General features: G+C 37.4%; 7 protein-coding genes and 1 pseudogene across 15 annotated transcripts; 5 read left to right on the forward strand and 3 right to left on the reverse strand.

The window, feature by feature from the left end:
- Positions 1-2,005: 2,005 nt before the first annotated feature.
- Positions 2,006-4,924, forward strand: LOC148919815 (uncharacterized; annotated as a pseudogene).
- Positions 4,925-13,494: 8,570 nt separating this feature from the next.
- On the reverse strand, positions 13,495-17,418 carry LOC103321655 (hydroxyproline O-galactosyltransferase GALT6-like). 2 transcript variants are annotated; one of them, XM_008223487.3, is made up of 7 exons: positions 16,081-17,414; positions 15,675-15,907; positions 15,304-15,594; positions 15,073-15,201; positions 14,810-14,983; positions 13,964-14,071; positions 13,495-13,846 (listed from the first exon to the last, which is right to left on the reverse strand). In XM_008223487.3, the coding sequence occupies exons 1-7, from the start codon at positions 16,940-16,942 to the stop codon at positions 13,637-13,639; spliced, it is 2,007 nt and encodes a 668-aa protein (XP_008221709.1). In that variant the 5' UTR covers positions 16,943-17,414; the 3' UTR covers positions 13,495-13,636. The 2 variants fall into 2 exon arrangements, with proteins under 2 accessions (XP_008221709.1, XP_088903155.1); XM_089047029.1 differs by having other exon boundaries at positions 13,691-13,846; positions 13,950-14,071; positions 16,081-17,418.
- Positions 17,419-22,433: 5,015 nt separating this feature from the next.
- Positions 22,434-24,712, forward strand: LOC103321656 (glycerol-3-phosphate acyltransferase RAM2-like). Its single transcript, XM_008223488.2, has 2 exons — positions 22,434-23,087; positions 23,539-24,712. The coding sequence occupies exons 1-2, from the start codon at positions 22,467-22,469 to the stop codon at positions 24,436-24,438; spliced, it is 1,521 nt and encodes a 506-aa protein (XP_008221710.2). The 5' UTR covers positions 22,434-22,466; the 3' UTR covers positions 24,439-24,712.
- A 362-nt stretch (positions 24,713-25,074) lies between these two features.
- LOC103321709 (Vps51/Vps67 family (components of vesicular transport) protein) lies at positions 25,075-28,634 on the forward strand. 2 transcript variants are annotated; one of them, XM_008223534.3, is made up of 6 exons: positions 25,075-25,387; positions 25,726-25,823; positions 25,923-26,967; positions 27,065-27,778; positions 27,865-28,001; positions 28,141-28,634. In XM_008223534.3, the coding sequence occupies exons 1-6, from the start codon at positions 25,214-25,216 to the stop codon at positions 28,328-28,330; spliced, it is 2,358 nt and encodes a 785-aa protein (XP_008221756.2). In that variant the 5' UTR covers positions 25,075-25,213; the 3' UTR covers positions 28,331-28,634. The 2 variants fall into 2 exon arrangements, with proteins under 2 accessions (XP_008221756.2, XP_088900966.1); XM_089044840.1 differs by having other exon boundaries at positions 25,250-25,387; positions 25,707-25,823.
- A 127-nt stretch (positions 28,635-28,761) lies between these two features.
- LOC103321657 (uncharacterized) lies at positions 28,762-30,842 on the forward strand. Its single transcript, XM_008223489.3, has one exon. The coding sequence runs from the start codon at positions 28,834-28,836 to the stop codon at positions 30,781-30,783; it is 1,950 nt and encodes a 649-aa protein (XP_008221711.2). The 5' UTR covers positions 28,762-28,833; the 3' UTR covers positions 30,784-30,842.
- Positions 30,843-30,958: 116 nt separating this feature from the next.
- Positions 30,959-35,032, reverse strand: LOC103321659 (uncharacterized). The gene is made up of 9 exons (XM_008223490.3): positions 34,819-35,032; positions 34,216-34,305; positions 33,622-34,116; positions 33,010-33,145; positions 32,545-32,707; positions 31,825-31,953; positions 31,476-31,670; positions 31,250-31,372; positions 30,959-31,142 (listed from the first exon to the last, which is right to left on the reverse strand). Exons 1-9 carry the CDS (start codon positions 35,030-35,032, stop codon positions 31,035-31,037), a joined length of 1,653 nt encoding a protein of 550 aa, XP_008221712.1. The 3' UTR covers positions 30,959-31,034.
- LOC103321710 (RUN/FYVE domain protein) lies at positions 34,962-43,787 on the reverse strand. 5 transcript variants are annotated; one of them, XR_016123743.1, is made up of 14 exons: positions 43,361-43,787; positions 43,231-43,275; positions 43,052-43,150; positions 42,791-42,901; positions 42,451-42,625; positions 42,304-42,360; positions 41,865-42,001; positions 41,697-41,756; positions 41,521-41,598; positions 41,054-41,127; positions 40,457-40,619; positions 40,273-40,356; positions 39,909-40,084; positions 34,962-37,875 (listed from the first exon to the last, which is right to left on the reverse strand). XR_016123743.1 is itself a non-coding variant. In XM_089044841.1 (13 exons), the coding sequence occupies exons 1-13, from the start codon at positions 43,553-43,555 to the stop codon at positions 40,028-40,030; spliced, it is 1,335 nt and encodes a 444-aa protein (XP_088900967.1). In that variant the 5' UTR covers positions 43,556-43,787; the 3' UTR covers positions 39,626-40,027. The 5 variants fall into 5 exon arrangements, 1 of the variants encoding a protein (XP_088900967.1); XR_016123742.1 differs by having other exon boundaries at positions 34,962-37,887; XR_016123744.1 differs by lacking the exon at positions 34,962-37,875 and adding an exon at positions 38,556-38,881.
- Positions 43,788-47,019: 3,232 nt separating this feature from the next.
- LOC103321660 (transcription factor BHLH094) lies at positions 47,020-50,356 on the forward strand. Of its 3 annotated transcripts, none has more exons than XM_089046467.1 (7): positions 47,021-48,025; positions 48,292-48,486; positions 48,654-48,719; positions 48,967-49,035; positions 49,141-49,212; positions 49,435-49,505; positions 49,867-50,356. In XM_089046467.1, exons 1-7 carry the CDS (start codon positions 47,693-47,695, stop codon positions 50,171-50,173), a joined length of 1,113 nt encoding a protein of 370 aa, XP_088902593.1. In that variant the 5' UTR covers positions 47,021-47,692; the 3' UTR covers positions 50,174-50,356. The 3 variants fall into 3 exon arrangements, with proteins under 3 accessions (XP_008221713.2, XP_088902593.1, XP_088902594.1); XM_089046468.1 differs by having other exon boundaries at positions 49,435-49,509; positions 49,867-50,194; XM_008223491.3 differs by lacking the exon at positions 49,435-49,505 and having other exon boundaries at positions 47,020-48,025.
- The last annotated feature ends 15,375 nt before the right edge of the window (positions 50,357-65,731 follow it).

Genomic DNA, 65,731 nt, shown 5'->3' on the forward strand with positions numbered 1-65,731 from the left:
AGAGATAAGATTTTCAAAGACGGGTGAAAATTTGAAATTTGTCGAGTGCAAATTCATTTAAGCGGCCATTTTTTAGCGTATTTTAAAAGATGACGCTTTTTATAAAAAAAAAATTTGTCATCTTTACATATAATAGACGACGGTTTTTTATAAAAAGCGTCATCTTTACATATAATAGACGACGGTTTTATAAAAACCGTCATCTTTACATACAATAGACGACGGTTTTTTATAAAAAGCGTCATCTTTATATACAATAGACGACGGTTTTATAAAAACCGTCATCTTTACATACAATAGACGATTTTTTACCACTACACTTCTTGACCCTATATGAATACAATGACTGAATTTGATCTTCAATTTAAAATATTTACACTAGTGGATACCATAAAATCTTATGTTATATTTAACGAAAGTATAAATAAACTCTTAATTGTTAGTGAATATTTTTTTTTATGGCATACGCATTTTAATAAACTAGTTTCAACGATCCAACGGTCAAAATTGTTTGTTTATACTTCGAGATCATATACGCCAAAAACCGGAAAAAATAAACATTAAGAGATCAAGTAACGGGACAAAAAATTTCGACGGTTATAAATGAAAAATCATCATTTAACGGTTATTTTAACAAAAGTATAGATAAACTCTTAATTGTTAGACGACGGTTTTTTATAAAAAGCGTCATCTTTACATATAATAGACGACGGTTTTTTTATAAAAACATCATCTTCGCCTACAATAGAGGACAGTTTTTTATAAAAAGCGTCATCTTTACATACAATAGACGACGATTTTTATAAAAAAACGTCATCTTTACATACAATAGACGACGGTTTTATAAAAAGCGTCATCTTTACATACAATAGACGACGGTTTTTATAAAAAGCGTCATCTTTATATACAATAGACGACCTTTTTTTATAAAAAGCGTTATCTTTACATATAATAGACAACGATTTTTATAAAAAGCGTCATCTTTACATACAATAGACGATGATTTATAAAAAGAGTCATCTTTACATACGATAGACGACGGTTTTTATAAAAAGCGTCATCTTTACATATAATAGACGACAGTTTTTTTATAAAAAGTGTCATCTTTACATACAATAGACGACGGTTTTTATAAAAGCGTTATCTTTACATACAATAGACGACCTTTTTTTATATAAAAGTGTCATCTTTACATATAATAGACAACTTTTTTTATAAAAAGCGTCATCTTTTCATACAATAGACGACGACTTATAAAAAGAGTCATCTTTACATACAATAGACGACTTTACATACAATAGATGACGTTTTTTTATAAAAAGCGTCATCTTTACATACTATAGACGACGGGTTTTATCAAAACAACCACGTCTTTACCAAAAAAATGACACTTGATTTTTAAAAGACGACGCTTGTCATACCTGCCGTCATTGTTTTTTGGTCGATTTTAATTCAAGAAAACCTTTTAATAAGACGACGTTTTTTTATTTGTGTGCGTCGTTATAAAAAATATTCAACAGTACCTCCGATTTTTAGTTGTTTAAGTCACTTATCCACGACGGTTTTTTGTTATCGTCGTCTTTTTCACTTTTTGTAGTAGTGAAATCTGTGGTAACTGTTATGCTTGTGGCAGTGTAGCTTCGTTTGATTATTGTGACAAGGATAGAATGTCAATGACTGAGATAGACAATATGGTGAGGGAGTTAGGCTATGATGGGGTGATTAGTTAATGGTATAGTATCCCTATCTATAACAATGGTGGCCTAACAAAGCTTAATGATGATCAAGATGTCATAGACATACTTGTATTTGTACTAGAGACAAGGCTAATAGACGCCTTCCTATATCATGGGGTTGATGGTAATGAGGGTTGGTTTTATAGTCAATCAGGATCAAATCTGTTTGTTGATGTAGAAGCTGATATTGTGCCTAACAGAGAAGTTGTGATTGAGGAGCTTGATGACAATTATGAGGCTATTGTTCCTGTTGGTAGGAAATGCAAATAATGGAGGCAACAAAAAAAAAAAGTGTGGCAATAGAAGAGCTCAATGATAACCCAAATAGGGAACAAAGTGGTGGGGGTACGGAAAAGCCAAGGGAATCTTGTGCAAGACAGAGTGTTTCTGAAAAAGGCAAAGAAAAAGCAGTAGTGAGGGAATCTTCTGCAGTGCAAAATGACAAAGAAAAAGCTGTTGAGAGGGAATCTTATGCCACTGTAGACAAAGGGAAAAGTAAAGTCAGTTATGTTTTTAGGAAAAGGAAGGCAAGAGCTTTTGGTAAAAGGAGGTGCAAAAATGTAAAAAAGACATGTGATAAAGAAGACCAAAGGTCCAATACAGTGACTAAGGGAGTAGTTGAGAAAGAGGTTGTTGAAGGAAGTGTAGAAAAGAGCAAGTTGTCAAGATGTCATCCAATGAAGACAAGAAAAGCAAGAAACAGGACCACAGTCTGTGATGATAAGGAGGAGTCAGCAGATAGTCTTAACTTTGATTTTGCAGACCCTAACTTCAGTTGTGATGATAATGATGATGATGTCGATTTTGATGAATGGGTGGACAAACAAAGTGAGTGGGTTGGAGATAAGGCAAAAGGAAAAGAGCCAGAGTCAACAAATGTCAGGGTTAAATCTTGGGATTGGGGTGCAGATGTTGAACTTGATTCAGATATATGATTCAGATAATGTGCAGCCTAAATATGACTCTGATGATGACACTCTAATGACGGATAGATGGCCACAGTTCAATCTAGCAACTGACATGGCAGATCCACAGTTTGAGGTTGGGATGAAGTTAAGTGATTTTAAAGTTTTTAGATCGGCTGTCAGAGAACAATTTATAAAAGGGAATAGGGATGTTGTATTTGTGAGAAGTGAGGCTTTCAAGCTAAAGGCAGTTTGTGCATATCCAGATTGCCCATAGGAGATATATGCTTCCAAAATATAGCATGATAAGAACCTGCAGGTTAAGAAATATGAGGGTGAACACACTTGTGGTATTGTTTGGGAGAACCCCACTGTGAAGTCTAGTTGGCTCAGTGCCAAATATATGGAAACATTGAAGAGCAATCCAAGTTGGCCAGTTAGCTTATTCATGGAGACTGTGAAGAAGGATTATAACACTGGAGTTTCTAGGCAAAAAGTTTATTAGGCAAAAGAAAGGGCATTAAGGCAGATTGAGGGAATATACACAGAACAATACTCCAGAATTTGTGATTATTGTGAAGAGTTAAGAAAGACCAATCCAGGAACAACAACCAAAGTTCAATGTGATTTCAACGAACAATTGGGTCATCCAGTGTTTCAAAGGTTATATGTGTGCCTAGGTGCATGTAAAGCAGGGTTCATTGCTGAATCCAGACCCATTATTGGATTGGATGGCTGCCTCTTGAAGGGTGTGTATGGAGGGCAATTTTTAGCAGCAGTTGGTGTAGATGCTAATAATGAAACATGGGTGATTGCGTATGTAGTGGTTGAGTCTGAGTGCAAGGACTCATGGTTTTGGTTTATGGAATTGCTGGTAAAGGATGTAGAGATTGTTAACCAGTTTGGATACACTTTCATATCAGACAAGCAAAAATGATTATTACCAACTTTTGAGCAAGTTGTTCCTAATAGTGAACACAGGTTTTATGCAAGATATCTGTTCACCAACTTCAGATTACTATTCAAAGGGAAAGCTTTGTCTGACAAATTTTGTGGTGCTACAAAAGCAACAAATGTTCCACAGTTTGCAAGATAGATGGAAGAGTTGAAAAACCTTGATAAGGATGCTTATGCTTGGCTGACTAAAACCTCGCAGGCATTGGTCTCGATCACACTTCAGCACTCATGTGAAGTGTTATATGCTTTTAAACAATATGTGTGAGTCATTCAACTCATTCATATTGGCACGCAGAGATAAGCCAATATTGACCATGCTTGAGATAGTTAGGTGTAAGTTGATGAGGAGGATACAAGATAGAAGGGACAAAATGAAGAATTGGACAAAGGAAATTTGCCCCAAGATTTTTAAAAAGGTAGAGATTAATAAAGCAAAGGCAAGTGATTGTGTGACTATGTGGTCAAGTGGAGGAAAATTTCAAGTTGGCAGTGGTGGGATTTCACAGTATATTGTGGACTTGAATTTGAGGACCTGTTGTTGCAGAGAATGGGATTTGACTGGTTGACCTTGTGTTCACGGAGTGGCAGCTATAAATTACAATAGGGGCCTAAACGTAATGGATTATGTGGATGCATGTTATCACACTCAGACATAGTTCAAGGCATATGAAAACCTCATACTACCTATGAATGAAATGGAGTTGTGGGATAGAACTAATATGTCACCATGTGTGCCTCCTTCATACTCCAAACAACTTGGAAGGCCAAGAAAGGCTAGAAGGAAGGAAGCGGTGAATGCAGCAAAAAGGCCAATGTTGTTACAAAAGTTCAAGACTCAGTGAGTTGTGGCCAATATGGAAGAAAAGCCACAATAAAAGGACTTGTCGTAGGAATCTCCCCCCAAAAACAAAAATAGAAAAAAGGAAGGCTAAGGTAAACATCTAAAAATGAACATTTGTTAATTTTATAAAGTTTAATATTTTTGGAATATGATCAACTAACAGTTTATTATTTGTTGCATCATCCCAGCAAACTACTCAAACAAGTGAAGCTGGTCCTAGTACAAAAACAAAGCGAGTTAAGCCTGTAAGATCTATGCATAAAGGAAAATGGAAGAGAAAGGCCACCAATGCAGCTGGAAGTTCAAATGCACCACCAACTTATTCAGCTGCTCCATCCTCAACATCTGCCCATCCTGCAAGTGGATTTGTCTCTCTTGCAGCTGGATCTGCCCCTCTTGCATCAACTGAAGCTTCAACTAACAATTCTTATTTATTGAGGAAACCACCTATGGTTGTGGGAGCATCAGACTTGAGCAAGGAATGATGATGGTCTTGTACACTTGTCTGTGTTCTATTAGCTGGTTTGGTTATTTTGAGCATCAGACAGTTTTACCTTTATTAGCTAGTTGGATTAGGTTATTATGTTATTTTGGAAGACAAGCTACCTTATGTTAGGAAGATAGCTTGTGATATTTTGTAAGACATGTTCTGTTTTTTTGGAAAACAGGTACTGTGTTTTTGGAAAACATGTACAGTTTTTTTGGAAAACAGGTTGTGTTATTTTGGAAGGTTGTAAATGTTGTTTTGTGGCCTATTTTGTTGTAATGCTGCAAGTGGATATGTTTGTGGCCTATTTTGTTGTAATGTTGCAAGTGGAAATGAATTTGTTTATATGTTGTACAAACAAGTTGTTGGAACGAACAAGCTATTGCATTACCAAAATTTCACATTGTATGCAGATTACATAGTCATTCCCATTACATAACCAAAATACAAAATGTTCATTCCCATTACATAACCAAAAACACACTGCTTTCCATACCGAAGGCACAGTGCAGACACACTACATTACACCACAAGCACAGTACTTCACATACCAAAAGCACAGTGCATCCCTAAAACACCATTTTTCATGCCAATTCCAAAGTTTTCAGCTTTAATCCATATGATTCACTATTCCATCCAAAGAAGAACATTGCAATAAGCATCCACGACACCACCAACGTTGCGCAAAGAACTTTCTCTTTGCGTCTAGCCTTTGCTAGTGAATTTTCTAACTTATCCAGTGATTTTAGCAACCTTGGAATCACAACTTTAGACCTTTCACACATTTCCACATCATACCAAACCCAGAAATCACAACCCCATCTACCCTGCACAAAGTCCACTTTGTAAATTAATATTTGCACTTGCTATAATTCAAAATTTAACATTTTGCACCAAATCCAGCTTTTTACCTTTGCACACAGAGCAAATCGCCTCCCAGGATTCGAAATTGTCCACGAGGTTCGGATTCTCGCATTCTTACCACACCAACACACCAACACACCATCGCCTTATGCTCTATTTCTCCTTCGTTTTCTGAGTTAAGGAGCCAATACACTAGAATACACCTTTCGGGCGACTCACTTCTTCGAAATCGTAGATATGAGCTCTCAGTTATGAAAATTTAGGATATAGGTTAAACTGAGGTTGAGGACGAATTTGGGGCTTTCTCTTCGTTCCCCAGCTCTTGCAAAGCGTGCCTAATTTTGGGCGCGATGTTTAGTTTTTTTTTTTTTTCGAATTGTCGAAACCCAAAGCTGCTCTTCAACCGCATGCGCTGAATGGTCAAAGCGGGGTGGGTCCCACGGTGCCACGTCAGCAGTTAATGATTGACCGTCTGGTCAACTTAATGGAATGATGAAATTGGACGATGTTCAAAACGTCATGGCGTAAATGGATAAAATTGATACTATGGGGTCCAATTTGAGAATGACCTTAAACTAACAGGGTGTCTTTTGTCGTTAGCCCAAAAACATTTTATTTTTCTACTCGCATAGCTAAAACAAGGGCAGATGTAGGGCTTCGAGTTTGAGGACACTTAAGGAAATGCTAGTCAAACTTTTTCCGATAAAAGATCTTTTAATTCTTAAATTGCACTTTGAAACATCGCAATCAAGAAACCCTACCCCTTTTCCCCTTTTCCCCTTCCCTTTTCACTCGTTTTTTCCTCTGTTCGATGTTGACCTTCGATAACTTTCACTTTCAAAACCGGCGTAATACTTTTCATAAGTGAAAATACATTTTTTCCCATGCCAAGGTTTCGCTTTCAAAACCGGCTTAATCATTTTAATGTGTGAAAAGACATTTTTGCCCATGCCAAGTAGGACTTGTCCACGCCATGTCATCAAATGTAACGGAAAAGTTGACTGAGATAACGGAAATGACAGTTTCTGAAACTGGAGACATAATTAAAGTACCACCGTAACAATTTAGAAATATAAAGGACAAACAGTAAAGTCCTAGTCCAAGAACCACGGCTACAATTTTGCCAAAACTTTATTTTTCGCGCTATGGACTGGTCCGTCCTGTAACTATATATGGGTGGGCTTAATAAAAAGTGACGTCTTAATTGTATGTGACAAATATAGGTGTCAAACGAATGGAGCCAATTTTAGCACCTCACGAATCTAGACTCAGACATAATCTAGTTAATTGGGAGCACTTTTCAATTTTCATGTTAGAGGCTCAATTAGGTTGCCATTTCCAATAATATAGAGCAACATGTAGTACTAGTGATTATTATTAGCATGCGATAACTTTTCAGTTCTCATGGTGGACAACTGAGGTTTTGATTGGGACTTGCTCAACCCAACCCACTAATAAAGTTGATAACATGACGTTAGTAATATCTTCTAATTCGTGTATTTTCATTGCCTTTAGGGGAACACAAGTAGAGGTGTCAAATGGATCTTTGACCTGTATCTTTGAGCCATGTCGAGACAAGGTAATTAGATCCAATAAGTTGGGCAAGCTCGAAACTTAATAGACTGATCAGTTGAAACAAATGTAAAAAAGATTAAAAATACAAGTTTAACTCAAAAACATAACGAAATCAAAAGCAAGAATGGTACAAAATGATATGTAATTATGCACCAATCACTGACCGGTTGATGAACACAAAGATAAGTTATCTACATGAGGGTCAACAATATGATTCTTGTTCTTCTGTATCTCTGTAATTTTTTTATTCTATTCATGACATTCTTTTTTGAAACATAGATTAAATTGAGTTTATGATTCTTCTTGTTCTCTAGTATTTCTGAATTCTTGTTATATTTACATTGGATGACATGGGGGGAGGCTGTGGTGGGAACCCTTTGGGGTTCTTTTGATTTCTGCATTTGATATATTCTTTACATTCTTATTTGATTTATGTTGAATCTTGATACTGTTGTTATAGGCTGATAGGCATAGTGAGCTGCCCACTGTAATTAGGTATACCTTATGGCAAAGCAACCCATGGCTACAACCATTTTATCCAAATCATGGAATAAAAGCTTGTGGTGGAGGCATGTTTCCGATAGCTCTGCCAGTAACGAATACCAATTTAAACAATCGGTGGGTAAACTTGTTGGCCAGTCTATGCTAACCTTCAGTTTAATATGTAAAAGGTTTACCGCCTGTTAGTATATGTCTAACTTCATTGGGAAAGCGCTAATTCGGATTGAGAATAATGGTAGAGCACCACTTAAGATTGAAAATAAAGTCAGAATTTTGGAGGTCTCAGTCCCTGCCCAGGACTAGAGAGTTCTCACCTTTCCACCTGAACTTTTACAAAATGGACATGTGCAGGTCTTGAAACTTGGGAGACATATTAAATTTCATCCAGGATTGTACACAAGACTGAGGATGGTACAACTTGATGTATCATTCGAGTCATCTAACTCAGATCAATCCATGCTGAACTTTTTTGACATGTGCCCGCACCTTGAAAAGTTGTACGTCAAAGGGAGAATCATAGAGCTCCATTTGGAATCACAAATGTTCCTCGTCCGTTCTGGTTAGCTTGAAAAAGTTGAATTTCACATTGTATATACGAGCACAAAAATGACGAGAACTCTCGAAACCTACTACTGCTGCTAAGAACTTGTATCGTTGCATAATTGAAGCACATGACCTGCAAGTTCTTCATATTGAAGAATTTGTCTTTGTGAGTTTCACCATCAGAAATTTGCAACCCCTTCAAAAAGCCAGGAAGCAGTTTTTGAAGTCAGAGTTGAACTTGATGAAGTTCTTGAACTTCACCTTCTTTTGGAAAAATATTTTCCACTCTTCATGAAGCATCAAATGTTAGGTCGCTTGTTCTCAAGGAATGAGCTTTCGGGGTAAGGTTTCCTTTCACTTTTGTATTTGAAGTTTGGATTGAAATGTGTTTGGTGAAATTATGACAAGGATGAGGCTTCGATAGTCATGCTTGAACTTGAACTTGTAGTTCAATTTTTGCTGGCACTAGGTTTCTGCTTTTGTTAGGACTACCGCCATACTATTGAAGAAGCATTTATGAACAAGTATATAGACATAAACCTTCGCTTGTTCAAAAGTCTTAGGGTAAGCATAGCACACTCTGATGGGTGGGAATTCCTACTTTATTTGCTTGTTCAGATACTTCACTTAGAGAGGATTAAGCTTGAAATGGTGAAGAGGGAAGATGTTCGGGAAAACAGAAGATTTGTTTGGAACCCCCGAATAGGGGTTACGGCAGAGTGCCTGAGGGAGACTAAAGTATGTCCCTCAGTCCCACTGTGACAATTATTGCTTCCCTTTTTCATTCTTGAACAATGGTAAAATAATCCTGAATGATATGTGCTTCTACCTCCATCCTTCCAAATCCAATGAGCCGAATTTGTTTGATAGTCTCCCTCAGGCACTCTGCTGTAACCCCTATTCGGAGTTCCAAACGAATCTTCTGTTTTCCCGAACATCTTCCCTCTTCACCATTTCAAGCTTAATCCTCTCTAAGTGAGGTATCTGAACAAGCAAATAAAGTAGGAGTAACCCCTATTCGGGGGTTCCAAACAAATCTTCTGTTTTCCCGAACATCTTCCCTCTTCACCATTTCGAGCTTAATCCTCTCTAAGTGAGGTATCTGAACAAGCAGATAAAGTAGGAATTCCCACCCATCAGAGTGTGCTATGCTTACCCTAAGACTTTTGAATCAGGGAAGGTTTATGTCTATATACTTGTTCATAAATGCTTCTTCAATAGTATGGCGGTAGTCCTAACAAAAGCAGAAACCTAGTGCCAGCAAAAATTGTACTACAAGTTCAAGTTCAAGCATGACTATCCAAGCCTCATCCTCGTCATAATTTCACCAAACACATTTCAATCCAAACTTCAAATACAAAAGTGAAAGGAAACCTTACCCCGAAAGCTCATTCCTTGAGAACAAGTGACCTAACATTTGATGCTTCATAAAGAGTGGAAAATATTTTTTCAGAAAGAAGGTGATGTTCAAGAACTTCACCGAGTTCATCTCTAGCTTCAAAAAAACCCTGCTTCCACCCTGGCTTCTTGAAGGGATTGCAAATTTCTGATGGTGAAACTCACAAAGACAGATTCTTCAATATGGAGAACTTGCAGGTTAGGTGCTTCAATTATGCAATGATACAAGTTCTTAGCAACAATAGTAGGTTCTGAGAGTTCTCGTCATTTTTTTGCTCGTATATGCAATGTGAAATTTAGCTTTTTCAAGCTAACAGAATGGATGAAGAACATTTGTGATTCCAAAGGGAGCTCTATGATTCTCCCTTTGACGTACAACTCTTCAAGATGCGGGCACATGTCAAAAAAGTTCAGCATGGATTGATTTGAGTTAGATGACTCGAACGATACATCAACTTATACTATCCTCAGTCATGTACAATCCTGGAGGAAATCTAATATCTCTCAAGTTTCAAGACTTGTACATGTCCATTTTGTAAAAGTTCGGATGAAAGGGTAAGAACTCTCTAGTCTTGGGCAGGGACTGAGACCTCCAAAATTCTAACTTTATTTTCAATCTTAAGTGGTGCTCTCCCAATGAAGTTAGACATATACTGACAGGCGGTAAACCTTTTACATATTAAACTGAAGGCCAGCATAGATTGGCCAACAAGTTTACCCACCGATTGTTTAAATTGGTATTCGTTACTGGCAGAGCTATCGGAAGCGTGCCTCCACCACAAGCTTTTATTCCATGATTTGGATAAAATGGTTGTAGCCACGAGCTGCTTTGCCATAAGGTATACCTAATTACAGTGGGTAGTTCATTAAGCCTATCAGCCTATAACAATAGTATCAAGGTTCAACATAAATCAAATAAGAATGTAAAGAATATATCAAATGCAGAAATCAAAAGAACCACAAAGGGTTCCCACCACAGCCTCCCCTCGTGGCATCCAGGAAAGAAACCCCAGTGGATTTCCTCCAATGTAAATATAACAAGAATTCAGAAATACTAGAGAACAAGAAGAATCATAAACTCAACTTAATCTATGTTTCAAAAAAGGATGCCGTGAATAGAATAAAAAATTACAGAGATACAGAAGAACAAGAATCATATTGTTGACCCAACCTCATGTAGATAACTTATCTTTGTGTTCATCAACCGGTCAGTGATCGGTGCATAATTACATATCATTTTGTACCATTCTTGCTTTTTCTTTCGTTATGTTTTTGAGTTAAACTTGTACTTTTAATCTCTTTTATGTTTGTTTCAACTGATCGGTCTATTGAGTTTCGAGCCGGCCTGACTTATTGGATCTAATTACCTTGTCCCGACATGGCTCAAAGATACAGGTCAAAGATCCATTTGACACATCTACTTGTGTTCCCCTAAAGGCAACAAAAATACACGAATTAGAAGATATTACTGATGTCATGTTATCAACTTTATTAGTGGGTTGGGTTGAGTAAGTCCTAATCAAAACCTCAGTTGTCCACCATGAGAATTGAAAAGTTATCGCATGCTAATAATAATATCTAGTACTACATGTTGCTCTGGAAAATTGGAAATGGCAACCTAATTGAGCCTCTAACATGAAAATTGAAAAGTACTCCCAGTTAACTGGATCATGTCTGAGTCTGGATTCATGAGGTGCTAAAATTGGCTCCATCCGTTTGACACCTATATTTGTCACATACAATTAACACTTCACTTTTTATTAAGCCCACCCAGTTATGGGACAGACCAGTCCACAGCGCGAAAAATAAAGTTTTGGTAAAATTGTATCAATGGTCCCTGGACTAAGGCCCTGAAGGAAACATGCATCTAATGCTTAGAAAACGAACTTTAGCCACAACCTATACAACAAAAACATTGTAAATGGCGGATTCATTTTGTTTATACTAGTTGAACTAAACATTTTTCATTTTAAACAAAGTATCTTAGCCTAGTCTCTTTGAACACAAATAGAAAAAGGAAAAAGGGAATAGATCTTTACCCTTGATGACCTTTGCTTGATTTCTCAAGAATGAACACCTTTGTTGAAAAAACCTTTTATTTCTCTTGGTTTTGACTTATTCACCTTAAGGCTCCAAGATTAGAGTAATCTATCTCACCACACCCAATGCTCCTAGAGATTAAGAGAAGGTAATCAAGAAGTATGGATGCTAATCTATTTCTTGATTGAACTAATTTTTGGTTTATGGAATATGAGATACAAAGATTATCACTCATCAACCAAAGTAGGAAACCAAAAACCGCAATTAATTAAAGTTTTGGGCAAAATTGTAATTTTTTAGCAATTGCATAAACAACCCCTAATTTACAAAAATTGCATGAGGACCCCAAAAGGGATCCTAGGGTGGGGCTGGCCATGTAGGAGAGAATGTGTGTGTTGTGTGGTGTTGTGTGGTGATATTTTGAAAAAGATGGTGTGATTTTGGGACCACAAAGTGGTACCATCTTTTATACCCAAAAACCATCTTCATTTTCAAGAACCTTTTTAAAATCTTTATGACTCTTCATAAATCACACAAAAATCCTAAATTCATGCAAAAATGATATCCATGCTTAGAATTTCAAGACTAACACAACCATGTAAACATTTCACACATAGACACACACAAGACCCAAAAAGCCTCTCCTTGCCGCCACCCCCATTAGTGTCATCTCTTGAGTTTTTTTCTTTTCATACTCCTACTCATTCATCCTATATCCCATATCCTATGAATAAGTGACATAAAAAAGAAAATCTAATACATATATCACATAAGTTTGAAAACAAGCCCATATACCTTTGTTGGAGGGCCTTTTGTTTCTCTTGATTTTGACTCCTTCACCTTAAGGCTCCAAGTTTGGAGTCATCTACCTCACCAAACCAAATACTCCTAGAGATGAAGAGAAGGCAATCAAGAAGTATGGATGCTAGTCTACTTCTTGACTGGACCAATTTTTGGTTTATGGAAGATGAGATACAAAGATGATCACTCATCAATCAAAGTAGGAAACCAAAAACCCTAGCTAGGTTTTCTCCAACACTTAACTTATATAGGACAACACAAAAGGCAATTTGGTGGATACTTTGGACTCTATTTGGTCCATGGGTCATATCATCTTATGCCACTTATCCCTTGGACCCAATAGCCTTTTGAGCTATTTTGTCCATTTCCTTTTAAATCATATTTAAAAGCCTAATCCAATATTTCTATATGTCAATATTAATTTCATAATTAATCTTTTAATTATAATTTAACTATTAAAATATAATTATAGTATTACTTAATTGACCCGGTCGAATTGAATTTCAAGCCCTTAAATATCAATATGTCATCTTTTATTTTACTTTTACTGTAGTCAAATACTATTTTGGTTATTAAAACTAAATTTTTAATAGAAGAGTTTAACATCATAGATGAAAAACATGAAAAAAGAAACTCATCCACATCTAAGACCAACCAGAATGGTTCTAATTATAACAAGCCCAACCTGAATTGAGAGGCCTAAAGAAAAGTGGACAGAAATGGGCGGGGGTCGAATCTTTCTGATTTCAATCAAGAACATTCGTTTTTTTTGTGCTCTACAGCTTTTCTTCGATCGTAAATAATGTAAATGAGGGACTGAGAAAGCAAAAAAAAACCAAGAGAAAATTTGACAGAATTTGGAAAAGGTTTATAATTAACCCCCACCGAATATTTACAGCGGTATACTATGACTGTAAAACTTGTTTCTATGTATTCTTTTTCACATTCTCTATATTGTAAAGAAAAAATGTTTGATAATGCACCATGGTCATCTCATATTGCAGCACTGGGGTTTCCCTTGATGTTGCAACTTGTCCCACATGCATATCATCTGTCTCGGGGATTGGTAATGTGCGGTGTAATAGTCGTCGATGCACCCAAACTGGCAGAACTTCAAGCTGTGCACATACTCCACCGGTTTAGAATTGTTGAACTGCTCCACCCACATTCCCATGCTCACATCTTCCATCTTGAACAACTGCACCATATAAACAGTAATTTATTAAATCATCACATCCATGGCCTTCTACTGTCTAGTAAATAATATAATAACAATCTGTGAGCATGCGCAGACTACACACATGCAAACACATACTCGCAACTTGTGCTTTTCAAAATCGGATACGATGAACTTTGCTATGTCAGAGGAGAGAACGTATCCCGGACCATTCGCATAAGATGGATAATCTTCTTCTGGCCATTCCTGGAATAAGATCATGAAGATGTGAGATTGCTCATGACATAACGCATGTATCAAGTCTATATGAATGTGAAGAACAAAATGATAGTGTTAAACATCAAACTGGTACTAGAGAATTCTAACTCTTATTGATTTTTAAACTAGTCACCATTGCATACAATGTTCTGTGTAAAAATACAATGAAAATCAGGCAGATAAGACATCCGAGTGAAATTTTCACAATGAAAGTTATGAGTTTGATAAGAACATTTGGATGTCAAATTTCTGAAAAAATCAGGTAGGCCATTCTCAAAAGTAATAGTGGTTCCTCTATCTCCTCATTTTCTTTCAAGTAAAAACTCATTCCTCCATCTCCTAATTGTTACAAAACACATCATCTCTGAACATCTTGAAGCGAAGATAATTACTCTAATCTAAAGCATCAACGCTCAACTAAGAGGCATCCCAAAAGGGAATTTACAAGAAGACATACTAACACGTGGCACAAGATCACCTGCATTATATTACTACAATCAAACCTAAGCATTAGAAGAGAAACTAGTAAAACTGACAAGTTGTATAAATTTTCCTTTAAAATAAAAGCACATTAAGCAATGTAGTTGAGATTCTAGTTATCAATTTAAAGAACAATTCATACAACTTGAGAATACCAGAATTGATTCATGATTGGGGACTTATAAACAGTAGAAGTTGTATAAACTTTCCTTTAGAATGATTGGAGAAGCGTAGAAGAATTCATACCTCATAAGTCACTGCCCATTTACCATGGCGAAGAGGCTTGTGGTGGTAGTTCATATTTCCAATATAGAGACTTCTATGTCCATGAACTTTCCGCACTTCCTTGAGCACAGCATCCACCCTGACAAATGTGTCATCATCGCACTTCATGATATATTTTGCAGGCACTGTCCGAATCTGTAAAGAGCCACATACATTGACATTCAGTATTCTCCACAAGGAATAAAAACAAATAGCCAAGTTGAAGTCTTGTTATGAGACTTTACCCCATATTCGCAAATTGCAACAGTCTTCAATACTACAAGATCATAGTTATCCATATAAGGAACTATAACAATGTCACCAAAATATCCTACTTCTTTCATTAGCTCCATGTTCACTTCATTTCTTCCATGCTGTCAGAACATAATTCCAAAAGCTGTAAAGTCTTTGGCATACAACCAATACATAAGTGGTTTATCAAAGCACAAATTCATGCCTTCTACATTCACCCTTACCAGAGCTACAAAAAAACGAGCCACAACACGAGAAGATTTGATTAACTTATGCTGCATCCAAGACTTTCTCACAGCCATCCGCTCCGCAAAATGGTTGCCAGCAGACAGAATGCCAATGAACAACTCCACATGTCCATAGGGAAGAGACGGAACTTTCCATCTGGTAACCATCTCAAGATGCATCGATGGTGCAAAACTAGGATGTGATGTGGGTAAGGAGGCAGCAAGCACAGAGTGCACATCAATGTCTCCATTTACAGATAGTCCGGTTGCATCCTCAAGAGCGAATCCCTGACAAGGGAGTATAAATCATAAGATAACCTGCATTCATCACAATGTAAGACGATATCACAAGGCTACTCAGTACTCACCGTGCGATAAGGGAAAGAAGTGAGATGCCTACCATCAACATTGATATGGTAACCTTCCAAACCAGCACTTACAGTAAGAACAAACAATTTTCCCTCTGCAAAAGGGTAAGGCCAGTCTATCGTCACCTTCTTCGTTCGTCCTATCAGCCTGTTCAACCACCATGTGGCTTTTGATTCTTCTGAGTGATCATCATCATCACGAATCCACTTCTCACATTTCACCTGCCCATCAACTTTGACAAATCAAAGAATCAGCAAACGTGTGCATTAGCTTGGCACAGCTCTATAATATACACTTTACCTACCAAGACTAAATTTAGTTAAATGCAACCCCTAAAAAAACAACAAAGAACCCTATTCCTAAATTCATTAAGAAAAGCAATTAAAATACATTGAATCCACCTACCAGTATCTTCATCAGCCCGTGATTTCCAACCCTCACACCGAAGCGCAGACCCCCATTGCATCCGATAACAAGTGTTCTGCTCAATCACTGGCTTCCCACTCCAATCCCCCTTCAACCTCGGATTGAAATGCAATATTCTCGGTGGGTCCTCCCCCTCCACATTCTTCAAACCCTGCAATTCCATCATAAACTGCGAAACCATCACTGCTTCGTCTCCTTCCTTCAACATCGATATCTTCGGATCATATTCCGAGTGGGCCCACTTCGGCGTACCTACCACCGTTATATGAGACCACAAAGTCATCCCGCACGGAAGAACCATGACCCGTTTTCGGGCCTCAAATTCGGACCCGGATAGTATAAGCGAGTGCGGGCACGGCTCGGAGCGGTTCTCGGACTTGTTCTTCAGGCCAAACTCGAGCTTCCCTGACTCGAGCTCGGCCCAGAGCTTCTTCCCAGCTGTCCAAGCATTCTTGGCGGCTTTGTGAAGCTCAGAGACTTGGTCTCTACTGACATTGGTGTCAAACAGAGTGTCCTTGAAGACCAAGCCCGACACTTTCTTGACCTCGCGCGTTCGCCTCTGGGGGGTCCTAGACGGCGAGCCTCCAGAGTCCCGAAACGGGTCCTCCGTGGGTCTACTTGGGGCGTCTCTCTCGCCCATTTCCTCTTCGCTTTCGAGCATGAACGTTCTGGGCAATGCGTCGAGACTGTCGTCTGAACCCGACGACCCGAATCCGTACTTCAACACGTGAGGGATTTCGAAGGTGATGAAAAGCAAGTAGACGAACACTGCACCAATCAAAATTTGAACCATTCCGAGTCGACTCGGAGGCAGCATCGAGTCGACCTTGCCTCGCTTCATTGAATTTGTCCCGCAATGCCTCTAAAAATGTCAGCTTTTTGTACGGACAATGAACAGGGCTCCAAGCACAAAACGATCAACGAATGAATGTGTTCGTTCTGGTTTCTTTGCCACTCAGTAACCCTAGATTTGAAGAAATTGGGGAAAGAGGGGTTCAGTGAGAGTCTGAGAGACTGAGATATAGAGCTTAGAAATTCATATAGATATTTAAATTATAAAATGTTTTCAGAGAGCAAAAGGGGAAAGAAAGCAGAGAGCTTTGGTTTTAGACTATAGTATTTGGCGAATTTGACGCGTTTGAAAATTTTATGCCGTAAAAGGAAACCAAATATTATTTGATTTCACACGCTCAAATTGGCATTGCTCTCCCCGAGCACTTTGCTTGATTGGGTTGGCAAGAAAAGAGGCACACAAACGAAGGCGACGCCGTTTCAGTAGGTAAGGACTCGGGGATGGTGTCGGCTGAACATGGCAAGGTACTAGGTAGAGTATTTTATTGGTAAGTTTTTTTAAATTTTCTTATAAAGAAGAATATTCAGAGGTGGTCAAGAAGAGGCACACCTCATTTTCTTCAGTTTGTGGACTTCCTGGTCAACTTTTCATTCTCTTTGGAAATTTGTTCCCCATTTTATAATAATGAGTTTTGTTTTATAATATCAAAATTTTATTAAAGTGTTCGATGCGCTGAGCTAAGGAAAATGAAGATCTAAGAATAAGAATAACAAAATCAAATATCGCAACTTAGGAATTTCATAACTTTTATTGGCAACTTGTAAGTTGTGATTGAAAGGAGTATAAGTCTTTTTAAAGGGATAAATCAAATATTTTCTTTATAGATAAAAAGATGACACATTGCATTTATAATTTAGGCACAAAGGTCGTCAACCACAAGAGTCAATACAAATACACATAAATACACAAGGCTATTACAAATACGGAGAACTTCACCAGCAACATCAAGCGCACAAGTGTACCTCCACACATAACCATAAAGGGTCAAAGAAATTTTGACATAAAGGCTTTTATTTGTAAACTATTTAGTTACTTGATTGATATCATCAAATACCTAAATGATTCTAATGTACCTTATAATTCCTTATGTTATAAGATTTTTGTAATGTACTTTGAATATTTCGTTTATAAATAAAATAAAATTCAAGGAAGGCAAAAACCTATATGTCGACTGCCTCATACTAGTTTTTAAATTATTGCTTTACTTTAACCATGGATTGGACTGGTTAAGATTTTGGGTATTAATGAGACTGTTGGGGACATGATTTGAATGCGTGGGCCGGTCACCGGTGGCCCGGAGGGGTGTGACTTGTCACTTCAAGACGACGACGTAGAGAGCCTAGTTTGGTTGGTGGTGCTGTATTTAATCGTTGGAGATTTCTTGTTCTTGAGTGTTTTTTTTTTTTTTTCAAATAAAAAAATTGCAACTGATTTTAACTTAGCTGTCTCCTCCTGGGTACCAACAAAAAAGATGGATAAATCTTGGCAAGTCTTTGTCATTTCCAGTTGATAACACGTTAAGTAATTAGCAATAAGATACGGGGTAATTCACATGCGTTCATGATTGTGATTGGAGGATTGACATATGGAACTGCATTAAGCCGCATTGCTTTTTCAGTTGAATTTGTGTAAAAAAATACAAATTTTTTACCATATCTAAATTAGTTGTTATAATTACCACACAAAAATGTGATTAATTAGCATGATTTAACAACTTCCAGCGTTCTTTTGGTTTATGATTGTGAATATAATTTGAAAACTTTCCAAACCATGGAGAGTTTCAATGATCAAATTCATTACTAATACTGAAAAACAAACAAGTCCAAAGGAAAAGAAAAGGAGAGACGACGCAACGCAACGCGATGTGACAAGACAAAACAAGACAAAGCCTACCGACAAAAAATCAAAAGAAGAAGAAAGGACAAAGCTCCTAATGGTCGGCCTTAGGCTAAAGAGAATAATAATATTCTTATGATATTTGTATACTACATTCTTATATTACCTTATGTGGCATATGAAGTAGACAACACATCAATTAAAATTAATTTAATATATTCTTTTCTTTTATGATTTATTGACACTTTTTAATTGATATAGTTGTCCACTTCATTTGTCATATAAGGTGGTATGAAAATATGGAATAAAAATGTGGTGAGTGTAGCATTACTCGTTTAAAAATGATTGATCAGTCCAGTCATTTTCTGATTTGGTCCCTTGGTTTTAAAAATAAAAAGAATTCAACATATGCAGCTAGCTTCTTAATTTGTTCCACCTCTATTGCAATTTACAACATCCCAACGTGTAATATTTGTATGTTCCGAGTAGTTAGTGTCAGGGACGGACCCATGACATGTACAACATGGGCTATAGCCTAGTTGAGTTTTTTTTTTCTTATTCCTTTCTTCTAGTTAGTGTTAATGTTGAGCCCATTTAGAGCATCCACAATGAGTTCTCTAAACCACAACCTTAGACAAATTTTAAGGAGGATTTGGAAAAATACATCTCAACCATGCTCCATATCTACCTCCTAAAATAGGGAGACATCTAGAAGCTCCTAAATCTGAGGAGAGAGAAAGTACTCCTAGTGGTTCCCTATAATTTAATGTTGTTTTATTTAATAAGTGTTTCAAACATTTAATTAATATTTATTATTTTTTATATTATTTTTTAATAGAGATTGACCAATTAAAAAAGAGAGATAACATTTATGACTCCCTAAATTAGAGAGCATGGTTGGAGTTTAAATTTTATAGAGAGCTCTTAAAATAACTTTAATATGTTTTTAGCTAAAATTTAACTCAAAAATAGAGAGCATGACTGTGAATGCTCTTAGAGCATCCACAATGATGCTCTCTATTTTTTAGCTAAAATTTGGCTAAGAATATAAGAAAGCTATTTTAAGAGCTCTCTAAAAAATTTCAACTCCAACCATGCTCTCTAATTTAGGGAGTCATAAATGTTATCTCTCTTTTTTATTGGTCAATCTCTATTTAAAAATAATATAAAAAATAATAAATATTAATTAAAGGTTTGAAACACTTATTAAATAAAGCAACATTAAATTATAGGGAGCCACTAGGAGTCCTTTCTCTCTCCTCAGATTTAGGAAACTCTAGAGGACTCCTATTTTAGGAGGTGAATAGGAGCGCGGTTGGAGTTATATTTTTACGATTCCTCCTAAAATTTGTCTAAGGAAGTGGTTTAGGGAGCCCATTGTAGATGCTCTTAGAGCATAAATATCAATTGAACTAATTGGATAATAGTAGTCATACCTCTGGGTGTCGTGCGTGTCTATTTGACTCTACCTTGTGATGATAAATTTTCTTGTTTGATTTTTCTTTTCTCTTAATTCATTTTTGTTCATCATGGTAGAGCTGGCATTATTGGTGTAAAATAGGCCTTTAAAACAAATAAAATAAAAATGATAGTTCTTAAATTAAATTTATATATATTTATGATTAATTTCATAAGCCTCAAGCCGAGCCTAAAATCTAACAGTTCAATAAGGTAAATTTAGCCAACTCCATTTTGAAATCCTAAGTCCGTCCCTGGTTAGTATACGATCTAACATACATTAGACATATGAAAATATTTTTCAATACACATATGTATATTGAATGGTATACCGATCAACTTGTGTACCTAAAACATACAAAAATTTATCAATCCCAACACCGTGCTTTGAATTGTGAAAGCAAACTTTTGAGTATTAATTCAGGTGAAAACCAAGTTTGTTCCCGTGGCTTAAATTTTGGTCAATAATATGTACATATTTCACGATCGAGTAACATTTCTTTTTGGATTGAAGTGACGCGTCGTACATGTTGAGTAAGCAACATATGCATGAGGCCAACAATTAATAAATAGGGTTATCTGGTAAAGAAAGTCACAGTTATTTTTAATATAGTAAATTTGGCTTACACCCTTCAAATTCAATTTGCCGTACCTAAAACCCTTCACTTTTTGTTCCTATAAATAATACCCAATTTGTATAAGTAAAAACCCATGACTAGGATCCAACTCAGCAAGTTACCTAATTAAGCATAAAATCTGATTTATTGTACTTTTCAGATTCCAAAAATACCCCCAACTAAGCCATTATTGCATTTTGTATATTAATGTAGGAATCAATATGAAAACAGTTTTTAATTGGATTGTATATAATGACAGATGTTGAATTTGGAAAGATCTTCAAATGGTTATAATGGATGTAGGAATTAATTTTGAAACATTTTTAAAAAAATTTAACAATAAATTCAAATTTAGGTAATCGGTTTGTTTAATAAAATGTTTATGTTATTTTCTTTTTATGAATTATACATGACTAATAATCCACTTTATAATTGTTTATGAATAAAACTGTACATACTAATTATGTTGAAAAAATAATGTACCTATTACTTGTTTGTTTTATGAAAAACATAATTTACCTAGTAATGAAAAGTGTACATAATTATCTATTCCAAATAATGTACCTATACACATTTACAGGTATATTGTAAAATAATTTACTTGTGGGTAAATAATGTACCTATATTTTATATAAATTATTGTGTACCTATTTTTAATTATGAAAAATATACGCAATTACAAAGTAACTGACTTTGTTTTTTTTTTGGTAAATAATATACCTATATTTTATATGTATATATTTATATTATATTTTTCATAGGTACATTATTGGATATGTAATTTACAGATTTTTTGTTTGTTTGTAATTTTAGGGGGCGAGATGTGAGAGAGAATGACAACTAAAAGAAATGGGGTGATTGATATGCTATTAATAGGGAGTATATTAATTACAATTATGGCAGTTAATGAAATGCTTGAAATAAATTATAAATAAAATATGAAGTTTAGTGGCAATGATGTAAAAACATAGAAATACTACGACCTCTTATATCCTATTAGTCATTTAAATTTGAAATTGGGTTTTACACATAGATTTATAGAGTGATAGGTATATGTCTAGAAAATAGAAAATGTAGGGATCTATATTGGACAAGCCCTTTTTAATAACCAGATTACTATATCAATGAATGCAAAGTTTGCAACTATGCAAGACAAACAAATGGCGGTGGAGACAAATAAAGACAGCAGCAAATTGCCGCAAACCCTAATCTTCAACTCCAAAAACAAGGGTCTCCCACCCTTGGATATACCATAACTAAGTTGTCTCTCGAGTGCCACCTTTTCTTTCAATGTTCTGATAAGCCAAATCTAAATTTATTTGTCCCTTTGAAGACACCCTGGCATTCCTTTTATTATGTACCTTCATACCCACATAATATTAATTAATGTTGTCTCTAGCCAACATTCCTCTATCTATCTATATATATACACAACCAACATGTACAACTTCTATTTCAAAAGTCGGCTAGCTACAGAGTACAAAATATATATACTATTCTAATTAAATTTTAAACTCTCCTAGAGTTTAGGGTTTGAAACCCGAAGACCTGAGTTCGAATCCCTCCATTCTTGTACGAGAGGATATTCTAAACTCTGAGTGATGGATAGGGTTATGGCAGCGACCTTCCCAACCGTTGACAAATGCACGTCAAACGGCCGCGAAAAACACATGGTGGTTGCCGACATGGACGGAACTTTGCTTAGAGGGAGAAGCTCCTTCCCTTACTTTGCCCTCATTGCCTTTGAGGTTGGTGGGATTTTAAGGCTACTTTTCTTGCTCTTGGTTACACCATTAGCTGGACTTCTCTATTACTTTATCTCAGAATCTTCTGGGATCCAAGTTCTCATCTTTGCAACGTTTGCTGGTGTGAGGGTTTCCGAGATTGAGTCTGTGGCCAGGGCTGTGCTGCCTAAGTTTTATTCGAGCGATTTGCACCCTGAGTCTTGGCGTGTGCTGTCTGCATGTGAGAAGAGATGTATTCTTACTGCAAATCCGAGGATTATGGTGGAGCCGTTTTTGAAGGATTTTCTTGGATTCGACACGGTTTTGGGGACTGAAATTGCAACTTATAAGGGTAAGGCTACTGGGTTTGTTTGCCTACCTGGTGTTCTTGTGGGGAAGAAGAAAGCAGATGCTCTTAAAAAGGCTTTTGGAGATGTCCAGCCAGAGATTGGGCTTGGTGATAGGCACACTGACATTCCTTTCATGAAACTTTGCAAGGTTTGACACTTTTCATTTATGCTATTCAATTGTATATTTCTTTGATAGGCACACTAATGTACATATTTGCTTACCGGCCCTCTTTTACAACCTAAATTCATAATGTTTTGAACGAATTCTTTCTAGCACAATCAATTCTAAATGTGAGATTGTGATACGATAAATAATATTAGCACTAATACCAGAGATACTAGCTTTTAGATACCAACATTAACTTATATAATAATCTCTTATTTGACGTGAATAAATAAGGTCTAATGTGGTCATAAAATAAAAATAAATGAAATACTGTCACATCAATTAGTGTCCGAAAATTAATGTAATAAATTAATATCTAATGTATTACACTTATTAGATACTGTAAATTGATAACCGAATTACTTTATTTTACAATAATATAGAAGATTTAAACCCGAACATGTATATATGAACTTAATGAATATTGTTGCAGGAGGGTTACATGGTGCCAGCCGAACCAGAAGTGGAAGCAGTAACAAATGACAAGCTCCCAAAACCCATCATCTTCCACGACGGCCGCCTCGTCTTAAAGCCAACCCCTCTCATGGCCCTCCTAACCCTCCTCTGGCTCCCCGTCGGCTTCTTCCTCGCCTGCCTCCGAATCTCAGCGGGGGCTCTCCTCCCCATGCCACTCGTCTACTACGCCTTCTGGGCACTCGGCGTCCGCGTCACCGTCAAGGGCACCCCACCTCCGCCGCCCAAAAAATCCACTGGCCAATCCGGCGTCCTCTTCATCTGCTCCCACCGCACCCTCCTCGACCCAATCTTCCTCTCCACCGCCCTCGGCCGCCCCATCCCCGCGGTCACCTACTCCGTCTCCCGCCTCTCCGAGTTCATCTCCCCCATCAAAACCGTCCGCCTCAGCCGCGACCGGGCGAGGGATGCCTCCATGATCAAGAAGCTTCTAGAAGAAGGCGACCTGGCGATCTGCCCGGAGGGCACCACGTGTCGGGAGCCATTTCTACTGAGATTCTCCGCTCTGTTCGCGGAGCTGACGGACGAGCTGGTCCCGGTGGCGATGGTGAATAGAATGAGCATGTTTCACGGGACGACGGCGCGTGGGTGGAAGGGTATGGACCCGTTTTACTTCTTCATGAACCCGAGCCCGGCTTATGAAGTCACGTTTTTGAACAAGTTGCCGGCAGAGCTGACTTGTGGGTCCGGGAAGTCGAGCCATGACGTGGCGAATTATATCCAGAGGGTTATAGCGGCCAGCCTCTCGTATGAATACACCGGGTTTACCAGAAAAGATAAGTACCGGGCACTTGCCGGAAATGACGGGACTGTCGTTGAGAAACCGTTGCTCCAACCCAACAAAGTCATGGGATGCTAGGCCACCTCGGCTGATGGTTTTACTCTTACTAGCTTTTTACTGTTACTAGTCTAGTTATTGTTTTTTTCACTGCAAAAATATATATGTCATTGATCAGGTAAAAGACCAGGTGCCTGGGTAATTATTCACTTTTTCATTTAGTCAGTCAAATATGTAGAAATAAATGACAAGGAAAAAGAGAATGTGTAGTGTAAGTGTACCAAGAAGAAATTACGTATTTGTATTTTCCTATTGTTTGTTTGGAATAATCACCATTAGTGGAATTTTGCTTTTAGTTTTATTTTCATTTTTGGGCAAGGTTTAAGGAATTGTTTTGAAAAATAAACAAAATTAAAAAGAGCAAATATGGATTATGCCCCATGCACCCGAGTTCGAACCCCCTCCCCTCCGTATATTAAAATAGTTAGAATATCACTCTTGTCAACATATCAATATATAAAAGAAAAAGGAGAAAAGGAAATGGAAAAGGAATATAGTAAATAAATAAGTGAAGATTCAACGGCTATGATAGATTCATTTCAATTGGGCGAATGGATGGTTGGGATAGATCCAAAACAAACCAAGCGAGTCCTACGTGTTTCTAACGGGTTGCAAAAGCATGTCGTTTGCCCGCCTGTGTCTCCTCCCTCCCTCCCTCTCGCAAGCTCTCTCTCTCTCTCTCTCTCTCTCTCTCTCTCTGATAAAAAATGAAATCATATTCAGATTGAGCTAGACTTGTTGTTGATGTTATAGATAAACAAAACGGCAGTGGAAGAATATAGAATTGAAAATCAAAATGGACTCGACGACGATCTCGCATCTTTCGAAAGGATCAATATCGTCAAGTATAGGAGACTCGTGGGAGCTTGAAGGAACTCTGCCTCTCAGCGATAGGCTTAAGGCCTTCAAGACCTCTCAGTTCGACCCAGATTCCTATATCACCCACAAATGCCACACCATGAGTGAGAAGGTCAGAGAACCGCAACCCCTCTCCCTCTCCCTCTCTCTCTCTCTCTCTCTCTCTCTCTCTACATGCCGCTCCTGATTGTATGATATGTTTGCTTCTTTCGTAATTTTCATGGGTTCGGGTCTGTAAAACCAAATTATGAAAAGGGTGGTCAGTGGTTGCAGAGTTCTTGAGAACAATCCATGCAAATACATGTGATTTTCTAGAATCAGGCAAACAAAATCTGGTTGTGTTTTTATAATTTTACGCTTAATTTGTTGTTAGTATTTAGTTCTAGTGATGCATGGTGAAGAATTTTACTGGAATTTGTAATATAATATAGGCATTGATGATGGTTTTAGGAGATAAAGCACCTCTGTTCTTACCTCGTTGAGCTGAAGAAGGCATCTGCAGAGGAAATGCGTAAGAGTGTGTATGCTAATTATTCAGCATTTATTCGGTGAGCGCCATTCATTCTCTTCCTATTCTTCTAATTATTCAGCCTGGATTATAATTTTCTTTGGTGCATATATTACTATTTATATTGGTTCGTTTGCAGTACATCTAAGGAGATCTCTGACCTTGAGGGACAGCTCCTTTCAATGAGAAATCTTCTATCTACTCAGGCAGCTTTGGTTCATGGGTTATCTGAAGGAATTCGGGTTGATTCGTTGTCTGCTGGCTATGAAGATTTCACCAACGAGGACACATCGGTTGAAAATAGGGAACTTTCCGAGATAGAGAATTGGTTAGGGGAATTTCAGGACACCCTTGAAGTTCTATTGGCCGAAAGAAGAGTGGATGAAGCTTTGGTTGCCTTGGACGAAGGAGAACGTGTTATGGACCAAGCTAATGACAGGCATAAATTGAACCCAGCGGCATTCTTGTCAATGCAGATTACAATCACTGAACAGAGACAAAAATTGATTGATCAGCTTGCAGAGACTATGTGCCAACCTTCCACTCGCGTTGTTGAGCTTCGTTCAGCTGTTGTAGCTCTCAAAAAGCTCGGGGATGGTCCCCGTTCCCATACGTTGCTACTTAATGCTCACCGTCAAAAGTTGCAGTCCAATATGCAAGGCCTTAGCACAACTAGCACTTCATTTGGATTAGCATATATTGCTGCACTTTCACAACTTGTCTTCTCAAGCATTGCACAAGCAGCAAGCGATTCCTTGGCAGTTTTCAGTGAGGAGACTGCTTATACATCTGAGCTTGTTACTTGGGCAGTCAAACAGACGGAGGCTTTTGCTCATCTCCTAAAGAGGCATGTTCTAGCTTCATCAGCAGCTTCTGGAAGTATGAGAGTTGCTGCTGAGTGTGTTCATATATGCTTGGGACACTGTTCTTTGTTAGAAGCTCGTGGATTGTGCCTCTCTCCGGTTCTGTTGAGACTCTTTAGGCCCTTCCTTGAGCAGGCATTGAGCTCCAACTTAAAAAGAATTGAGCAGAGCAGTGCGGCATTAGCTGCTGCTGATGATTGGCTGCTTCTTTATCCACCCGTAGGTGCACGCCTTATGGGTTCAACTTCATCTCTTAATGCTGTGAGCGCATACCAGCCAAAGCTTTCAAGCAGTGCTCACAGATTCAATTCAATGGTTCAGGTGACCATTGATCTCACTTTTACTTCAGTACTTGTTCGGGAATTTCCAACTTCACAAAAACTAATTAATTAATGTTGCTAATAATATCTGCATTTAGGAACTTTTTGAGGATGTCGCGCCCCTCGACACCCTGCAGTTGGATGGTCCTGCATTAGAAGGTGTTTTACTAGCCTTTAACTCCTATGTCAATTTGCTGATGAATGCAGTACCTGGTTCAGTGGAGAATGAGGAGAACTTGGAAGGTTCAGGAAATAAACTCGTTAGGATGGCAGAGACAGAAGCCCAACAGTTAGCTTTGCTAGCTAATGCATCATTGTTAGCAGATGAGCTACTCCCGCGTGCCGCTATGAAGCTTTTGCCCTTGCAGCAGGGTCAGCAGGCTAACAGAGCAATGGAAACCCCTAAGAGATCTTCAGACAGGGGAAACCGTGTTCCTGAGCCAAGCAGGGAATGGAAGAAGAGGCTTCAGCGTTCGGTTGAACAGTTGAGAGATAGCTTCTGCAGACTACATGCCCTTGATCTCATCTTCACAGAAGACGGTGACACACGTCTCAATGCACACATGTACACAACTATGGACGGAAATATAGACCCTGAATGGTTCCCATCTCCTATCCTTCAGGAATTTTTCGCTAAGTTGACAACATTAGCAAACCTTGCAACAGATATTTTTGTGGGAAGGGAAAGGTTTGCAACTATCCTATTAATGAGACTGACAGAGACTGTGATCCTCTGGCTTTCTGATGATCAGAATTTCTGGGCAGAAATAGAAGAGGGGCCAAAACCGTTAGGTCCTCTTGGCCTTCAACAGGTATATTTATTCGTATTCATTTGCTAAATGAATCTTTTGCTCTATCTATGTAATCTACGTTAACATTTTGTTTGATTTCCATGCAGTTCTATTTGGATATGGAGTTCGTGCTGCTATTTGCATCCCAAGGCCGATACCTTTCTCGGCATCTCCATCAAGTTATAAAGAACATTATCGGTCGAGCTATCGATGCAGTTACAGCTACTGGAGTTGATCCATACAGGTACAACAAGTAAAAGCTAAAATCTTAATTGAAAATGGCTTAAAGAAACAAAAAAGTTAAGAATGCTTGTTAATCAGAGAATATCAGCATTGCTCTTTATACCTTAATTCACATTCTTTTTCTTTTCTTGTTTTGGCAGTGTGCTGCCAGAGGATGACTGGTTTGCTGAAGTAGCACAAATAGCAATAAAGATGTTGACTGGAAAAGCCAACTTCTCAAACGTAGAACAAGATGTGACCAGCCCCACTCAATCGGTATCAGCAAAATCTGCATCATCCATCTATTCTCATGGAAGTGAGAGCAATTTTGCTCACCACTATAGAGAGTAGTAACATGCTGTTGACAAACTCATTTGTTGATAACAAGGATTTTGTCTTCAAATTTTACCCTCAATTAGAATCATCATTTCATGGTGATGATGAGTTCCATTTAGTAATTTCAAATTTTGGTTAGGAGTGAGAAAGAGCAGTGGAGTTGGTGCTTGGTATTTTAACAGAAAGCAAAAAAGAAGAGAGATTTCTGCCACTTTTCAGATTAATTGGATGTATAATATTTTGATCCTTTTGACTTCTTTAAACAATAAGCATGGCTATCACGTGCATGCTTTTTTTTTTAATTGCTTTGGTGAGACCATCATGTGCAGACACAAACATGCTTTTGAGCAGTAAAACCTGTAAAGGGAAAAAGAAGACAAAAAAAGAGAGCACAATCGATATCTTTGACCAACTCTAGTTATATAACTTGTTTTCTAACCCAGAAAAAAACAGAGAAAATCAAATCCAACACACTCAACGCGCTTTCTCAAAATCACATTTCCTTCTGTGCAAACAAAATGACAATTGAGCTGCTGTGGGTTGTGCTCATCACCGTCTTAACATTTGGAGAGGCAAATCCAAGACTAAAAGAAGAATGCAACCCAAGTGACCTGAAAGGCCTAACCATTTTCAAGTCTGGAATTCATGTTGACACTTCAGGCCGGCTGGCAAAGTGGGTTGGTGGCAATTGTTGCAACTGGGAAGGCATTTCCTGTGAAAATAGGACTGGCAGAGTGGCAGAAATAAATCTATCTGCCTTCATTTCATCTGATGATTCTCCTTTCCAAGCCCAGATGGAAGGCTTGTTCTCTTCTTCAATTACCCTCCTAGCCTCTCTTCAAGTCCTAGATCTTGGTGGGCTCTCTGGTCTTTCTGGGACACTTCCAAAATCCATAGGTTTTCACCTCCCGGAGCTCAGAAGGCTCGTTCTTTATGGCAACAACCTCAGTGGAGCAATCCCAGAAAGCATTGGTAAGCTGTCAAAACTTGAAGAACTTGTGCTGCATGAGAATAAGTTTTCTGGGTCACTCCCATCAAGCCTCGGGAGGCTTAAGAATCTAAAGAGGCTAAGTTTATATTCAAATCGACTTTTAGGTCGCATGCCTGATTCGTTTACAAATTTGACAAGTTTGGTATATTTGGATCTTCATGACAATTCTCTAACTGGTCACATCCCACAGAGAATTGGTCAGTTGCAGGTCTTGGAAGAGCTTGATCTTTCAAGCAATTTCTTGGCTGGGAATCTTCCACCTTCATTGGCTAATTTAACTGCCATTTCAGTTATGTGCTTGGACACTAATTATCTTGAGGGACCAATTCCATTTCCATCAAGCTCTGCCCAAATGTCTTCTCTTAGGCTTTTAAGGCTGCATACTAATCATCTTACTGGGAAAATACCACCCACATTTGGAGATCTGGTCTCCCTCCAAAGATTTTCCCTAGCAAATAACAAGCTTGAGGGAGCAATCCCCTCTAGCTTTGGTAATTTATCAGCTTTGAGAGAGCTGTACCTTAATGGCAACCAATTTTCTGGTCAAATACCAAAATCAGTTGGTCAACTCTCCCAGCTTATACTCTTCAACATCTCTCATAACTTGATCCAAGGACCACTTCCTTCTGAGATGTCTTCCCTCCAAAATATTCAAGCGCTCGATCTGTCATTCAACCTTTTAAGCCTTTCCTCCTTCCCAAAATGGCTTGCGGAGCTGCCGTCCCTTTCTCGGATTTACTTGGCAGGATGTGGGATCCAGGGCAGCATTCCAGGGTTCTTGCGCTCGACTCCAAGTCCAATTCAGGAACTGGACTTATCAGCCAACAATCTTACTGGAAGCATTCCAACATGGCTTGGAGTTGGAAGCCTTGCTCAGCTCTACTTATTAAACCTGTCCAGGAACTCACTTGTTTCAAAGATCCCTGAGTCAGTTAAAAACTTACACGACTTGGGTGTGCTTGATCTCCATGGAAACAAGCTATCAGGCTCGATGAGCCGAGTTTTCGAGATAGGACAGGAGTTCCCAGATGGTTCACTAACATATCTTGATCTCTCTGATAACAAATTCTCCAGTGGAATGGGGCAAATTGGGGTAGGAGCTCAGCATGGCATTCAGCTTCTCAACTTATCAAACAACATTTTGCAAGGTAGATTTCCAACATCCATAGAGAGACTGAAGTTACTGCAAAGTCTGGATTTGAGTTCCAACAAGTTAGGCTTCAACTTGCCAGAGGCCTTGGCGAATTTAAGCATGTTAGAGACGCTAAAGTTGGAGAAAAACCGCTTTGCTGGTAAAATTCCAAATGGGTTTCTGAAATTGAGAAAGCTGAAGCAATTAGATTTATCAGACAATCTTTTAGTCGGGGAAATCCCAGTGGGTAAACCCTTGAGTGACTTTCCCCAGAGCTCTTACTCTGGAAACAGAGGCTTATGTGGAAAGCCTCTCGCTCCTTGTAAGCCTTCATGGTTTGGTTGATGTGTTTGAAAACTCATGAAGGCCTATCCACCTAAATAACTTTTACAATTAGTTCCAAATTCTTTGATTTATAAAAACATTTACAATTAGTGCATGGCAGTGATGATTTTTGCACTTGCTATGGAATGCTTGTTGCCTCAATTCATTGGAGATTATGAGAGTCTACAACCACACAAAAGATGAAACCTCTTGAATTTTTGCTGTATTAATGATTGATTTTAAGATTTACATTGTCCCAACACTTACAGGGGTCAAAGGGGATCTTGGGTCAACCCCAGTTGATGGTAGTTCATGTAGTCAATTCCATTCAATCGTATACAACATAAGATCTGCTCGGGCAACTCTTCGGGTTTGTTCCCCTGTTTTAAAATGCAAATGTGAGATATAGACGAACAAGTTCAAAAAGCCAGCATGAAAAACACAAAGTGAATTATACAACTCAATTTAACTTGTTGGACAAACTCACCTGAATTGTGAGGCCAACATCCAAGATGCAGAGCTTTAGCCTATCCAAGAATGCTTCAAACCCCTTCCTAGAGATATAACTAAATCTGTGCATATCCAAATCAATCTCCAGGTAGTTTTCTCCCTGAATTCAGGTATTCATTATAAAAAGAAAACAGAATCTGTTAGTCCAAAGACGAATTTGGAAGAATGGGGCAAAAAAAAATAAGCAATACAAACACACTCACCAAGTAAAACTCATGTTGAGGACGTGAAAGAACTGGTTTTTCATTGTAAGCCTGCATAAGCTTCCGCTCCGGTGCACTCAAGTGAAGATCTTCCACATTCACAACACGTCCCAATATTTTCAACCTTTCTCGAAAGGGTGCAATTGTATCCACAGGAAAACCTTTGACCTTTTCAACTTCATCGCCAATTAACCTCTGGTGTGAAAAAAGGCACAGATAAGAATTAATGAAAGTATTATGCATCATTCTAGGATGACTGCCCGTCATCATCACTGATGAAAATGATATATGCAAAAAGGTTCAGTATGAAATGAGGCTGCAATGCAAACTTCAAAAGGCTCCATCTTACTCTGATATTTTCTTGAAAATTAGGTGGAAGTTCCTTGGAGTATATATCAGAAAGCTTAAAGTACAAAACAAAATTCATTCCTTCTCCATCAGTCTCACCCTGAAAAATTGCAGCAGGATACAATGGCACCTGTAGAATTCATGAAAAGGACAGTATTAGAATAATTGAATAAGTTTTACACACTTCTAGAAAGCAATTCCATTTACATTTAATTTACTAACCACAACGTATCTAGACTGACTACCCCAACCACTTAACTCTTGAATTCAGATTCAATGACAAATGATTCCACCACCAGAAACTAACACCTAAAATTTGAAACAAAACGATCATACGAAGAAAAAAAAGGGGGCAACTTTTACAAGCAAGATAGATTTACACAGCCCTGGGCCTTTGTTTAAGTGGTGAATGGTGCGGTAGAATGGGAGAGCTTTAAAGTTGGAATCGTGTGTCGTAAATAAATATGATAGGTGGCAGTATAACTCCTCAGTTGTTACAGCTTCTGGGCAATTTAGAGAGTATTTAAATTATCCTATTTATTTTATTTTTGAATTTTAAATCCCAGCTGGATGTTTTGAGGCTACTCCAAACAAGGATTTAAGTTGTCTTAGGAGCTTGAAAACCATTATTCTCTGGCTAATATAAAATGGACAAATATGCATTCATACAGAGAGAGGAAGAAAGGGAGTGAGGGAAGGGGTGGGGGAGAGAAAGAAATACCTGCACATTTACAACAAGAATGGCAGGAAGATCTCCAGAAGAATTAACAATAGGGAGTTCCACAAATCGAGCTATATGATCTATTTTTCGCTGAGATAAAAATACGTCAAGACCAAATGGATAATATGCAGCATAGCTGGGAGCAAATTCCTTCTTCTTGTCCCTGCAATAAAAGAAGATCAAATTACAATGGTCTAGTGGAAAAATAGTTCTGGGAACAATTGATCTACACAAGTGAATCTCAATTTCTGAATGACAGAGAATTTTTTATATATGTTAATGGATGCCTATTTACAATCACTAAAATTACAACTGATATTTTTTCATTAGATTATTCTAACATAAGAAGAAAAGTGCCTGAATGCATGCGCAGAATATGAAATGTCTGATATGCTATATGAATGTACATATATATACATGGACGAGTGTGTAAACCAATTGAACACTTTCCTCTGAGAATCTTACCTAAAATAATTCGGTCCCCGAACTTTGAAAGTATTTGGCTCAATATGTGACCAAGAATCGAACATTTTCTTTTCTATAGGGCAAAAAGGAACTTGAGAACCTGCTATTGGTCTTTGCAGAAGCATCTTTGACGAAACTGGAATTGAACATAAAAAAAGAAAAAGGGTTAAAGGAATTACAATAGGAAATGTTTATACTAGACAAAAGAGTCAAGATGCTTACAATGCATAGACACTAAGAACTACTATAAAATATTATGACCATTTCTTTTAACAAGTAAATATCAACAACCAATTGAGGAAAGAACTAGGAGAGATATGTCACAGATCAACATTACTTAACCAAGTACTAAGAGAAAATTCACTGTGGATGACAATTTAATATTAAATTTGAAAAGAACCAAACACTGAGAGTCCCATGGGTGCAAGTGATTTGATTAAAGGAACAAAAACCAGCCTAAGGATAACTACATGATGAATATAAAGACTGCGGCTAAAGACTAAAGAAAATGCAAACTTGAGATAATAATGATGGCAAAAAAATTTTATCCTATTTGTTTCTACTGTGCGCATGTGAAATATTAATACACTTAAAGATAGTTCTGGTTCTTACATAAACTTGCATTAGCTTGCTCTTTCCATTTGAAGGGAAGTTTTAAGGCAGCCTTTTTCCTTGCACTCGGTGGACTAGAAATTAGTGACCTTCTCTTTTCAACTGAGGGAACGGTTGACGCAAGACAAGGCAGACAGGTGCTTGGAAGAATCCCACAATTATCCAGCATTCCTTCTTCTTTGGCAGATGTTTCATCCACAGAGGAGGAGATCTCATCAAGGAACACGGGTTCATTTGCTTCAATTACTGAATGATCATTAAATTTAGTTTGGGTATCAACGTCATTAACATTCATGATCTGGACATTGCTTCTTTGAGAAACCACAGTGACAGAGTTGTTTGCAGAATTTTCTGTTGAAAGATCCCCTGGTTTATGCATTCGATCAGTAGAAGAGGTATGGAGGCCATTGTCATTATACTCTCCACAATTGGCATCTTTCACAGACGAATTACTAGATACAGATACATGGTCAAAGCCGTTTAAAGATGGCATCTCTGCAAATAATAAGAGTTTCAATAATTCAAGTATAAAGACATCTAATAAATCAGAACAAGAAAAATAATGCATATGTGACTGAAATTTCAAAAACTTACCATCTGGAGCACTATGGAAATCTTCATCGCAGTCCGATTCAAATGTTGCAACTGGATCAAACCATGCCTCTTCGATACTTTCTCTGGATGCTATCACATTTTAATAAAAATCAGGGGCTATGGCCGTAAGAAAAAATTACAGTAGCATGCAATTTGAGGATAAAAACGTTTGATAAGAAAATGCCGCCAAAGCGTGACTAGTTTGTCAGAGAGATTGTATTCCAACATGCCATTTGTAATAAAAGACAAAGACAACATAAGCAATTTCTTCTTGTTGTCTATCAACTAGCTCCGAGGAAGATTTCAAAAGCCTCCAATTGGGAGGGTGGTCAGCTTGTTAGTCACCAGAAAGAACCGAAGGATCCTCTTGAAGACTGAACCTTTTCCAGAAAACAGGAACATAGCTTAAATTGATCAAAATTGGTCTCAAGGAAAATTAAAACTAGCATTCTGTCTCTGGAAAGCTCAAATTCCAATAAATAAAACCAACCACCAAACAATTCAGTCAACGAAGAGAATCCCAGAACTGAATTCCGAAAGATAAACTAAATAAAAACTCCAAAATTTGCATCCCATTCTAGAGAGAGATTAAAGAAAATGAACCTTGGAAAGTGGGGTTGTTGAAGGTGGAGCGATCAGGAGGAGCAGGCCCATCAAACCTGTCCGGTGATCCCTCAGGCAACCGGGCGGCCCGACCCGGAGACTGTTTAGCCCATCGTTTCACCCCATCTCTCCTCCTCTTCCGGCTCTTCTTCTTCTTGGACGAACTCAATCTCCCTCCAACGCACCGGTCCGGCGTTGACACACACGCCCCCATGCCCCCCCTCTCTCTCTTTCTCTCTCACTCAGAGATCAACAAATACCGTCACCATAACATAATTATAGTTAGAGAGAGAGGTGAAGGGAGCTACCGTTTGTTGGTTGTTGCTCTGTTATTGTTTTTTTTTGTTTTTTGTTTTTTGTTTTTTATTTTGTTCTTTTCTTTTGTGAAACCAAAGCTTAAGGAGAAAGCTTTTATTGCAGTCAAATAAAAGAAACAAAGGCAGTGACGGCAGTTATGGTGTGGTGTGGCAGCCAAGGCCAAACAGGCCCAAAGGCATCTCATGACATGAGTTAATAGCGGCTGGTCATAGTGGGGGTGAGGTGGGGTGGGGTGGGGGAGGTTGAAGAAGATGGGGCCCACATAAAGACAACCATTTTACCACGTGGCGCAATATGGTGATCCCTTAACACGGGAACGTGCGATGTTATCGTTGGCGTTTAGCTTACGTTGTTCATTGTACAAGTTTCATGGTGTACGTTGTGTCGGATGTTCTTTCCATCTCTGGGTCAGTCCACGAATTGCCATGGCCTCACAGTTTCTTCTTCGACAATTACAATAAGGTCGGCTTCTATATACCTCTTTTGTTGAAATCATTAAAATATATTATTATTTGTTTTAATAATAAAGGAAAAAATAAAAGCTAAATAAATAAATAAAAGAGATACAAACAAAAAGAAGAACAATTTTTTTGGTGGTGGTGGATAGGAGGATAGGAGGGGAAGGGGAAATTCATTTTAAAGATCTCAACGCTTTTGTTTTGTCCACTCATTCTCACCTACCCAAATTGATTTGCTTTTGATACTCCAGATATTTTTAAAATAAAAAACAAATAAATACAACCCATGCTATTTCTAATTTTATAAGGATAACGAGGCATTGTATTTCCTGCAAATCATAGTATACATATGCAAAAATAATTTATAAAAAAAATATAAAAGATAAGGATTAGTGATAAAAGCGACAAACTACAGAGATCAAAAGTGACATTTTATCAACAAATATATATATATATATATATATATATATTGAAACTTTGAACTAATGCTTAAAACTACAATGTCTTACTCATATTATATCTACTTATATATTATTTAAAGTATCACTCATATTATATACACTGCTCTCTCCGATTCAAAGATTTTTTTTTAATTTTTAGTGATACTTCTCATTTACATTATTTTGTGGTGTACGTGACTTGGGAGGGACCCCATGTTGCAGCCGTAAATCCAAAATTTTGAACAGCATTCAATTAACGACTACGAACATCAAACATTCAACACAAAACTTCCGTAAGGAAGCGTTCGTGCCTGACGCGGATAGCAATAGCTATCACCACATTATGTATAGAACAAGAAATTGAAATGGGGCCTTTGATGGGGGATTGCATTGCACGTCCTGTGTGAATGCTGCTGCCACAACTATTTCAATTACTACACATTTAAAATGAGTGTTTCATATTTCTTGAACCTCGTAGCGGAACAAATTATGAAAAACTTAAAGTTTGTAATGAGGGTAAATATGTTTTGTTTGTTAATAGCTGACTAAAGTTTGTTCAAAACAACCCCGTCTATATCTAACAAATTTATTAAATTCTTAATCTTATAGGACCTCATGTATAGAGGTAAACACTTTTAATCACAATGAATTTGTGGTTTCATGACCTAATTAGTGTTGAAGGCACACCCTAATAAGCAGCATGGCTGGTCGGTTTTGAGATCTTCAAGACTCTGTACGAAACTTAAACTGAGACTCTCACATAATTTAATATGAAAATAGTAAAAATAATAATTTTCCATAACTTAATATCATAAAACAATTATTTTTTTATAACTAAAATTCATCATCAACAATGGCACAAATTTTGAGTGGTCTTTATGAATTTAGGAAATAGGATATTCATGTTTTGATGTTGAAATTCCTGAATTTGAAATAAAAACAAAAATTCTCAAAGAATTGAACAAAAAACCAAAGAGAGATCGATGAATGATAATGATGATGATGATTAACTTTTTCTTTCCTTTTGATGTTGATTGGAGGTGAAAGCGTGAGGGTATATATAGGGTCAAAACCTATATATACTGATATTATTTCTTTTTATGCAAATATTTTTACAAAGGAAAAAAAAGTTTTTAAAGAATAAAAATGCACACCCAAGGACTTTATTTCTACTCAAAAGGCCTTAAATGAAGAGAAACGCGCTTGAAACCAAACGAGCCAAACACATGCTTGTCGTGTCAATGTGCTGCACACTAGAATATATAAAATGTTTACAATATTAAGGGTGCATTTTTGCTCACCACCTTAACCCTAGGTGTACCCTCACCACCCCTCCCAAAAGTTGACACATGTCCATGAGTTTAACTATAGTTAATTCTTATTTTTTATTTATTTGATAACATTATTATGAGAGAGAAACAATACTTCAATAAGATTTTTCCTGATTTACCCTTATTAACCTAGCAAACTTTCCACTTTTTTAAAATTAATTAACAACTCCCCAAATAATAATCTATGCTGATCTTCAATTGCAAGCTTCCTCCATTTGTTCAGTGAAAGATAGGTAATAATCTATGCTGCTTTTTATTTTATTTTTTTATTTTATAGTACTTTGTATTGCTTGATTATTTTTTATACTTTCGTGATTGCTCTGCGTTATTTAGTTTTTTTAGTCCATGATGTTGGTATCATCTTTACTGGTGGATCAAGACTAGCATAGAAAGGAATGATAGAATGAACCGTACTGCAGAGCCAGAGGAATGAGACAATGAAGGGTATTATTGCAGAGCTTGGTTCCTTCATCGTTTTTGGAATTTCTGCAACTCCAATATATTTTGCTCCTATGGAGTAAGCTTTATTTAGAATAATAAAACCAGAATTAATTAGTCCAGAACTTGCAACATCATAATTAACTCATCGGTTGAAGAAAGAAAACAGGTTCAAGGATATTGAGAAATTGCAACGTAATAATATATTGAAGAGCAGTGTAACTTTTGGGCGTGTATAAAAAGAGTTAACTAAAGCCAATTGAGATTCAAAGTATCTGGGTGTGTTCTTCAAAGTATTGAAGCCTGTGAATTGATATTCATATTAAAGCACGGGATATAAAGCCAATTGCCAATTATTTATTTGGGTAGTTGTTAATTAGTTTAGAAAGGTGGAAAGTTTGCTAGGTTAATAAGGGTAAATCAGGAAAAATCTTATTGAAGTATTGTTTCTATCTCATAGTAATGTTATCAAAAAAATAAAAAATAAAGAATTAACTATAATTAAACCAATGGACATGTGTCAACTTTTGGCAGGGGTGGTGAGGATACACCTAGGGTTAAAGTGGTGAGCAAAAATGCACCCCAATATTAATATATATAATATACAAGTAAAATATTTTCGGGGGCCACTTGCACTACCTGAGGGCACCGCTGATAAGTAGTGAGTTAACTCTTGTTTTTTTAGTTAATAAAGAGGAGATTTGATCTGGTGATCTCTTCCAACATTGAGAGAAGTAAAGCAATTCTTGTGAGGGAAAAAAAAAAGAAAAAAAAGAAAGTGATATTCCTAATATAAGGGGTATAGCTAAAAGAATCCTTAGTATCTTCATTTATGGTCTTGGGCTTAGCATTGTCTGCCATTGTTAATTCTGATTCAGATTCCTCTATCTCTTTGTTTAATGCCTGGTCTACCTTTAAGTTAACAAACCAAATCTACCATTACTTCTTTTGCACTATACCTAGAGGCTAGGGCAGCTAATGCAATTAACGAAGTTTTTCTCCTAATTGGGAACCAAAGTCCATCTTTCTTTGGAAATTTATTGGAGTGGCCGTTACTCCAAAGTTTTTGGTGGGTAAGCTGAAAAAAGAGATGAGAAAAGAGAATTCAAGATTCATGGTTATGGATCACCAAAACAAGTTAAAAGTTAAAGAATGGGCAAAATCATTAAACCAAGTTGACTCTGTTAATTACTACTTGTCATGGGCATTTCTCGAATTAGGGAATCATTAAATGTCATCTGGGAAGCAGTAGTTGACTCACGTGCCGTCCGGGTAAAGCTGCCCCTCAACTCAACATGGATCTAGGTTTAACTTTCTGTATGTATGTCCATTAACAAACACCGATCCAGAAATCTTCACACTTCACAGACCAACCATGCACACACAATCCTCCTTCCTAATGTTCATAATTTAATGAATATTGTTTGCCTTCTTCAGTTGCAAAAAGAATTCAACAAAAATACAAAAAGAAAAATTTATACACACATGATATACTGTTATTAACAGAAATGTACTTACAGGAAATGAGGGAAGCATTTTCCTAATTTAATTTGCCCTACATGTGTGATGCCTACTAAATTTTTCTGAAATGTACACGTGTTCAGCACGTGATGACATTTATTTATCTAATGTTTCTTTCTTTAATTCAGTTTTCGACATTTAGGTAGATACTAGAGAGCCTCATCTAATAAAAGAAAGATTGTCTGAATATATGCTTGATTTGATTCTCCTATAAAATTCTGGTAAGCTTCAGTTTCTCTAATGAACTTTGTACTCACTTTGGTTGACATTTTGTAACAATGGCCACTAGACAACTAGATTCAAAATATAACCTCATAGAGCATTTCAATTAGAATTGTATCGAAAGGTTTAGCTTAGCTCAGCTGAGGTCAGCCTGAGCTCATAGAAACTGAGTTGAAAAAATTGAAGCTTTCAACACCAGAGATCATTAAAAAAAACGCACCTAGCACTGTAAGGTCAGCCCACCAAAAAAATAAAATAAAACAACAGGGTGGGCTCAAGTCACCATAGCCCAACCTGTTCTACAGCTGTTCTACAACAGGATGCAACCCTAAACCCTATTTTAAGACAGCTATAGAATTTACCTAATTTCTGATGCCAACTCCCAGCGTCTTTGCATCCTCCTACTTATGCAGTTATGCTTCCCATGATGAAAATGATGTGATGGGTACTGTCCACGAACCTAATTTGGATTATGTGAGGCTTAATCTTGGGTTGTTGAGCACTCTGAATCTATATGCATTGATGTTGTGCAATTATCCTGAATATTGAAAATTTTACGTTAGGGAAGCTGAGCAAGTCAATCAAACTAGTTTGAGCTGTTTGCTAATGCATCAAAATAATTAATTCTAAATTTTACTAAATCATCACGTGTATCGTTGAGAAAAAAGATTTCAGCCTGACTTCATTAAAGCAGCTAATGCGACACAAGGTGACAATACCTCATACCTTTCTATCATTTACTGAGGCACTTGGAAGAGTAGCTCCTGATTGAGGTTTTGAGGAAGCTGACTGTGGGGAAGAACAGTTAAACTGCCAGTACATTGTTGAATAAGGAAAAGAACACTTGCATTAGTATATAGAATAACCAAGTAGAGTGTTTCTCAATTTACAACCTGTAAAATTCACTTGCCTCTGACACACAGGAGTCAAAGTTATTGTTCTCTTGTAAGTCATTGCCAGCTGACTTGTACTTTTGAGAAATAGGTGAACAAGAAAAACTTGTATTTCCTCCAACGCCTGTCCCATAAGCCTTTTCTTGAGACATTTCTGCATTGTTGTTGACATCTTCAATTCTGAAAGGACAATAACAATGTTCCTTAAAATATAACAGCGAGACCTAGCAAAAGCAAAACGACTACCTATGTTGCATTGTGGTATTTGTTTATTATCTCCAATAAGAACATATTTCTCCAATCACAGAACAGTTTATACAATTTCCTGTTTCCTAAAGAAAGCATGACAAGCAAGATGCAAGCATTCCTGCTGGGAGATTTAACAGGAATGCCAATATTGCATTCCAATATATTGATTTGTATAGGACAACTGGACAATACCTTTGATTTACAATTACCTAATTAACGCAGTTGACTATATAGATCTTAAATGGGGAGAAGAAGATGTCTTTCTACTGTTATCACATTACAGCTCGTATTGAAACAGGTTGGTAAGTTTAAATCTGGAAACTGCTAAACAACTCATGAATGGATGATAACAATATTAGTTCTACCTATTATCTTCCTTCGTCAAAATCATATTGCATCCTCCTTGGCGTTCCAGCATTGAGGAAATTACCCCTTTATCCTGGCATGTAAATTACAGACATTTCCCACAAAGGAAGCAATGAGTTTCTTCGGTAGAGATCCATCGAGAAAATACTGAGGGAAGGTTCTAGATGCATTACAACAGAGAAAAACAAAAAACTTAAGAAGTCGCACCAAATATCACATATGTGGGATTCAATAGAATTGCTTCAGGACAATTATTCTCAAGAAAACAACTTTGTATATAAATTAGTCAGGTGACAGAATGGCAGGTTATACCTAATCTCTAGACAAGGCAATGGTAGATGTCTTAAGTCCATACATAGGTACCATCAATACAGTATCTGTCTATAATTAAACTTGATTATGGTCCCGGGTGGAAAGTTTTGAAGCAGAAACTCATATGTTTAAATCAAACTCAAACGTTCTCTACCTCTTCATTCATACTTCTAACAGTGTCTTGAATCTTCCTTAAGATGATCCCCAAACTCCCAACTTCAAAATGCAATGCCTGATCATGGAATATTTCAAGTATAGTTTAGAATTCAACAGTAGAAGTCATTAAGATCTAAGCTGAAAATAAATAATGAAAAAATCTGAAATTTAAACCTGTTTTTCTGACATCAAATTCTGTATGACAACATCCCTTGATGATATAATTTTCTGAAGGTAAGGGTAAATTAAGACAAGGCGTTGATGATAAATATTAAGCTAAAAGAGTAGGTTATAGTTTAGGAATCAATCAAACAAACAAATCTTAAATGCTGGTGTGGATATCTCTTCTATTTGTGTCTGGCTGTTATTGCAAATTTTTGCTGCCTCCATCTGTGCTTCTAGTTCTGAGATGACTCTATCCTTTCTCCGAGTCTCACCTTCATAATTATTCAGTTTGCTTTCGAGGTCACAGATCCTTTCTGCATAACATAGTTCATGTCCAATAAATTATTGATGGTATCAAGTATTACATACAACTTCTGTTTGAACAATAGAATAACTTAATTTGCAACATCCATAGTTGATATACAATGGTACAGACTGGTTGAATTCTGGCATAACAGTTACACCAAAAAATTTATTATTATTATTTGGACAGCCCCCAGTTAAGTTAATTGCTTGGACATGACCCACAAGTTTCACTACCTAGCCCAAATAATCAACAAGGTTTGTACTTAGATAACTATAAGTTAGATGCAGGTGAATAAGAACTTGGAGTTACCTATAAATACTTTCTCAAATGTGGAAACAGTATCCAATTTGCTCTTTAAGCCAGCTACTGTTAACAAAACAGCAAGTTAGAAGGAATCTGAAACTGCAGCTTCAAATTCAATAGAAGCGTACATTAAGAATTCAAAGAGCTGCTTGCCTACTTCCTCTTTTTCACTCACGATACGTTGCACGTTATCCACAACTTTCTTTACAGACATTGCCTCCTTTTCTATTGAATCAAATAGCAATAGATGATATTTAATCTTCTCAGATAGGACAGAAAGCTTTCTATCTCTGCACTGAATTGAGCGTTTCATTTCACAAGTGGATTCCTGTACACGAATATGATGCCAGTGAGTAATTTGTCGGTTAAATATGTAGGATTAAAAATTCACCATGGAATTAAAAAGCATTAACAATATTGCATGGTAATCTCTCTCCACACAACATAAATATACACACAGACAGGCTCTACTAATTGGCACACAAACACTAACCTCATAAGCATTAACGAATGTGTCCCTTGACTGGAGTAGGCTTTGTATCGTTCCTTTCAACTCTTTTTGCTTGTTCTCGAGCATAGAATTGTCATTCTGAAGGTACCTTACCTGAAAGAACAAGCATTCACAAAAACAATTGGAGAAAAGGATTAAAAAAAGAGGGGGGAACAGCTCAATTAAAATCACATTGACTATGATCTCTAACAAGCATTTCGACAAACACTTCAGCAGCAAACATTTTTACGTGATTTGACGAACCTCTCTTTCGAGTTTTTGGCGCAGCTCATTCGAAGAAGCTAATTCAGCCTGCGATTCCTGTAATTTCCTCCCATATTCTTCCTCGGTTTGCTTTTGTTTCTGTTTTCAAACACTTCATTAATACGAAGAAGTAAAATGCTATTTGAAAGAAAAAGTTTAAGTTGATTTTCAAATTTAACCTGAATGAGAAGACGAAGTTGCTCGGTGGCAGAGCGTTCCTTTTCCTGGAAATGGGTATTCACCAAAAAACCGATCAGAGAGAGATAGAGAGAGAGAGAGAGTGGTGTTGAAGACGATGATAATTCTTACTCTGAGTTCTCGGACTTCGGTGATGAGCGTTCGAAGCTGGAGCTTGAATTTGGAGAATTTAAGCAACTCCATTTTCTCTCCAAAATGTTCCATATCTACCTGTGTAAATTGTAATTGTTTGTGCACTGCATGCCACTTTTTAGTTTTGAGGGATTTACTTTTCGGTCTCTGCCTTTGCCCGATTGAAATTTTCATCCAATGCCCCCGCTAATTCGCATTACACTTTCCCGCCACTGAAATATGGAGTTATGCTAATTTTTTATTTTACACAATTGATATTCCGGGGAAATTTAAATAAAGGAGCCCGGATTTAGTAATAACTACTTTTAATTATTTAATCATTTGAGATATAAGTTCTTTCTGGTATCGTTACAATATTTTTGATACCTCTGTTTGTTTTTGGTCGGAATTTTGTTTTTCCTTCTTTGAAAAACCGTTTTTTGTTGTTGAAAGATTTATTAAACCATTATATCATTTACAAAATAATAATTCTGGGGCCCTTTTTAATTATGCAAGAGTCATGCTCACGCGTGACATTTCGTGTTTGAAGCTCCTTATGTGGCCTACCAACTGGTAACATACAGATAACCAGTTGTTGATTTTACTTGATACTTCAATATCGGGTAGCCTTCAATAACATCAATAATTATGACATTTTCCCTTTTGAGATGCTTGGCTCATTGGCTACGTACTGAAATTTTATGATATCATAAAATTATTAGGTCTCTTGTTTTTTTTTATCTTTTTATCTTTTTAATGCTGGGTTAGGAATTCGAACTTAAGATATTAGGAAAAAATATGTATCACCACTAAACCAACTAGGGTTGGTTTTCGATGGCATGTTAAGCCAATTTCTCTTACCGCTGACCGATGGATTGACTATCGTTTTGCAGTGTGCAGGCAGCTAAGCTAACTCCATACAGAACGTACTGGACACTGACAGTTGTGTTGAAAATATGGGTGCCCAAATGGGTCACAAAGATGATGAAACCATCGCGAGAAGAATTCAAAAGCTTATCACATATGTTCCCCACCTGCTTGTCCAGTTAGGCTGTCTGGCATTGCTCTTTCTCTTTGCTTTTATCTTCCAAATAAGCAGGATTTACAGCTTTTCATTCAAAAATAGTTATAATAATTGATGAGAATCTAGATGCATGTTTTTGAGTGATGGATAAAGCATGCCAATTGGATCAAGAACCCTTGAATTATTAGTTTATGAGGGTCCATATGAGAGATAGTGAGAGAAGAGGGTGTTTGCAGTGGGCAATGTGTTCCGGGAAGCCAGGTGTACCTGGGCCACCCAACTTTCATTGGGCTTCATTTATATGGTATCAAGACCCCATTTTCTTTTTATCTGGTAAAAGTCCAACATATTAATGTTGTGCAGCTAAGCACACGCTGTTTACCAGTTTGCAATTCTGCATATGTATGGACATTCCCTTTTCTTTTCATTTTTTGAGATATTTAGTGATATATCCATTTTTAACACTAATATTATAAATAAATCATACACCGTTGAATTTTTATAAACAAATCAAAAAAATAACAGCTAGCCTTATTGAATTTAATATTAATTATTAAATTACTTAGATGCCCTATTGAGTGTTTTGTGTATTTTTATGAGATTTTGGAGTTAGGTTTGTTTTAAGAAATTGATGACAGTTTTGTAATTTACAAGAAGTTAAAAGTCTCTTTTTTATATTGTAAATGAGTTTTTGGTGTATTTTAAAAGTCCATTTAATATAGAGTATTTTTATAATTTGGGCCCATATATTGGGTATAATAGTGAATCTCCCTTTTTTTCCCCCTCTTCCATGAATTAGAGGAGATGATATTTGAATAAAAAATCTCAAACGAAGAGATAAATGCCTTTAATCAATTGAGTTATAAACCTCTTGTAATATCGAAGTTTGTAATTTATGATCACTCAAAATAAAAGACTTGAGAATATTGTTTTATGGTAAGTAAAATAAGGATATATATGGCACAACTACTTAACTCAGCATTGAATCAACTAAACCACTTATCAACCACTATTAAAGTATTAAGTAGGGACCGACCCATCTCATCTAGCATATCACATTACATTGAAAAGACAATATTTATGTATAATCCATAAACTACTCTGACATCTACAGTGATCAAACACAATCATTGAGGCTGGCTCTGCACACAGTGATCTAAATATTTTGCATGCATATGCGGGATTCATAGTAATTTTATGATGTATGGACAATTGCCTGTGCGTGAACGACCGTTTTCTCACATATATGGATTATTTTATGATGTTTTCTCACAAAGACTCTCAACTATCCAAGTCCATATATGTTCATAAATGTCTTTAATCAATTGAGTTATAAACCTATTGTAATATCAACGTTTGTAATTTATGATACCACAATGCAATTTGTCATATTCACGTGCCTTAAACGACAACAATAAAGCATGCGCATAATTTTAACACAAGTGATATTGAGAAAGATGATTTGAACACATTAAGATTACTACTCTTAACTACTTATAAGCCTTTTACAATCAAATATATATATCATCATCATCTTATTCGATATCAAGCTTTTCCCTTGCTTTGCTGGTATCCATATCTATCGGATATCAATCCCAAAGACGACAAAGCAGAGACCAGTATCACAATCAGCACACGTGACAAAATAGATGAACTGCACGTGTTGAATTTGTGCAAGTGTTTATCTAGAGAAAGAGCAACATATCCTTTCCGGCGACTCGTATGCCTGTCCACAATTGATATTAGAAAGGGGCAATGGTTTGGCATATTCGTCATATCCATCCATCACTCTTTATTTTTGACAAATGAGAATTGCATATACCAAACTAGGTCACCGTCAGGCCAATGCCAGAGCCTTTGCATTTTAATTTTTGCAGTACTGAACCATATATGCTAGCTGTTAAAGATGAGTGAATTAATAATAACACGTAGCATTCAGTTACACCGAAGAATTTCTCAAATTTAGTCATTGGAAGGAAAGTACTGCTGACAAGTGGTCCTGCGCACTTGTGCAACAGACAAGGAACTTACCAAGCTGTAGAGAAATGCGCATGAAATGAGAATCTTATTTTACCCAAAAGGCAATGCCCAATATTTCATGCATGCATCCTTATTTGCACGTGGAGTTTACCGAAATGGAGTTTGGTGCTGTGACGGATTCTTTTTCCTATAAGCTTTCGAAGGGTAATGATTCTTTGTGAAAGTTGCTTCGGAATAGAAGTTCAAATGCAATGAGATGAACAGAACAGCAATGAATGAAAAATATTGAGGCTTCCTAATTTCCTCCAACTTAAGTAACTACAATTTAATGTGATTAGTTGGTTTGGGATTGGGACATCTGAATTCAGAAAAATAAAAGAGCAACATTTCCCTTTTGGGTAACAACGATCATGATAGGTAGGGGTGGGCCAAGCTTCCAAAAATGGTCCCATCCATGCCCTAACACACATCAAATCTAAAACCATGCTTAGTCAAATCTTAAATATTAATTAGACCCATAACACACATCATAATCATAACAATGATTAAATTATTGCCAACCCACTAACCCACCTTTTAGGAAATCATAAGCTACCTTAATCAAACCTACACAAAAGCCCAATTTAATCTAACTCGGATAACCAAAATATCGTGACCCGAGATTCGGGTCACGAGAAGAGAGTACTCTGAATTTGTACTTTGAGAAAACGTGAGCTCGACCCATCTTCTTTCATAACAGAAAAAAAAAAAAAAAAAAAAGTATCGTCCCCCACCGTCAATGCGGTTGACTGGACTTGTATTTAGATCCGACGGCGTAGAAGCGAGGCAGAGGTTTTACATAAAGAGTGGAAGAAGAGTGAGATAGAAGGCAGGGAGAGGGCATGAAAAGAAAGGGACAGTGAAACGCTGGAGGCTCCGAGAAAAGCTCTCACTGGAAGTGACTTGGTTTCGCAACTCCCGAGGTCGAAGTCTATGAAAATAGTGTGTGTTGTGAAAATTGAAGGAAAGAGAAAGAAAGAGAAAACTAAAGGGAAAACTCACCAGTACGCGGTAGGCACAGTGCGCACCAACCTCCACTGTCCAAGGAGATCACGCAGAGCTTCTCTCTCTTCCTAGTCCCTCTCTCTCTACCTCTCGCTATCCATTTCTAGCTTAACTGCTCTCACTTTCTCTCATCTTCTTTTCCGAAGCTACTACTTATTAAAAAACGCTCTCTCTCCCCTTCGCGGCTAAGATTTAACTTAATATTTGAATCCGGCGAATGCAAACATTTATTCGAACTCCAATTCAAATCTAAGCCTGAACTTGAATCGGATCGGAGTGTGAAAATGGATCCGCCTACGCTTGTCAACGAGTGCTCCTTCTCGAATGCCAATGCGACGTCGTTTAATCTCTCGGAGATCTGGCAATTCCCGATGAGCGGCGGCGGCGCGAGCGGTGGGGATTCTGGAGGAGGAGGTGCGCTGGGGCTGCGGAGGCCGAACTTCGCTCAGAGTTTCGCGCAGTTTGGGGACGTTTCGGGTGCGATTCGGGACGTCTTGGCCTGTAGTGATCCGAATCCGATGAGCTTGGACGTCAGAGGCAGCCACGGTGGCGGTGCCGCGAGGAAAAGGCTCGATGCAGAGGACGAGTCCCCAAAAAGCAGTGGCCATATTGGCGGGGTACGTCCTTCATTCAATATGATTCAATTGCTTAAACTCTGTTTAGCTTGCTGCTAATTATGATTTGGTTACTATTATTTGTGTTCGTTGATTTGTATTAACTTGAAGTATAAATGTGCTATTTACTGTTTGCTACGTAAACTTCTTGAAAATTTCTAAATCTATATATTTGTGATTGGAGCAAGGCTGTTTCTTTAATTGAACTATTTCTTAATTATATATGTATATGTTTTGTTCCCTTTTTTTTTTTTTTTTTTTTCTGGCAGAGTGATTGCGATGGGAAAAGGCTTAAAACAGCAAGAAGTAGAGATGAGACCCGTGAGTCGAAAGCCGAAGCAGAAACCAGTTCAGGGAAGCCGGTGGAACAAACTACTCAGCCCCCTGATCCACCTAAGCAGGACTATATCCATGTGCGAGCTAGGAGGGGTCAAGCTACTGATAGCCACAGCCTTGCAGAAAGAGTAATTTACTTCAATTCTCTTAAACAAGCTGTGATGTTTTTAATTTAATTTGTTTTTTATAAGTGATAATCATAATGCAGATGTATTGAATTTCAAGCAATGGAAATTGTATCTGCTATGTTGAGCTATTAAATGAGAGATACTGATTGGAACTTTGTGGTTGACAGGCCAGAAGAGAAAAGATAAGTGAGAGGATGAAAATTCTCCAAGATCTGGTCCCTGGTTGTAATAAGGTATGGTATGGCCGTCCTTAAAATAAATTTCATCTACTAGTCAACACCTAATTGCATGAAAATGTGTTAGAAATAGTTAGCAAGAAATTTTTCTTATTTTTTGTTTTAATTTATAATTTTTTTCTCTTAGTCTGCAACCCAGTTAGACATCAGAACTAAACATGCTGCATCGATCGTATTGCGTTTAGTTTCAGCCTTTGCTTAACATGGTAGAAAACTGCTGATTAACGCAAGTTATCTAATTCAGGTTATTGGGAAAGCCTTGGTCCTTGATGAGATAATTAATTACATCCAATCGCTACAGCGTCAGGTGGAGGTATGAATATTTTTCCAATTCACTACTGTCGATCATTTTTTACTATGAATTTTTCCCACATGGAATCTTACAATCGAGCCTTATCGATGTACGGGGATGTTGCAGTTCCTGTCAATGAAGCTTGAAACAGTCAATACAAGAATGAACCCCGGAATTGAGGTGTTTCCTTCTAAAGATGTAAGTCCGTACATCCCGTATCCTTGTTAGAGCTTGGAATTGCCCTGTCCTCACGTTTTATCTTTTGGAATGCATCATAATGGGTAGTGCCATTTTGTTTGCTAGTTGCAACTTTTTCCCATATGCCATTGTATTATTGCGCATATCATGGTTGAAACTCTTTTCCAGATAGTGCAAGTCATCAATCTAAACATGCACATGTCATCAATTTTCTATGTTCAGTCTTCTGTGGAAATTGGTAAAGTAAAACCAGAGCAAGATGACAACCAAAGTTCCCCGAGTACCTCTTTACTGTATGTGAGATTCTCCATCTATGTTGTTATCCATCGTTGTCCATTTTAATGAGGGAAACCCCATATTTATATGTTTTGATAAGGTCTGTCTACATTGTTGGACCACAGTTCCATTCTCTTCATATAAACTTGTTCAAAATAATGCATCCCTCCTTTCCTCTCTAGTTATCCTTTCCTCTCCGTGTGTCGATCAATATAGGAAGTTATAATTCTAACATGTGTGGATAGACAATGGTGTCCAGTTAGAGTCTTAGTTATAGGTAAAGTTTATGTTAGGTCAAGCAAAAAAATATGTGGGAGGTGATTCATTCCTCTATTTTATGAGCTATCATTCTAGTAACAGATCAATTTATTGTTGCAGTTTGGTCAACAAACATTCGATACCGCTGCAATGGCATTTGGTACGCAACCTCCGAGGGAGTATAGTCGGGGGTCTTCACCAGAGTGGTTGCACATGCAGGTTGGTGGTGGTTTTGAAAGAACATAGCCTAGAACGTCCTCTTCGACCAGGAATAAAAGCATCAAGGCAAATGCTTCCTCAACCTTCATTATCTGTTAAAAAAAGTATAGCGCATTATGTTAAATCAAGGAAGATCTCCTTCTCATATCCTACATCAGAGCATGGAGTTGTGGTTTTGGCTGTCTACAGAAAGGCTGCTCAAACTTAGTTAAAGTTACTAAACATCGTCTCTCCATTTGTCTGTGTGTTGGAAAATTGAACTTTTGAACTTGATATATCCTCTATAGCAGGCTACACATTCTTCTCCTTATAAATACCCAAACATAACCTCCGGAAAATGAGTAGCCTTCTTGCAAAAAGAATGCTGCTTGTTCTATATTTCAGATGCTCACCTCTTTTGTAAACTCTGTTTTAACATTGATTTATTATTAAGCTGAAACTACCTTAAATAAGTGAAAATGACGCCTTTGCTTTCTGCAAATCCATATTGACTTTGGTCTCATCCCATCCCTGGATGCGGGCCTTTGTGGAGCTTCCCAAATGTTTATAAGCAATAATTTTTTTTTTACTTTTTTGAAACAAGAACAACGTTGCAACAAAAGATCCACATGGGATTGTAAACCATACAAGTCAAATTTCAAAAGATCTATGCAAACATCCTTAGGAAAATTGATTATGTTCTTGTGCCTGCATGATATTTTGAGACACAAATTTGAGGGGAAAGGAGGACATTGGACTTGGACTTGGACTTGGAAAATCAATTTTTGAAGTCAAACTGAAGACTATTTAAAGCCCCCCCATTTGAAATCATTTCAATTTTAGTTTTTAGTTTTCACTTTTTGTGCTAGAGTATAGAGGAAAAAGAGGGAGGATAGAAGTGAGAATTAAAGTGGAGTTGGGATTAAGAGGGAAGATGAGAGAGAATGATGTGAGGGAGGAGTAACAAAATTGAAAACTGAAATATATTTGAAATTATTTTCACTTTCAAGTTTTTGTTTTCACTTTTGTTGCTCCTCTCTTCTCATCATCTTCTTAAATCTCATCCTCACACCCATTTTCACTCTCATTTTTTTCTATACTCTAGCACAAAAAATGAAGGGGAATGCTAGCAACCTTCTCTTATGAACATTCTCCCTTGCCCTCATGACACGTGTCATTTCTTTACACTTAAAACAATGCCATTTAAACATCAAACAACCTAACTTTTGTTTTTCCATATTTAGCATTATTTGATGTATTGACTTTACTTTAATTTATTAATCTTTTTTCACAGCTTTCTTAATACTTTGTAAAAAAATATTATATTAATTTATTAAATATTAAAAAAAATCAAAATAAAAAACCTATCTCAAGTTGTCCCCACCTTCTTCCCCAAAGCCCAGCACCTCCATCTTCCCCACCATCTCCTTAGCGCCACCCATCCCAAACCCACCCTGTCCTCACCACCCCCCATACTCTTGCCCTATTCTCACCCTCTTTTTCTCTCTTCCCCCAAAACCAAGCCCCTGCAAGTTTTGGCTACGGTAAGAACACCTCAAGGCCATGGCAAGCATTGTCCATTATACTAAATTTGGGTTTGAGGACCATCACCAAGCACCAAGCACCAACAACAACAACAACAACAACCCAGCCCAAATTTAAAAATCTCACCTTACAGTTGCAAATTTTAATATGAGAAATAAACAAAATGATTTTGATGGATTTTGATTTTTTTTTTTTTTGGGTGGGAGATGTCATGCCGTTACGGGGGTGAAGGTCTAGCTCTCTCAAAATGATGAGAGGGAGGGTTGGATCTGGGGCTGCAAGTATGTGATTAGTTGAAGAGAGAGAAAGTTGTTTAAAAAAATTGAATGAATTGAACTAAACATACATCAAATAAGGGTAAATATGGAAAACAAAAGGTAGGTTGTTTGATGTATTATTGACATTATTTTAAGTGTAAAGAAAATGACACATGTCATGAGGGAAATGAAGAAGGTCAAAAAGAGAAGGTTGCTAGCCTTAAATGAAGTAAAAACTAGGTTTATTTACTCTAGTAACTCCTGAAAACTTCGGTCAAATCTCACTTAACCCCCCCAAAGTTAAAATGGTCCACTTAACCCCCTTGATCGTGGTTTTGTATTCCACTTTACCCCCCCACCATTAACGTCATTCAAAAGACCGTAAAAAATGTTGACGTGACATGGCCATTATGGTAAAAGCACCCATGGTGCCCAATTGCTGAGCGTACTCAGCATCCTACGTGGCATAGTGGACCCCACATGCATTGAAAATCCAAATCTAAGCGACTGAGTTTGTAGATTCTGGCAAAAGAAGAATCTTCTCAGTCGAAATAATTTGGGGATTAGGGTTTGGAGTGTATAATCAAAGAGAGAGAGAGAGAGATTCGAAAATATGAGAAGAAGTGAATATTGCAGAAGAGTCAAATAAGAAGAATCGAAATATTGGCATTGCGCAAATATAGGAGAGATTGAAAAGAACAATGACGGTGCCGAGAGAGAAAGTAGGTTCCCAACCCAAGTACGGTAAGTGACCCTTTGCTTTTGAAATGAAATCGACGAAAGCAAGAGATTTAAGTTTAAGCTTTTTTATTGTCTGCTTGCTTTGTTGGGTTGGGTCCAAAAGTGTTGAGTTTGATTAGCCTAGAATAAAAAATTGTTGTAGTTCCCTATGTCTTGTTTTTATGTTTTCTTGTTTATTAGTTGTTTAAAGGTTCTTTTAGTGCTTTAAACATTTTAGTTGCAGGTGAATTTTGCTCCTGTTTGTTTACTGGTAGTTTGGTGGTTGTGTTGTCTTTTTTAAACTATACATATGACTAGGCAGTGGTTAAACTATACATATGGCTAGGTAGTGGTTAAAGTGTGTTTTTTTATGTTCTGTTGTGCATATGACAAAGGAATAGTCACCTTTGAAGTACACCATAGAGTTAGAATGGTAAAATCCTCAAACCTTAATGAGTGGTGGTTCTATGTTGGGGGTCTATTGATTATTTGGACTGGTGTTTTCTGGGCTACATAAATTTGTTAGAGATATATGTGTATGCAAAAGAACTTGGCTACCATGACCAAGTGGTTGTGACATGGATACAAAATGGTAAAAAAATGTGTATAGATAATGATGCTCAACTACTTGATTGGTGTCATTTGGTGCCTTCTATCTTTGAAAGAGTGATTGTAATTTACTTGGAACACCCCACTGTTATTAATGTGGATGAATATGCAGTGGCTTGGAGGGAGAGGGGTCCTATTGCAAGAAACCTAACTGCTGAATTTGAACATGAAGATGAGAGTGATGAACAGTCTGGTTATGAAGGTATGTATGAGGAGGATGAGGATGATGGCATTGTTGTGTTAGAAATATGCCCTTAAAGCCAACTAATTATGTAATAGTTATAGTTAAGGACATATTTGATTAAAGATATATTATGTTATCAATGGGCAAGAAAAGTTGTTTTATACATTAAATCATCATATATTATCTTTCAATATGTAGAACAACCATAGTTCAAGGAATACACAAGTGGATATGAGAGCTATGTAATAAGATTGCATACATGGAGACTTCTCATCATTCCTAAATCTTGAATATATTCCTAGTCATAGGAATATTGATTGGGCGTCAATATTCTGCAAAGATCAGTACACACAGTATCGTTTCTATATGTAGGGAATGACAATGTCTTAAGTCATTAAGTGTGGAGACACATCGATATGTGTGTAGGGGCTTGTAGAAGAATAAGTATACTGAACGCGATCTAACACATGAGTTACAGCATGGAAGTCTTTACTCACATGTCAAGCTGGAACTCATAAATTGCAATGGTGCAAACTAATCCTTAGACCTGAGGCATTATAGATGTTTTGTGGCTATGTTGTTAATCTTTAAAGGCACTATATGGTCATGCTAAATTAGGCATAGCTTAAAGGTGCACATTAGGATTCTCAATAGAGTCATTGAAGCAAATGAATGTATAACAAGAAATCCCTACTCTCATTAAAGGAGAGAGAATACTCCAAGATATGATTGGTCAAATCTCTGCGTAGAGTAGTGGATAAGACTTGAAAGAAGAAGTCTTCAAATCTTACCAGGATAATCATATAAAAGGAATTATTCACATTAGGATATTGACAATCGGATTCCATGATATAATAATGTGAATAAGGAGTATTGACATAAGAGAAAGATTCAATTACACGGTCATTCCAATTTGAATAAGTTCTTTCACAACGTCTCATTTAGCTCAGATAACCGTGACTTGTTGCTAGGAGACAACCATGGTTTGTGGATATCCTAAAAGGTTTCAATTAACCTTTATTAATAGGAAGAATTAAATTTTGGAATTTAATTCGTATATCATCTCTGAGGAGTTGAGTCAACCTACTATCTTGCTAAAGGGAACTTACGGATCTGCACACCCAAAGAATGTGATTAGAGATACAAATGAGAAGAAATGAAATGAGCATACACAAATCAATGGTTGATAAAAAAAGGTCAAAGTCAACGGTCAAAAGTCAACATGTTGACCGGAGCAATTGATTAAAGTCAAATAGTTCGACCGGGTCAATTAAGTAAGACTATAATAATAATAATAATAATAATAATTTAATAGTTAAATTATAATTAAAAGATTAATTATGAAATTAATATTGACATATATAAATATTGGATTGAGCGTTTAAATATGATTTAAAAATAAATGGACAAAATAGCCCAAAAAGCTATTGAGCCCAGGTGATAAGTGGCATAAGATGACATGACCCATGGACCAAATGGAGCCTTAAGTACCCACCAAATTGCCTTTTGTGTTGTCATATATAAGCTAAGTGTTGGAGAAAACCTAGTTAGGGTTTTGGGTTTCCTATTTTGGTTGATGAGTGATTATCTTTGTATCTCATCTTCCATAAACCAAAAATTGGTCCAATCAAGAAGTAGACTAGCATCCATACTTCTTGATTGCCTTCTCTTCATCTCTAGGAGCATTTGGTGTATTGAGGTAGATGACTCCAATCTTGGAGCCTTAAGGTGAAGGAGTCAAAATCAAGAGAAACAAAATGCTTTTCCAACAGAGGTGTTCATTTTTAAGAAATCAAGAAAAGGTCATAAAGGGTAAGTATCTATTCCATTTTTCCTTTTTCTATTTGTGTTCAAAGAGACTACGCTAAGATACTTGGTTTAAAATGAAAAATGTTTAGCTCAACTAGTATAAACAAAATGAATCCGCTATTTAGAATGTTTTTGTTGTATATGTTGTGGCTAAAGTTCATTTCATAAGCATTAGATGCATGTTTCCTTCATGCTATTGATGAGGTTATAAATATAGATGATGGGGTTGATGACATTGCTGTTAATGTGATGGACGAGGGTGATGAAGGTACTGTTCCTGAGGGTATAAATGTGGCTGAGGAGGGTGATAAAGGTTCTGTTCCTGATGGTATAAATGTGGTGATGAAGGTACTGTTCCTGAGGGTATAAATGTAGAGGATGAGACTATATATGAAGAGGGTGAGAAGACAAAAGGACTGAAAATAAGAGTGAAAACAGTGAAGAACATGGGGAAAACCTTGAATTTTATGACAGTGCTTATGAGTAAAGTGAAGATGAACAATGCTTGCTAGAGGAGGATGATAAAGTATTTGACAACTATGTTGACCACAATACTCCATATATTGATCCAACTGCAGATAAAGGAGAGAAATCAGACGATATGGCTGTGTAGAGGCTTTTTCTTCCGGTAGCTGTAAATGGGTTGGGTTACCGTAAAGAGCAGATGGATGAAATTATCTCCTGTGTCTGAGTTTGAATATCAAGCCCCAAAAATGCTTTGAAAGGATAAAGATGCCTTAGGAAACACCTTGGTTACCTTCACCAACAAAAATAACAACAGCTTACAGACAGATTTTCTAGCTTGGCATGAGAGACTTGTGGTATGGGAGCAAAATTGACATGAGTTTAGTACTGAAGAGAAAGTTATGCGTTCTTGGGGAAAAAATGGGGTGTTAAGGTAAGAGAAGAAGGGTTTGTAGGAAGGTTTGGTTGAGAATGAGGATGGGTGGCTTGAGTGTTTTTCTGGCAGCTTGACATAGGCTCACACGTGTTAGAACAGTCTGCCAGAAGAGGAAAAATATGGGAAAAGGATGAATAGAGCATGAATTTGCTGGGTTTTGCAGGTGAGAGAGGAAGCTTGCTCTCTGGATGTGGTTGTTTTAGCTAGTGATGAAGTAGTGAGTGTGCTGGGTAGTTTCAGTGACTCGTGAAAACTCTTTCCAAAGTTTACTGAAAGGGAAAATGGGAAGAGATTGAAGGATGGGGCTCGAAATTGCAGAGTTTCAGAGATGAAAGATGAAGCTTGCTATCTAGATATAGGTTGTGATGATGGGTAGGAAATGCCTTTTTTTTATAGGCGCTGGAAGCTACTCTTTTCCAAGAAACCTTAATGGTTTCTATCCAATTTGGCCAAGCTTTTTCCTTTATTTCTCCTCCCTTCCGTTGACTTATCTTATTTGGTGAAATTCTCTCTGCCCATTTGCACAAACAGGGATTTTTGGGAGCTCAATGTTCTTCCCGCAGCTGCCTCAGTGGAGAACTCCCATTTTCAGCCATCTTTCTTCCTTCTTTTCTCCTCTCTTCTATGGCTAGATCTGATGGGGGGAAAGAAATGGGTACGTACACTGGTTTGAAGGGTGTTTTGCTCAAATATCCCTTGGTTTTTCTGATGGCTTATGTTGGGATTCATTCTCCTCATGTGCTGGAGCCTCCCAGCAGCTTGCACACATGGATATTTTGGCTTTCATTGTGGTTTTTATTTTCAGCTAGGTGCTGGAGATTTGTAGAAATTTTCTTGGGTTGCTTGGGACTTCTAGGACAATAAGTTGTTCTATCAAGTAAATGAGCTAACCTTATCAAGTGTTGGTCTATTTTGGTTGAGTTAATGGGCTATTTTGATTGAAGTAATGGGCTATTTTCTCTTTTGTGCTCACCCACATGTTTGGGCTTAAGAAATGAGCTTGAGTTTTGATGCTCCTAAGCAACCCGGGACTTCCATTTCTCGACCCATCAATGGGCCTCATGTCAATTTATTACCATCCGTACCACAATCCACTCAAGTAAGCCACATGCATCTTGTGTGACTTGAGCCCATTTAAGCTTGTAGCATGACGTGTTGCTTATTTGCTTGGCGTAACATGTGTGTAAGCGCATATAACGAACTTTTGCGTGCCCAAATCGAGTTTTTTCTCGATAAGGTATCGCATTGAGTCGGGAATATATTTGGGCCTACTCTTGGATTTTTTTGGGCCTCAACATGCTGTGAGTAATGTTAATAGCTTGGATAGTAGCTCATGTGATGAGGTTGATATGCGTATGAGAAAAAGGAAGAGGAAATTGCCCAAGTTTAATGATTTTAAGCCTGAGACAGATTTGAGTAACCCAATCTTTAAACTTGGTCTAAGATTTTCCAGTGTCTATGTATTTAGGAAAGCAGTGATAAATTACTCAATATTCAATAGAAAGAATATTAAGTTCTCCAAGAATGATAAAGATAAGATTAGAGCAGTTTGTGATGGGACCAAAAATGGAAAATATCAATGGTTTGTTTATGCTTCAGCTGTAAATGGAAGTAGCATGGTTCAAATTAATAGTTATGAAGAGGAGCACACTTGTGGGATTGTTGAACGCAAAGTCCATGCTAACTCATCATGGTTAGCAGAGAGATATGCTACACAGCTATCTAGAATAATAAATTGGGATGTATGAGCTTTTAAGGAAAGGGTGAATGAAGGTTTATGTGTCATATCTTCAAGATCACAAATATACAGAGTAAGGCAAAAGACAATTGCTGTAAGTGAGGGGACTTACACAAAATATTTTGAGTCTCTTTGGGATTATGTTGAGGAGCTAAAAAGGACAAATGTGGGAACTACTATAAAGATTAAGTCCAATTTTGAGGGTGACAAATCCAGATTTGAAAGGATTTATATATGTTTGGCAGCTACAAAGAAATGGTTTATTGATGCTTTGAGGCTAGTTGTTGGTTTATATGCTTGTCACATTAAAGGGCAGCACCCTGGACAATTACTCTCTACTGTTGGTGTTGATCCTAATAATGACATGTATCCAATAGCTTATGCAGTGGCAGAGGCTGAGAATTATGCAACTTGGAGTTGGTTTTTGGAACTCTTTGAAGTTTATCTCGGCATTGAAAATAACAATGGGTATGTGTTCATTACAGATAGACAAAAAGGATTAATTGATGCAGTGGGTGACATGTTCCCAAACTATGAGCATAGACATTGCTTTAAACATCTGTATGTCAATTTTATACTTGCTGGCCATAGAGGATTAGTTCTGAAACAACATATGGAGGCTGCTGCAAGAAGTACAACTATACCTTGGTTTCAAGTAAAGATGAAAAAGCTCCAAGATTTGTCAGGACCAACTTTTGATTGGTTGGCAAGGCTTGATCCAATGCAGTGGTGTAGGTCTCACTTCAGAACACACTCAAAGTGTGACATTATCTTGAATAACATGTGTGAGGCATTCAACAGGTCTATCCTTGATGCTAGAGACAAGCCTATTATAACAATGGTTGAGAGGATTAGGTATTACATCATGTTGTTGATGGCAAGTAAAAGTGAAACTATGGAGAAATGGGCTTATGATGTGGGCCAAGAGTTTTTGCAACTCTTGAGAAGCTTAAGAAGCAGTCAGCCTAGTGCATTCCAAGGCTTGCCGGGAAGAGCAAATATGAGGTTAAGTGTTTTGGAGGCACTCAAGTGGTAGTTGATTTGAAAAACAAAAGTTGTTTATGTAGGCAATGAGATCTAACTAAGATCCCATGTAAGCATGCTTGTGATGTTATTGGGCAGTTAAATGGCAATCACATCAGCTATGTACATGATTATTACAAAAAAGAGGCCTTCATGAAAGCTTACAAACCCATGGTTCATCTAATGACAAGCCAAGATTTGTGGGCTAAAATAAATTTCCCACCTTTGCTGCCACCTAAGTGTCATAAGCAACCAGGGAGGCCAAAGAAAACCAGGGTAAGCTCAGCTGCTGAACCATCTCCAAGCTCTAATCCTAAAGCTAAATACTTGCCAAGGTATAATTTGGAAACCAAGTGTTCCATATGTAATCAATCTGGCCATAATAAGAGGAAATGTCCAAAGGTAAATGAAGCAGAGAATAGCAACCAGGTATATTCAAAGCATTTGATTTTAAAAGTTTTGTATGTTTGGCATTCTTATATGGATTCATATGTGATGTTTGTTGGCCATGTACCATCACAAAGGCAAAATAAGACAACCCCTCAAGGCAACACATCAACTCAGAGAATTACAAGATAATCAAGGCAGAAACAAGCATCATCTTTTACACAATCAAGGCAAAAACAACCAGTAAGTTGGGTTTCTTTTATTTAAGTAACATTATGAAACTCTTCATTTGTAGATATTAATCAAAAAGCAGTCATGTTAATCTAACTCTGCCACAATTTTCAGATCATATCAAAGGCTAAAAAAAGGACCAATCATCACCAAGCATCTTCTCAATCTAACTAAGCTTCTCAACCTTCTCACCAACCAGCTCAACCATCTCAAGAATCTCAATTTGAACAAGCCTTGCAAGCATCTCAGTTTGAACAAGCCTCTCAAGCTTCTCAGTTTGAGCAAGCATCTTAAGCTTCTGTGTTTGAATAAGCCTCCTAGTCTCAAGAATCAAATTCATCTAAGCCTTTAAAAGCTTCCTCACAAAGGAAAGTTATGTTTAAGTATCTAGCTAAGAGAAAAGCATTATTGACAAAGTTTCAACCATAGAGATATTGAAAATCTCTGCTCTGTTTTTATGTTTTCTGTGTCTTGGTGAACACATAAGTTTTTTAGTAGAAACTGTATGTTTGGTGTTTTATTGTCTACTTTATTTTTGGGTACAAACTATTTGGCATTCTCATGGATATCACAGGTGCATATTCAATTTTTTGTATTTTGTTTTGGCATTGCCATGGATTAAACATGTGCTTACAAAGTCTTTCTTTTGAGTTATGTACAAGACTATGTACAATTTATGTACAAATTATTAATCAATGGCAGTTCAAAAAATCTGAAAGGTTTCAAGAATTATTGGTGCTTACAGAAGTGCTTAGTCTTAACCATTACAAAAGGGCTTTAAAACCATTACATTTTCAAAATGCTACAGCCATTACATAAGCCTCTCATCTCACTACATTCCCATTCAACTAGGTACATTACACCACATTATTTAACTTTCAAACGTACCAATTGCTTAACTTACATTACATAACATTGCTAAACCAAACCATAAACACAAAGGCCCAAGAAATAAACAGAGCAATCCAAAACTTCTTTTCTCTTGCTCTCGCATGCCCAATCTGATCTTCAACTTCTCTCTTTGTCCTCAGCAGCCAAGCCATTAGAGCTCTCTCACGGGGAGGCATTTCAATATCAACCTATACAAAAAACCTACAACTGTTTTCCCCATCTGCATTCAAACAACAATTCCATCACATTCTCACAATTTATTGTCCAAATTTTGATAAAATAGCAAATTCAAAACCTACCTCTGACTTTGGACACACAAAGAACCTCCGAAGTGGGTTAGACTTGTCCAAGAAGTTTGCAGCCGAGCAAACCTCCTACAGTAGCAATGAGTTGTAGCAACGGCTAGCTCTTCTCCTCTTGGAGGTTCTTTCCTCATCTTCACACCCTTTAATCGAAGAAAGAGGGAGAAATTTATCTCTAGGGAATCTTAAATCCTTGAAATTGTGGTAAGTAATTTTTCTGGGTTAGAAACCCTTTTATCAAAGAAGAAGAGAGAGAATTGTTATGGGGTCTGCTTCACCCCTTGATCACATAGATTTAGATTTTCAACGCCCGTGGGGTCCAATATGCCACATAGGATCTGAGTACGGTCAACAATTGGCCACTATGGGTGCTTTTACCATAATGACTGTCAGTGGCGAAGCCAGGATTTCATGTATGTAGGGGCTTCCTACAAATTATAAAGAATCAAAAGTTCGAACTCACAATACATACGAAAAATAGTATATATATATATATATCACATATGTCAAGAATTTATTGCTTATTGGTTGCAATCATAATTGTCCTCGGCAAAGGGATAGACAAATACATTTTAAGCAAGAAAAATTGTAAGAGATAGACAAAGAGTAGCGATTTAACAAATATCTTTAAAGCCTTTTCCCCCATTAAACCCAATAGAAAGAAGAAAATCAAAATTTCACAAACTAAAAAAAAAATCTAAGGTCCCTTCAAGCATTCATATCATACATGAAAAAATGTTTTATATAAAAATATTGATTCAGTATGAACAATGGTTTTTCAAAATAATCATTTTCTCAAGATAATTTTTGGCGGCTTTTATTTCTTACATATTGTATGGGACTTTTACCTCCAAAGCTGCAAATGGGCTGCTATAAAAATGGCAGACTGATGAAATTGTCCCCTTTGCCTGAGTTCAAAAATTAAGCCCCAAAATACATCGAAAGGGTAGTAGAGCCTTAGGAAGTATTTTGGTTACCTTCACCAACCAAAATAATGGCAGCTTACAGATAGTTTATGCATGCTTACAGATAAAATTTTAAGCTTGGCATGAGAGGCATGTGGCATGGGAGCAAAAGCAACATGAGTTTAGCACTAAGAGGAAATTTAGGCTTTCTTAGAGGGAAAAAGGGAAGTGTTAAGGTGAGAAAAGAGAGATTTTGTAGGAGATTTGGCTAGGAAGAGAGAAATGAAGAACAATGCTCTTCAGGCAGCTTGACAGATACTCTGTTTACTGAAGAGAAAAATGGAAAGATGGTGAGCAGTGCAGAGACTGCTAGGTTTTTGCAAGTTAGAGAGAAAGCTTGCTCTCTAGGCGTGGGTTGTTTTTGTTGGGTAGAAGAGGCCTCATTTTATAGGCGCTGGAAATCATCCCTTCCCAAGAAACCCTAATGGTTTCTACCATTTTGGCAAAGCTTTTCCCTTCATTTCTCTTCTCCTCCCCTGGCTTTTCCTATCTTGGTGAAATTTCCTCTGTTTATTAGCACAAAATCAGGAACTTTGGGAGCTCAAGGCCCCATTTTCCTGTCTCATGTGATTTCCATTCCCAGCCATTTCTTTTATTGCTTTCTTCTCTATTTTCCATGACCAAGTCTGATGGGAAAAGGAGTTGGGAAATATATGCTGGTTCGAAGGGTGTTTCTGGCAGCTCGCAGGCTAATATTCTTTGGTTCCTTGAATGTTTCTTGCTTGGAACTTGCTCCCTCCATGTTTGAAGGTTTTGTTTAATGAACCTGCAGACCTTCTCTACGTGGCTTCTATTTTTCCAGCAAAGGGCTGAGGCTTTTGTGGGCTTATTGTGAAGCTTTGTATGGGCCAAGGTAGTTCATTAAATAAGTGGGCTATTTTGTTAAATATTGGGCTTTTGAGTCAATAGGCTATTTGGGGCTATTTGGGTTATTTGGCCTATTTCTTTTCCTCTTGTGCTCACCCACATGTTTGGGCCTAAGAAATGGGCTTGAGTCTCGAGGCTCCTAAGCAACCCGAGACTTTCCATTTCTCGGCCCATCAATGGGCCTCATGTTGATTTATTACTATCAATACCACAACCTACTCAAGCAAGCCCCGGGCATTCGAGTGGCTTGGGCCCACTTAGGCTTGTAGCGTGGTTGTGTGTGTAATAATGATTTCCTACTTGGCATGGCATGGCATGTCGCTTAGCATACTTTTTACTATGCTTGGTGAGATAATTAGCATGGATTTGTAGGGCCGATATATTCTAGCATGACGAATTATTTATTTAGCATGGCATGTGGATTGCAACTCGTATGTGGCGGGTTTTTGTGTATTCTGCTTTACGCCTTTCTTTGATAGAGTGTCATTTTGGGCCGATAATTTATTCGGGCCCGACCTTGGATTTTTTGGGCCTCAACATTAGCCCCCTTAATTATTAGGGCCATGGATAGGTGCTAGAATGGGCGGAATAATTAAACCTGACCTAAAAAATCAAATTTATAAGCTCCAGCAGATTTTATCATTTCCCAGATACCAACTTCTTCCTTTTTCATTTACTATTTCTTCTTTCTTCTCCTTCCTCCTTATGCGCACCAGAGTATCTCTCTCTCCATCACCTTCATCTTCTTTTTCCTTTTCTTCCTCCAACGAACTCAGAGCGAGAGAAAGAGTGGCTGAGATCAAGAAGAATCGCATGTCTACAGCAGCTGGAATGAAGTTCGAGCCAAACCCGACTCCGTCATTCCCCTGTCTGAAGAAATTTGCTTGCCATTGCTGGAAGAGATTGTCTCTGTGCAGAATTTTCTTCCAAAATCCCTAATTCCTTCATTCTTGGTGCATCTGAGGTTATCCTTTGAGGGATTAACAAGGTATGCTCTTTTTCCTGCAATTTCTTGCATCTATTGAGGGGTTTGTTGGGTTCTTCATACCCATGGATTTTGCTCTTTGTTTTGGTAGCCAAGCATCCACTCCTTTTGACCCATCCATTTTTTGTTGGAGTAATCATTAGCAAGGAAGAGTTTGCATCAGTTTTTGGGGTTACCCCCCTTTTTGATTTTATTTCGCAAGTCTTTGGAAGAGTGCGAACGTTGTGAGAAGAAATCGTTGGTGTAGACTGCATCCTTCTATTTTCTCCATTTTTCTTCCCCCTTTTCATCATGTGGTGGCCCTTTTTTGTGCTGGTGAAAAGGCTGAACTTTGCATGATGCGTTTTTTCTATGTAGGTGCATACGTCTGGCACAAGTAAGGGAAGGTGGCGAAGCCTGCATCATATTCCTTGCCGCTGGAAGCTTCGAGTGTACCGATTTCGCAACTTGGCAATTTGGATTTCTATCTCAATTTCTCAGTAAATAGTTCTGTTCCTTCACTGGAATCGTGAGTCTTTCTTTTGGCTTTGTAGGAATAGACATAGACTGGTGCTTGGCCTAGGCTTGTTTTTCTTGTGAACACATGCTTAATTAAATCTTGACTTTTCTCCGATCTTGTGGAAGTAGAAATTGACAGAATGCATGCTCTGCAATGCTTGAATCGGGAGAATTTGCTTGTCATGGGAAAGCTTGAGAATTTTGCTTGCCATGGATAAATTGCCAGCTGCTTTGATATTTGCTTAAGCATTTTCTTTGGCCTGAGCTTGACTTGCCATGTTTGGCGTATATTTTGCCTGTGCTACATTCTTGACCACCTTTCTAATTGTTGTTGAACTATATGCATCACTAGCGTATCCTTGTAACCGCATGATTAATACATAGGATTAGAGGCTATTGAAAGCTTGAGGAAAGCACCATTGGTTTCTTTTTACAAGCTTAGAGCTTGGACATGGATAATTATTATTATTATTTTTTTTTGGCTTTATAGGGATAGATATAAACATGTGTATGATGGGTCTGCAAGAATGCAGTGTAATTCATAGGGATTTTTTTTTGTTTTTGTGAAAAAGGTTACTAGGAGGTAAGTGGTGTTCAGTTTGTAACACTTGCTTTGTGAAAGGGTCTGCTAGAACGATTGATTGAGCATGGAATGAGAACTTTGCTTGTCATAAGCTCGAGTAATAGATTGCATGATGCTTCAAAATTTTTTTGTTTATGCATTTCGCTTGGCATGAGATAGCTTACTTTGCTTGGCTTGTGAAGTTCATATTGCTTGCATGCTAGTGTGGAGATTGCTTGGCTTTAACACACAGAACTTACTCTGCCATTTTACAGCATATTCTTTGTTGGCAATTCTTGCAGGGATTCATGTTATAAGTTATATTGACCTATATGATGAGTGACAGCCTATTTCCCCTTACACGATGAGCTGCAGAAGAGACGACTACCTTCATCGCTTAGAAACACTTTTCCAAGACTTGATCATAGGCATTAGGTAAGCTTTGGAGGCTACTCTCATTTCCAAGTGCTGTATAGAAAAAATGCATGTTTCCGGCGGCCCCTTGATTTTTTCAATACCCTTGCAACATCACTAAGGGCTTGCCAAAGTGGTTCGATCGTGAGTTGACAGACCCAACTACCAAAGATGTTCTGCGAATGATTGAAGCTTGAAAAGGAAACATCGTTCTTGACCTTACAGCAGCGTGCTGAAAGGGCTTAAGCGTGTGTCTTATTAGGATTTTGCGTGGTCTTTCCGCTGAACACTTAGAAGAAGTTATAGCACACACTATTTTTAGAGCACGAGCTGCTTGTAGCATGAAGATGTATGCATGATCCCCTTAAGCAAGAGTTGTGGTTAATGTCGTTAAGCCTTCAGGAACACGAATTGGAGAGCCAATGCCGTAAGCTACGAGACCTTCTTCTTGACAAATGAGCGACTGAGCATGGCACTTGGCTCGTGGTGGAAACATCGAAAGGATCATCTTTCCGCACTTCTTCTATTCTTCCAGCACCATCCTTCTATAACATATGTCCTTACTTCGCCTTTCAGGTTGCATTTCTTTGTTGTGAGGGGCTTTGGGTGCGTAGTAGCTTTTCCTTTTGAAACCGCAGGATGTATTGATCTGCAGCATAGTTGGCTGCATTTGAGCTTCAGTTGTACCCATCGTTTTGTTTTTTTTTTTTTTGGAGAGCCTAAAGGTCATGTTGTTGGAAACTTGAAACACAGCATTGTTGCATATTTTCTGTCAAAACTTTTGATGCAGAATGCTTGAGATATTAAGCTTCGGCCTGTTTTGTATGCTTTGCTTGATTGGAAGTAATGAAATGCATGAATTGTTGAAGTTGATTGCATTGAGATAATGATTTCCAGCT

This window comes from Prunus mume, linkage group LG2, assembly GCF_029339155.1.
Source record: "Prunus mume cultivar Tortuosa linkage group LG2, ASM2933915v1, whole genome shotgun sequence".
Taxonomy (NCBI): domain Eukaryota; kingdom Viridiplantae; phylum Streptophyta; class Magnoliopsida; order Rosales; family Rosaceae; genus Prunus; species Prunus mume.

Bases quoted from the DNA above. Each gene is read 5' to 3' on its own strand.
- LOC103321656 (XM_008223488.2), top strand. From the start codon at position 22,467: ATGGATAGGGTTATGGCAGCGACCTTCCCAACCGTTGACAAATGCACG. The intron at 23,088-23,538 runs GTTTGACACTTT...ATATTGTTGCAG, and splicing joins CTTTCATGAAACTTTGCAAG to GAGGGTTACATGGTGCCAGC.
- LOC103321659 (XM_008223490.3), bottom strand. From the start codon at position 35,032: ATGGGGGCGTGTGTGTCAACGCCGGACCGGTGCGTTGGAGGGAGATTG. The intron at 32,708-33,009 runs GTAAGATTCTCA...CTTTTATTGCAG, and splicing joins CGGGGACCGAATTATTTTAG to GGACAAGAAGAAGGAATTTG. The intron at 31,143-31,249 runs GTGAGTTTGTCC...ATTTTAAAACAG, and splicing joins ATGTTGGCCTCACAATTCAG to GGGAACAAACCCGAAGAGTT.
- LOC103321657 (XM_008223489.3), top strand. From the start codon at position 28,834: ATGACAATTGAGCTGCTGTGGGTTGTGCTCATCACCGTCTTAACATTT.
- LOC103321710 (XM_089044841.1), bottom strand. From the start codon at position 43,555: ATGAAAATTTCAATCGGGCAAAGGCAGAGACCGAAAAGTAAATCCCTC. The intron at 43,151-43,230 runs GTTAAATTTGAA...GTTTGAAAACAG, and splicing joins AACTTCGTCTTCTCATTCAG to AAACAAAAGCAAACCGAGGA. The intron at 41,599-41,696 runs GTTTAAATTTCA...TTCCATGATCAG, and splicing joins ATTTGATGTCAGAAAAACAG to GCATTGCATTTTGAAGTTGG.
- LOC103321709 (XM_008223534.3), top strand. From the start codon at position 25,214: ATGGACTCGACGACGATCTCGCATCTTTCGAAAGGATCAATATCGTCA. The intron at 25,388-25,725 runs GTCAGAGAACCG...TGATGGTTTTAG, and splicing joins GCCACACCATGAGTGAGAAG to GAGATAAAGCACCTCTGTTC. The intron at 28,002-28,140 runs GTACAACAAGTA...TTGTTTTGGCAG, and splicing joins ACTGGAGTTGATCCATACAG to TGTGCTGCCAGAGGATGACT.
- LOC103321655 (XM_008223487.3), bottom strand. From the start codon at position 16,942: ATGAAGCGAGGCAAGGTCGACTCGATGCTGCCTCCGAGTCGACTCGGA. The intron at 15,202-15,303 runs GTAAGGGTGAAT...ATGTTCTGACAG, and splicing joins CTCGTTTTTTTGTAGCTCTG to CATGGAAGAAATGAAGTGAA. The intron at 13,847-13,963 runs GTATGTGTTTGC...TATATGGTGCAG, and splicing joins TTGAAAAGCACAAGTTGCGA to TTGTTCAAGATGGAAGATGT.
- LOC103321660 (XM_089046467.1), top strand. From the start codon at position 47,693: ATGGATCCGCCTACGCTTGTCAACGAGTGCTCCTTCTCGAATGCCAAT. The intron at 48,487-48,653 runs GTAATTTACTTC...TGTGGTTGACAG, and splicing joins GCCACAGCCTTGCAGAAAGA to GCCAGAAGAGAAAAGATAAG. The intron at 49,506-49,866 runs GTATGTGAGATT...TTATTGTTGCAG, and splicing joins TCCCCGAGTACCTCTTTACT to TTTGGTCAACAAACATTCGA.